The 72,089-nt window shown below is 40.1% G+C and overlaps 1 protein-coding gene across 1 annotated transcript; it reads right to left on the reverse strand.

Annotated features, from left to right (window-relative positions):
* Positions 1-5,347: 5,347 nt before the first annotated feature.
* nxph4 (neurexophilin 4) lies at positions 5,348-50,045 on the reverse strand. Its single transcript, XM_083938401.1, has 2 exons — positions 49,748-50,045; positions 5,348-6,370 (listed from the first exon to the last, which is right to left on the reverse strand). The coding sequence occupies exons 1-2, from the start codon at positions 49,799-49,801 to the stop codon at positions 5,555-5,557; spliced, it is 870 nt and encodes a 289-aa protein (XP_083794527.1). The 5' UTR covers positions 49,802-50,045; the 3' UTR covers positions 5,348-5,554.
* Positions 50,046-72,089: the final 22,044 nt, after the last annotated feature.

Consider the following 72,089-nt stretch of genomic DNA (forward strand, 5'->3'; position numbering starts at 1 on the left):
CTCATCAGCTGGGTCACCACCCGTCCTTACTGTAAACAGCTTGGACGCCCCCCCACTCATCACCAGATGGTGATCAGTTGACAGTTCTGCCCCTCTCTTCACTCAAGTGTCCAAAACATACGGCCTCAGATCAGATGATACGATCACAAAATCGATCATCGACCTTTGGCCTAGGGTGCTCTGGTACCACGTTCACTTATGAGCATCCTTATGTCCGAACATGGTGTCAGTTATAGACAATCTGTGACTAGCACAGAAGTCTAATAACTGACGATCACTTGGATTTAGATCAGGGAGGCCGTTCCTCCCAATCACGCCTCTCCAGGTGTCTCCATCATTGCCCACGTGGGCGTTGAAGTGTCCCAGCAGAGTGGAGTCCCCTACCGGAGCCCCATGCAGGACTCCATTCAGGGTCTTCAAGAAGGCCGAATATTCTGAACCACTGTTCGGTACATATGAACGAACAACAGTCAGAGTTTTCCCCCCTACCACCCGCAGGCATAAGGCGACCCACTCATCCACCGGGGTGAGATCCAACACTTCAGCTCTCAGCCGGGGGTTTGTGAGTATCCCCACACCCACCCGGTGCCTCACACCCGGGGCAACTCCAGAGAAGAATAGGGTCCAACCCCTATCCAGGAGTACGGTTCCAGAACCGAGACTGTGTACCGCACAAGCTCCGGCTCCTTCCCCCAAAGAGAGGTGACATTCCACATCCCAAGAGCCAGCCTCTGCCGTGTCTGGTCCGTCGAGGCCCCTCACCTTCACTGCCCCCGTGCAGCAACGCACCCGACCCCAGCGGTTCCTCCTGTGAGTGGTGGGCCCATCAATATCTTTTGTAATATTATAATTCTGTTCATAGTTTATTACTAAAATACTTCTTTTCGATTCTTAATCCTGTATTAAGAAATGGATTAAAATACTAAATCATATGCTTTATCCAATGTATGAATATAAATATTTATCTATTGTTTACATTTTCAATAGTTCACAAAAAAAAGTTATGACTGTAACTGTTATTCATTTTCTACATGAGCGGTAAATGTAAAAATACTACAGTGTAAATTCTAAAAATCCTGCATTCAAAATGTTACTTGAGTAAACAAACAAAAATATTATCATGCAAAAAACAGACCAGTTTACAGATTTAAATGTAAACTTTTTAAATGTGTAATTTTATTCAGCTGACAACAAGTTAACAAGGACCCAGGCTGTTGCCTAGCAATGGAATTTCAGTCAATGGCTCTGCAACTTCACCTTCTCCTTGGTCAGTTTGTTGTGGATACATTGTTTTATATGTAGCCTTCTGTAATCTGGGTACCCTTGCAAAAGAGAGTTTGTTCTCAATGGTCTTTTTCTGTTTAAATAAAGATTTCAATCAATCAATACATCTTCAACCTTTCCTCCTTATCGGGGTCGTGGGGGGTGGAGCCGAACCCAGCTGACATCGGGCGTGAGGCGGGGTCCACCCTGGACAGGACGCCAGTCTATCACAGGGCACATAGAGACAAACAAAGACAGACAACCATTCACACTCACATTCACACCTACGGGCAATTTAGAGTCTTCAATTAACCTAACACCTGCATGTCTTGGTCTGTGGGAGGAAACAGAGAACGCAGAGAGAACCCACGCAGACACGGGGAAAACATGCAAACTTCACACAGAAGGGCCCCAGCCGGGCTTCGAATCAGGAACCTTCTTGCTGTGAGGCGACAGTGCTAACCACCACTGTGCTGCCCTAATACTTTTCTTGACTTTTTTTATTTTGATGTGAGTTCCTTGGTTACATCACTGACATGTATACCTTTCTACCTGTCTAGTTAGTACTATAATACGTCATAATTTATTTGTTGATTTTATTTTGCATTAGGTCTCAATATGTCACTTAGTTCTGTAGGACATGCTGCTACATTTTTAACATTTTTAACACTTATAACTTATCGCTCCTTCTCACTTATCTAGTTTGTACTTATTTTATTTCAATCTGCTGCTAAACTGCACGCTGCGTATTGCTGTATATTGTATATACCTATGCTTAACCACGACGTCTGTTGCACTCTGTCACACTTGGTTCATTGCTTGATTTATCTGACGTTAGCTTTATTTTGATTTGATTTATGTTTATGCTTATTGTTACTCTGATCCTTTTCCGCCTTTGTATCGAAACTGTTGCACAATAATTTCCCTCGGGATAAATAAAGCTTCTTGAATCTTGAATCTTGAATCTTGAATATGCAAAGTAACTAGTAACTAAAGTTATATTACGTTTAGATTTGAAATTAATCGTTCATGGTCATATAAATATGCACTTTATCAGCTTTGCAGGTAAAGAGGGAAGCAGGTTACATTGTTAATTAGTCCATTTTAACAGATTTAGATCATTTTTGCTGCTCAGGGAGGAGGTTTACAGCTTGAATCTCAGCTCCTGGTGCTTCCTTTGTCGAGTTTGGATGCTTAAGGTGTCCCTCTGATGCTAAGACAAGTCAGGTCAAGTGTGGTACTAAAGTTTCAATAAATATGAATATCAGTGTGACTTTGCTCATCTGACTTGGTTTGTCTGGCCTCTGTTGAGACTGGATTCTAGTGCATGATGGTTTTTGCACCTGCCCAATGAATGCTAAGGAAAGACATCACATCCTCTTCCCCACAATATAAATACGTAGAGTACTGTACCTTGGCAGCTGAGGGATTAAGCTGCAGACCATGAATTACACTGTCCCAGGTTTGAGTCGAACTGGGGACCTTTGGTGCATGTTGTTGTGAAAAGATGGAATGTTTGGTGGAAGACTATTGATAAGTGGGATTATTCATGTGAACTAAACATTTCAAAGTTTTACTTTATTTTAACACTTTATCTTGTCCAAAGTATGTTCATATACTTTAGACCTATCAAAACAAATGTTTTATCTTTCCCTATCATCATACCAAATATAATCTTTAGGCACAAAAAATGCTGTGCATAGGTTTTTGTAAGATATCATATGAACCTGATGATGACAATACAGTTTACAGTCTGTATATACAGTGAATTTACATGTCAGAGTTTAAAGAAGCATTATGGCCAACAGCATTGTCAGCATGCTTATATTAATTTAGGTTTTCAGGCCCAGTATCTCTCTTAAAGTGCTGCTGTCATTACATTCCACTCTCAAGGTCCGTTTAGTCAACAAAATGTTGCACATAATATGTCAAGTAAAACCGTGTTGTTGTGAAGTATCACAGTCTTTAATACAATTATTCTCTTGTGTTACGGCTTAGAGGGTTGTGTGTGTTTTTTCTGTTTTCTGTTTTTTTGTCTCTGTGCTCACCAGCTGTAGGTCCCGCCTGGTCGCCGAGGCTGACACCTATTCCAGTCGATCAGCTGTGCCTAAAAAAAGGAAGAGGGGATCTGCAGTGGCTCTCTCTCTCTCTCTCTCTCTCTCTGACTCTCACTCTCGCTCCCATTCGGCGTCTGATGATAGCTGCATGAAGCTGTGGTTTGCCAGCCGTATGTTCGTGTGTTCTGCCAGCTGGTGAAGCCATTTATTCTTACAGCCTGTGTAGCTGTGTGTGTTTTCTACAGCTGTGTGATGCTGTGTTTTTTTGTGTTATTTAAGCTGAGGGTTAATATAAAACCTAATTTTCCTTTTAAAAACAACTGGTCCTCGACTCCTTCACCTTTTGTGTTTGTTTGTGAACTTTTGTGAACTTTTTGTGAACTTTCTTCTATTGTTTATTAGATATTTTTGTTAGGATTCTGGGAAATATATCTGAAAAAACACACACAGGCATAAATAAATTTAATCAGGACCACACATACACACACACACACACACACACACACACACACACACACACACACACACACACACACACACATACACATACACATACACACACACACACACGAACGTAAGGCTACACAAAGGAGTACATAAAGATCTCTCCACAACAACTCGTCCGGTGATTCTCCACCAACCCACTGTAGAGAATCTGGGTTGACTCCATCAATCTCTGTGTCCTGACTATCCACAGCAACTTCTGTAAGATACATGGACCTCCCTGGACCTCCACCTCAATGTCATTGATCAAAAGCATAATACGGTTTCGAGCCACAGTGAGATGAAGATTCAATTAGCATTGTCTGTGTGTTTTCTAATGAAATTCGGAACACCATTATCGTCAGATCAAAAGCGTGGAGAGCAAAGAGCCAACGACTCTGCGCTCAGAGTGAAAAAACAAAAAATAAGAGAAACAGTCTGAGATAGTCGCAAGGTTGAGGAGTTCCAGGTGTGTAAACAAGGAAGATGTGGGCGCTGTGATTTATGCTTTCAGTTTGAACCTCTAATCTAGATGCAGGAATATATATATTTTGAGCAATGGTCACGCTATCATGCTTAATTTTTTCCATAAGCACATTTTTTCTAGCATAATAGGAAAATTTGAAAGAGAAATTATTAGGTAGCTAAAACAGTGGCACCAGTAATACAGCAGTCAATAAATTGTGAGGAAGCCACCTGGAGGTTTAACTGAATAATGTTTGCTCAGATGTGTAATATTTCCTTTGCTTGCAAGATCAAACAAACATAAATCTGTCAGTCATGTTACTTAGAATACAATAGTTATTTTTCTTTTCAGTTTTAGGGTAAAAGTAATTAAAAATTATATCAGATACCTCCCTCGGATTCCATTACTGTACATACCAACTCCCTCAAAAAGAGTCAAACGTTATCATCATCTTACGAATGTTTCACGGTTGGTTTTCATGTTAAAATGAAATCCTTTACTTCAATATGTTTCCGAAAAAAATTAAATTACATATCTTCACAGAAAGCTTGGGCACCAATTCCCAATCAGAGTAAAATGTAACTCAACTCATAATAGTGTCCTTGCTGAGTTAGATAAAATGAATACTCTGCACAGCTTGTGCCCTGAATTGTTCTTGTAGCTCTGAACAAAAACATTCACGCAGTAAGAGACAGACAGTTTAAGAGATTTTAATGTGCTTTTTCATACAGTATATTGTATGCATATCCAGCATAGCATTTCTCATACATATAACTCTCTTATATCCAGGGAAACGTAGAGCTGAGAGGATGATTAACAGTCAGTCTACCATAACATTATGTCTGCCATTCAGGGATGGCACAGCACAGCCGCCTCAGAGGCACTCTTTATACTCGGAGGGCATAATACTAATTCCAGCTGTTTTCAACCGAATTCTCCAACCGCAAGAAGTAATAACACTTAGAAACAAATATCTAAAAACAATAAGTGTACTGAGGTTGATTACATTATTTACAGAAAAAAAAGCAACAAATAAAAACAGAAGTTAACAAATACAAAGTTGGATAAGTCAGAGAAATCAGCCGTATCTTAACCATCAATAACTCTGATTATACTTGATTTAAATCCACAATTCACAGCAGTTTGGAGGCAAAAAACAACAAACGTCCCCTGCCTCTTCATCGTAATCAATATGACTATAATTTCTATCATTATCATTATAATCATCATCGTCGTCATTAACATTGTCTCTTTTTGTTTCTCTTTCTAGTTCAGTCTCACTTACTTATCCCAAGTAAGGGTGCTCACTTTGGAAGTTGTAGTCCGGACACACTTTTTGAACCAGCTTGTAATCGATGCTGAAGAAAGAGATGAAGATGCAGATCACCTTGAAGGGTTTGGCACAGAGCCAGGCAGCGTGGGACTGGGTGTGCTCTGTGAAGCAGGTCTGAGAGGGATCGTACAGGCAGGGTTTGGGCTTCTTGGATCTGTTGGTGTTCTCGTACTCCACCCGACAGTTAAAGGCTTTTGTCTCTTTGGAGTCGATGGTGGACTGCTGAGTCTCCTGGATCTGGACGTCCTGCTGAGTGTGGGGGTGCAGCTGCTGATGGAGGACCTCAAACTCCACCACTTTGGTTGGCGGCACGATACTGACGGACACGTTCCCCAGGCTGGACGAGTTATGGCGGAAGTAAACGGTGAAAGTCCCATTGATGTGATCTACAATCTTCCCTGTCACCAGCAAGCTGAACTTCATGGTCTTGACATTAAAGTAGAAGTCTCCCCACCCAAAGATCTTCTTGGTCTTCATGGCTGTCTTTAGTGATGGCTTGCGCTTAGAGCGGTATCCTGTCTGGTCCAGGAGCAGAGACTGGTTGCGGGCTGAGTCGTATGGGTTAAAGAAACTGTAGGTGGGTGGCTTGGATTTCATGGGTGTCTGGTCGATTGAAGTGGAGAAGATACGTGTTTGGTACGGAGGCTTAACCACTCCCCCTGTCATTCCTCCCACGTTGCCTCCACCCATGCCATATGGAAGAGTCTTCATCACAGTCCCCACTGGGCCCATGTCTGGGAACTTCACCTGCTTCTCCAACCCTTGGACCTGGAGAAAAAGACAGAAACAAAGAGAAGAAGGCTTTATTTACAACGGGACAAAGGCTATTAAAGTTGCTTTTTCATATATTCTCCAGGAGAAATGTATTTGTTTTAGTTTAATCATCACAAACAAAACATATTAGTTCAATGTTTTGTCAAACTATAGTTAACTACAACTTGTAAAATACAATTCTAATAATATTAAAACACGCTCTATACTTTAAAAATGGATATTTTGACAGCAGTCATATGGAATATACAAATTGCAGAAATGCTCAAACTGAAAGACAGCTGACAAAAACTTCTGACTTGCCAGAAATCCATCTGAGTGTTCAAAAACTAAATCACTGATTATTTGGGGAATTGATCAGCTGTCGGGACACAAAAAAAGATGTAATGACAACCTCTCCAGCGGGAATTCGGCCCAGTCTAAGTCTAAGTCTAAGGTTACCAATTAAGGATTAAAATCTGGCTAAATCCTCACCATGTTTGCACAGCATTAGCTCCAGCATTTATGGAGCAGTTAAAAGGTTCTGCACCTTGCTCAAGGTCAAAATCGTGTGCACCATACAGTAAATGTAATACCAACCCTGTCTGTTGCAGATGAAAAGCCAGAATACACTGCTCTCAGTACTGGGAGTTGAACCAGTAACCTGCGACCTCAATGCCACTCTGAAGAGATCAGACAGGCTGAATTATTATTTAATTACATTTAATTAAATCTTGAAATAGTCTGGACAACATCTAAGATACACGAGAAAAAAAAAAAAATATTATGTCCCATTTTATTTTACGCACATTATTATAATCTGAAGAGTTGTACAGGTCACTCCTCTGCTGAGATCCTTTTTACCTCACATGATTGTTATTTCGGCATGTATCCAAGTTGTTAGAAGTTGCTATGTTTCATCTCTCGAATTCAAGAAAACAAAACCATCTATTTTTGTTAACACACTTTAATTTTGTTGTCAGTGTTGCTCCAGAGAGAAAAACAACTCTGCATGTAAGGTAATGGATGTGAGCCTTTGTTAATTCAGACAGCTTTCTGCCTTTAATCCACAGCCTAGGTGGTTATTCACTGTGCTGATTGACTGGAAACATTCCCCTGCTCTCTTTCATGTCTCATCAATCACATCACTGCCATGCTCCCATCCATATGCATATATGTGCACACTTAAAAACACACGCACTTGAGCACACAGACACATTTGCACCCATGCAAACTTCAAGCTTGAAGCTGTCATAAAGTGACAGCGAGAAGTATTACAGCTGTTCAGAGGGGTTACATGTGCTTCCCCTGAGGATGCATTTGGATAGAGTTTTAAACTGTTGTCTTGGATAAACAAACCAAAAAAACATCATCCAAAACAAGGACAGGATCAGATCTTTGTGTCTTCTAATGCAGGGATACTTTTTTGTCTCCCTTCATTCCTATCCAGGTTTGTGCCTCATCTTTCATCAATCACTGTACCTAATAATAACAACTCCATATTACTATTCGAGCCAGCAGTGCAGCGCTCAATACAGCTCCTAATGTATTCAATCATTCAATTAATGTATCTATGTCTGTTGGACATTCATTAACATGCCTGCAGAGCTGATTTTAGTAGATTGATTAAGGAGAAAATAACTGAAAGTATATTGACCACTGGAGGAATTAATTATGAAAAAAGACAGGTGTTGATTAATGACCAATGACTGGCATAATGACCCACTGAAGATTTTTAACAGTCCTCTACTCCTTTTTCTGCCATGACAGAAGGCTGTGCAGTGGTTTTGCAATTTTAAGATGGTGAATGATTGGTGATGTGAGCCGACTTTGGCGTTGACAGGAAGGAATAAGCTTCGGTTTATGGCAGAAACACCAGAATACGTACAGCAACAAACAGTGTGTACAGTGCATGCAAGATGGGGACTTCCTGTGAATGCGCTGTCAGCAGTGCTGTCAGCTAGCTCCATGTGTTGCCATCTGTCAAGCTAACACTCTGCTGGTGCAGTTCTAATCATTTCTCTTGCTGATGGGACCGAGCTCGAACTAGCAACATCATCATAATCCTTAACCACCGTCAGCGGCAACATCACGCTAGGAACCTCAACCTAACCTTCAGGGTCAACTGTATGAGGCTCAAAAATTATTTCATGAGGGGGGTCTGAGGTCGGCACGGGTCCTTCTGAGGGGGAAAAGCAACTGTACACAGTCAGCAACTTTAACAAACATCGATTGAGTGGAAAAAGATGAGTATGGATAGAGGGCTTCTCCTTCTGTGTCACAAAAGTAATAAAATGCCAACAAAAACCAATGAACAGATGGACTTTCTATTAGCATAAATATGAAATATTTTTTTGTGCTAGACAGTTAATCCATTTAAAGGGTGAGGATTTGTTAGAAGAAATATCAGATATTTTCTCATGACATGAAATCTATAAGCTATAGACTTTTTGCAAAAGAGCGGATGTTTGCTATAAGGTCACATCAGGCTGCCGCAACCAGTGAGAGATTGACGGTTGGAAAAATACAGATTCACGCTTTTCTTCCTCCACAGCCTATATTCTGTGAGGTTACATTGAGTGAGAAGTAACTTTTAGAGCAATTGCCAGAGAGAAGTTGCTGGGGTAATGAAGAGATGCTGAATCTTACACACAGGTGCACGCACATACACAGTAGATATATTTATTATCAGCTAGAGAGGCTCTTAGGTTGCAGCTAAAAGGAGTTTGAGAGACCAATTGTAATTCATCTGTCACAACAAAAGTAAATCAAATCTACCATCATAAGATAAGGAACAACAATATAAAAATTTCCCCACTTGCCCCATACTGGGCGGTCTGATTCCCAGGCTAGAAATATAAATAGTCCTAGTTATGTTTATGTTTAATAGTCTACATTTAATAATACAGAAATCAAGAGGATGATAATCACTCTGTCTGTTTGACAATAATGTTACATCTGATTTTGGTGCAACTTTTATGTTAAAATCAAAAATATAAAGAGTAAGTAAAGTATAAAGTACATGTTCATGATGGCTCTTTATTTAAAAAAAGTTAGTACATAGTGAGAGAGGCATAGATGTGTGTACCAAATGTCACTGCAATCCATCCATTAGAGACATTTCACTCAAAACTACAAATGTAAACCTCATGGTAGTGCCAGAGGAAAAGTCAGGAGATCATGAAAGCCTGAATGTCAATCCATCCAATAGTCCTTCAGATATTGCAGAAATGCAGAAATTGCCATCCCTAGAGCCACATTGCTAGCATGGCTGATGAATATAATAAGGTAAAATGATCAGCGTGTATATAAAAATGCTGGTTAAAATTAGCTTTACACTGTCATTTACAGAAAGCATAAACGTAACTGGTCATGCTCCCCCAAAGAAGCTACACAAAGCCGATGCTTTACCTTCCCACTTTGGAAAGTGTGTGCAATGCAACTTTCAAATTATTCAGCCCAGTAGAAATTACTTAAAAGTCAAACCCGATTTGGGGGTCATGCTTTTGGTTCCCTCTTGTGGGTATTTGGGACTCTGAAGCTCAAAAGTTCCCCACATCATGAAGCTTTACACGCATCAACACATTCATTAGTGTTTAGGAATTCGATTCCTGTTTGGTGGGATGCTGGGGGAAGTCATAGCAGAAAATGGAATAAGTATTGTGGTGGACTTATACATATGTATGATACAGGCAACTCAATAACAGCACAATCATAGAAAGAACAATCAGATTACAGAGCTTGGGAGATAGAGGGAGATAGTGAAGAAAATGTTATTAGCAGAGAACTGAGATGAGGAGAGGAGAGAGTAAGGAGATCTTGTACATTTTCTAGGAATGGGTAACATTAATCATCTATAACTTCATTTGGAGGTTCATATGATCAAAAAAGCCTCTTTAGTTGCTGCTTAGATGGGAGGCCTACACCTCGAAGTACACGCAAGAATGAAATGTGTGGATTGTTCAATGAGTTTAGCTCAGACTGACAGAGTGACAGAAAAAGAAGACACACATACTAGCAGATAGAGAAGGGTTTAGAGAGAGAAAGTGAAGGATGGCGTGCTCGGTGAAAGGCTTCACACTAACTTATTAAATAAGAGAAGGTCAAGTGAGCTCTAGAATTGACTGCTGAAACCCGATATATCACATGCTGCCACAATTAAGATCTCTTTTCATCATTAAGGAAGGATCAATGGTAGCACCTCTTCTCTCCATTTCTTCCACACTGTCTCAGTCAATCTGATATCTGATCTTCCGTCTGCCTTCATCCATAACTTCCACATCTCTTCGATAGCGAGAGTATTCAGGGGAAATGGACTTTGCTCATTGGGTCCCGTAGCACCCATCCGACTCCCTCTCCTGCCTCCCACCTCCCACCCCCCTATCCTCCCACCCGAAGGACTGATGAGAAAACGAGAGCTGCTTGTCTCGGAGCACTTTCCCAGGCTTGTTCCTTTGTTTAATTGGAGTTTTATTGGTGACAATCAATTCATTTCTATCTGTGCTCCAGGCTGCATTGATCTGCTGTCACAGAGAAGAGTCAAATGTACAGTTCCACTCCCAACGCACTACAAACCACAAGCTCTGATGCCAGTTGTTTTTTTTTAAAACTTTCTGTTTCTACTACTTTACTAGTTGCTGTGATTAAAGCAGAAATTACTTGTTTTTTCACATTTTCAGGTTTATCTCATGAGGCAGCAAACTATTTATGAGCAGTGAGGACACATATTCTGGCGGAGATGTTGACTGCACATCGTTTTTACTTTGAAGTCACAGTTTACCTTAAATGCTCCCAAATGCCATAAATCTGTTCAAGCTGCTGGTGGAAAGCTGAACATCTTAAAGTGGAAAAAAAGTTGCATTACTGAACTGAACTTCAAAGATGACATTTTTTTGAACTACACTCATCGATAATGAGGTATGAGTTGTGTTCTAAAACCCTGAAATTTCAATGACTTTCATTCCAGCTATCCCATTTCCATTTCAGGTATTTAGATAATCAGTCGGGGAAGTAACTACATTTACTCAACAACTGTCCTTAAGTATAATTTTGAGATACTTGTACTTTACTCTACTATTTCAATGTTATGCTACTCTATACTTCTACTCCACTACATTTATTTTAACATTTATTAGTTTACACATTCAAATTATTAATGCAAAATATAATCAAATAATAACTAATGACTTATTATCATATATCAAACTATTCAGCAGTATAAAAAGTAATCAGCTCCACTTTTAGTAGATAATCCTAACATCTTAAGGCCTCTGAATAGGTGAAAATGTTATTATTTAGGGAAATCTTCACAGAACTCCATGATGTAGTTCTGTTGGCTTCACTGGGCTGTGACGTCTGGTGCACGCTGGGGCAGCTTTTTGCAGCAGTGTGAAGCAGATGAGATGAGGGTCAGTACCTTCAAGTAAAGGTACAGCTGCCCCAAGTGAAGGAGTTCAAGTATCTTGTAGTCTTGGTGACTAGTGAAGGTAACACCGAGTTTAAGGTCAACAGGGAGATTGATGCAAAATCTACAGGAAGCGGTGTGAATGAAAGCCTGTGAAGATGATAAAACTTTAGTCTCATAGTCCATAAATGTGATTCACCTGTGTTTGTTGATGGATAGTTGTTGCGTTAGCTAACTAATTATTGTAGATAGTGGATATGTGCAGCTGACATCCCAATGTCTGGTAGACAAAGATGCCTAAATAACAGACTTGGAGATCTGAAAGCCTTCAGTTGGTGACAGACATCCCTGTATACAACAGGTGAATAAACAGAATCAAGCAGCTGGAAATCTACTAAAGTTAAGTAAAATCAAGAAAACACATTTCAATGTCAGAGTCACCAGGACATCGCAGGTCTGCTCTCACTTTTGGAGGACCTAAGACCTCCGCTGTTACTTGAAAATAAGAATTGAGCTGAAAAAGGATGTCTCTGGATGGAGCAGGAAAAGAAACATTTGATATGGGAGTTGAACCAACCAGTTCCCATACAGCTCATTACATAAGGCTGTTTTGTCAGAACCCTTTCTGTGTCACATAACCCTGCATGTAAAACACTGCACTACTGTCACTTTTCTCAACATTGGGAACACACTGTCAATTTTGTGAATTCACACAAAACTCTGTGGTTAGCTTCAGGCAACACAATGATCTGGTTAGGGGTAGGGAAAGATCATGAGTGGGATTAAGATAAGCGTATTTATAAGGTAACTACAGTAATGCATGGAACATCAGCGGGACAAGAATCACAGAAATGTCTGGTGTTTGTTTGACCCTTTCACCATCCAAACCTGCCTCCTTATGCGACACATGGTGCTTTAAGTCCTGGGGCACTTGCTCTGAGAGTCTAATATCACTGCATTTGACCCTGACGCACAAACCTGACGCCCTGACAGTGAGAATCATCTTCTTAAGCATATGTCTCTGTGATGAAAAGGACATTCAATCATTTTACAAAGCATTCATTGCTAATAATACCTGTAATAATTTTAGTAATATTGGTTATTGGGACTAATTGGTGAGGCAAAAAAGACAGAGAAAGCTGGCTTGAACATATTCAGGTTCTGTTACTGTGACTTCGACATGTTCAATACCAGCAGTGGCCCTGTTTTTATGATCATATAATAAAAAATAAACTTTTCTTCCTTCTTCCAAAAAAAATGGGAGAACTGAAAATGACATTTAATTACAAAAATAAAAAAAAAAGCCAGGAGGAAAAAAGATAAACCAGTCGGGGGAAAATAAAGAGAGACAGAGAGAGAGAGGGAGGGAGAAAGGAAGAGAGGGAGAGAGAGAGAGGGGAAAGAACAAAAAGAAAAGGCAGTAAAAGCGATTTCGCAGTCCAGTGGTGTCGCTGGATTATCATGAAAATGAAAGCTACTGAGTCAGGGAGTATCAGGGAGCAAGGAAATGGAGCCGAGACAGATAACAAAGTAAGGGAGAAGAAGAAACGAATAGGAGAATGAGTGTAGAGAAAGCAGAGAGGTCTGTAAGACGATGTGAGGGGAAAGTGCAAAGAAAGAGAGAAAAGGTAAAAAGACAATATATATACGACACACAGTGAGATTATGAGTGCAATAAGACAAAAATGAGAATCACTTCACCCCATAGAGAATAATCAGAGGTTTCTTGAGGAGTAATATCTGTAATATTGTTTCAAGAAGACCAGCTCAGCTCTGAAATATTTTTCAACTAAAGAAGGGGTAGTACCCCCCCCCCCCCCCCCCCACACACACACACACACACACACATATCAAAAGCAAAAATGTAAAAAGTACTGGTGCATCATGACCAAAAGTTTCATATAGGAGAGGCTGTACTCTGTGTATAGGCATCCACTGAGGAGAGAAAAGACAGAAAGAAGTGAGACAGTACACTGCAATCTGGCATCCTGACATCTACATAAGAAGATTTAGGGAGGTATTGTGTGCTAGTGTTTTATGCTGACAATATTGCAAAATATTACAGATGCCACTAAAATCGAACTGAGAAGGAAATGTGGAAATCCCCGGTTGCGATGTGAGAGGAAACATATGTGCAGTAAAAAAATGTTTTGAAAAAAAAAATCAACAAACCCTCAAATTAACCTTGGGCATTAAGAAGATTTTTTTTTTTTTTTTTTGCGGAGGGGGGGTATTTCAATTTTTGTACAAGACAATTGAGGTGAAAGAGCTAGAAGAAAGTCTGAGATCCAGTGAAGGCAGGGAGGTCAGTGGAAGTTGGACAAGTTGGGAGACAATATACTGTATACAGGGTTTATCCATTTACATTTAATACTTAAAAGTATGGAAATAATTTAATTTAACTAATACAAAGAAAAGCTATCACCCCGCTAAAAGTCTCCCTCAAACTGACTTATTCACACATTACAACATGTCTGTTTAATCCATACAAAAACTGTGAATAAAGAGTATTTTTTACTCATTTTTACTCATTTATGTGCTTGGCCAGGAGCAGACATTTATTGAAGTCTATGCTCATGGTGACAACAACAACTTGGCTAGTCTTTATGCTTGGCTAACACCATGTCCTTACTGCAAGTGAGTGTCTGACTATTGTGTAATATAGTTAAAAATGCACTGAATGTGTGAAATAAGCTGTAAAATATGCTCCTGAAACACAGCTACATTCCCGTTCAGCAGCTGAATCCCAATGTGTTCAAACAACACTGAGCTTCAACAACACATTTATTTAGGTTTTTGTAGTGAGATGAGGAGGTGTCATAGAGAACTCCATCTTTCAACTCCACTAATGAACTGTTCCTCGTTCATTACAGTGCTCTCAATGCAAGTGTAATTAATTAATTTGTCAGTGAGTCTGACAAAATTTTACTGTAGCTCAAAACTGCATGCTGCATTGCCCTTTGCAGCCAATTAGGACATCCCAATAGAAGACGATGCAATCAAGCTTATTTTGTCTAATTTTGTCACAGATGCTTAACACAATGCTTGCTGTTGCGCTGTATTCACACTACATGTGAAAAAAGATCAAATTGTAGCATGTCATGTCAAGTGTCTGTGACTAGCTTCCATTGAAAATGGCTTGTAGCCTGTTTCTCTGTCACTGTGAGCACACATGAGGATACGGTGTTCGACTGTGAAATGTAGCCACATTCTTACGGATATAATAGTATTTGTAGGAACCTTTTAATTAGTTTGTTTATATCTTTATTATTGTTTATTTTGTCTTACTCTTTGTTACCAGAGCAAGACAGAGGCAGTTGTTTGTTTGCTTTTGAACTGGAAATAAAATCAACCAAAAACGTGAATCCTGCATGGACAATTGACTTATTTGCCTGAGTACAACCCAACCAAACTGGTGCATTAGCGGCCCTTTGTGCAAGTTTTAATTTAGAAATCTTCTCATCTAACGCTCAAGACAAAAGCAAATAAATTTAGCTCCCAAACTATTCCTTAAAACACTCGCCTTATTTCTTGGTAATTAGTCAGGTCACATAGTGCGGCCCGACAGCTATAGTTTGTTGCAACCACAGTCTGAATTTAGAAACACACTGCCACAATCTAGCAATCCATTTTACCATTACTTATTAAAATCAAAACAGCTACATTTTACACTCACTTTGCATCACAATTGAAACCTGTCCAAACTGTCATACTCAGCTGTAAAATAGCTCACTGCACATTAGGATCACGGGGCGATGAATCGCTAATGAATTCTGCCTCTAAAGCACAAGGGAATGAAGTGGGGTTATATACTCACATAGATTTACTGCCCTAAACAGACCGTACTACTCTTGTTAACACCACCTTTTGTAAGACAAGGTGGGATTATGGAGCTATGTAAGATATTAACCCAGGAGACTGCACAGTCACAGAGTGAGTATAAATCACTGCCAAATAAGCATACACTACTTACAACACATTGGGCATCGCTGCCAGCATTGTGAGTGGGTGTTTTCATTCATGTTTAAGCAATGCTACTGCGAGCCAAATCGGTGAAAACATGAATCCCAAATATAACAGCCTAACAAACAGCTATGGATTGATACAGTTCTCAAAAAAACTAAGAGATTGAAATGTAGCAACAACCATTTAAGAAGGTCAGTCGGCCTAAGGTCTATGTATATACACCTTACTGCTGTCCTCGGGACATACAGTGGTGCCTGTGGCAAGGCTGTGCTAATCTCCCCAAAACATAAATTCTCAGTAGTGTTTGGCCATGTTGCCCTCATTGAAGGTATTGCACAAAGGATAAAACTAGGTACAATGATGCAATGAGATCTGCAGTGAAGACACCTAATCATCAGCAAAAATCTACAGCCAACAGCATACATGCAGCGCAAAATGCATAAAACAATTAGTGTTATTTCACAAACCTAGCAAAAGTCCAAAGGGGAAATGTATGTGAAGACTGAGGATCTGCTATAATAGGAATTCTTTATTTTTCCATTTTTCAATACAAGTAATGTGTCTTCTGTTTTTGATCCATTCAATTAGAGCAGTGGACAGTCAGTCCGGCACACAGGGACCAACTCCAGTTGTAATGCCAGAACATTCATTAAGGGCAATCAGGGGCGTCACACTTGGTGGGGAAAATGGGGACCAAGTATACAGGGTCCTCATGTGAGGAGGGCCCACAAAGTTGCTAGAATGAATAGCCATATATGCTGGGAGGGGCCCACAGAGGATGCAGATGTACAGGGTCTAGCATTTTGTGCTACGCCCCTGAGGGCGAGAGGGCATGTATGTCTTTTATGCTGTGGGGTAAACCGGAGCACCTGGAGGATCATGCAAACAAGGAGAAAACAGGCAAACTCCACACAGAAAGGCCACTGATGCTTTATCTATAATAAAGTCATTAGAAGATTTTGCTCTCAGGAGCCTGATTTCAGTGGCCATAGATCAACTGTGTGCAGGAGTCCTCCCTTGTTCCTCCTATCTTACTGATCACATCAGATCAGCATGCCGGAGAGTTTTTGCCTGGCTGGCTGGGTGGGCAGACTTCCCACTTGTCTCTAGTGATGGCCCGGCACCTGATCAATCACCCCAGGCAACTCTTTGGGGACTCGCCGGTGAGGAAGGGGGGAGGAAAGTGCGGAGGCATTGGTGGATTGAGGGTGTCTCGTTTGCATGCGGGATGGCGGGCAATGCATCAAAAGATGACAGCTATCCCATTCTTCCTTAAATAAGAGTGGTGAGTTTCTCGCTGCCTGTGCCTTAACTTTAATCATTCATCTAAATAACTGTTGCAGAAGTCTGCTACCAGAGGGGGCCACTGCCAGGCAGGCTGCCATGGGTGTGTGGAATATGAAAACTGACGTGGCACTACTGGATTTCTCATTTGTAAACGTGTAAACATATATTTGACTCAGATTGCAAAAGCACAAAAGCGCTTGTCCACCCCCCCCCCCCACCCCCCACCCCCTTTTCTCTCTCATAGATTTATGTATTGAATGAGTTTGAAATTCATCAAGGTTAGACGGAGCAGGTTCAGAGGAGGTGCAGGGTACTCGGGCTCATGCAGCATGTGCGACGTCTTGAGCAGCTAAGTGACAGTGATTGATGCCCTCTGTGTTTCGCGACTTATCAAGCGCATATACACACACACACACACTCACAAAACGATAAACAGCTAAAGATACATAAAGAATCAAATAAACACAGGGGATTGGCAAAGAAGAAGAAGAAGAAAAAAATGCTATCTGCATAATGAATAGAAGAGAAGAGAGGCACAGTTTCCCAGCGGGTGAAACTGAGCCTGGGAGACGTCAGTTGGGAGGGGGGTACAGAGACACACGGGCATGTGACAACTCCGACAAGTCACCCAGGCGGCAAAATAAAGCCCGGCTTCCTCAGATTTGTTTCCAGTGCTCATCAGTAGGAGAGCTGGATGACGGATGGACTGGTGCTGGGCACAACGTGAGCGTGTCAAAGTTACACACCATAATAAAGACTTGCTCTTTTTCCTTCCATTCACTTTACTTTTTTTCCCCAGCCACCTGCCGTCCCACTGCCTACAACTCATCTAATTTAATTCTAATCTGCCTTTGTTTGTGTCTTCCTCCTGCCCTGCATTCATTTATACTTCCTTTATTCCATCTCTGATCCATCTTCCATTCCTTCATTTTTCCCATAATTACCTTTGTTGCTTCATTTCATATTTTTTGCATCCTTCCATGTCTTCATTCATGACTGATTATGACTGGTTCTAGATTTTTCTTTCCTTAATTCTTCACTCTTTCTTTGTCCATCTCTCTCCCTGCCTTTTATTTCCTCCATCTTTCCTCATATCTCCATCCTTCTATCTTTTCAACAAATCATTCAGGGCGACTCTCCTTCCCAAATGTTCTATCTCTCATCTGTCCAACACCCCTTATTCCTGCTTCATCCCTTCCTTCTTCCTGACTTGTGTCCCTTCCTGTCTCCATCCTTCCATCCAGCCATGACTAAAATCACGACTACTTCCTTTATTCATTTGTTAATTTCCTTCTCCATCCTTCCATCTATGAATAGTATTAAAACTCATCCTTCCTTCTACCTTCCATCCCTCCATCCTTCCTTTCTTTATCTCATGTCCCCATCCTTCTGTCCATGACTAAAATTGTGACAACCTCCATTAACCTCCTTCCCAAATTCATTCATCATTCCTTCACCATCTCTCCATTCTTTCTTCTTTTATTTCCTCCTAAATACTTTAATCCCTCCATCCGCAGTTTTGTCCTTAAATTTCTCCATCATCCATATTTGCTTTATTTCCTCCCTTCTTGTTTCCTCCCACGTCTCATCCTTCCATCTGCCCACCCACATATGATTACGAGAATTGTGACTTTCTCAGTCTGCCCACCCTTTCTTTCTTTATTGCCTTCGTCTGTTCAGTTCCCTATCATTTCATTTCATTCATCTATAACTAGAATTAAAATTTCTGATTGTTCCTTATTCATTTCATCTTCCATCCTTCTGTGCTTTATTTCCTGGTGTTCTTTTATTTCTTCATCACAAGAAATCATCATCATCATTACAACAACCTCCTAATTCCTCTCTCATCCCTCTCACATCGCTTCCTTCCCTCGCCTTCCCATTTCCTGCATCCATCCATCCACCCAATCGGTCCACCCACCCATCCTTGACTAGCTCCTGGTAATTCCTTCCTTCCTTAATTTCTTTGCTGATCTTAATTCAATTCCTCCATTCATTCTTCCTTGCCACTTTCCTTTCATCCTGCTGCCAGAGCCCAGATCTCCCAGTAGATTTCCCTGATTTGGGAGTCAGCCGACTTTTGGGATGTAATAGGATAATTAGACAAAGATGAAAAGACTAAGCGTTTCCATGTCTGCTCCTTCCCTGCTGTGAAGGATGCTCTTCTTGCGCTTGGGGCCTAAGTCGAGTGGGGGCAAAGCTCAAACCTGTGAGGGGATACTTGGCTCTTTGGTTTGGGGCACACCATCTTCACCGGGGCTGATGACTCAGTTAATTGGAGAGAAAACAGTAGGAGGTGCCAATGAATAAAAACCCTCAGAGATGCTGGCAGCAGGGCACGGCAGCATTCCCCTTTCACTTCAAGGTTATGCACACACACAAAAACACACACACCTGCTACCGAAGCTGAAGCGACAAGGTTCCTGTTGTATCATTTGCATAGAAGGCACAAGATTACCTCCACTTTATTCTGTGAGAGTAATTCGATTAAAAGGAGCCAAAAAATAACATGATAGATAAGATAGATAACAATAAGACAACACAAACACATTGTAGCGCACAATGTATAGCACGTTTCCCCCCTCCTGCCTTTTGGATGCCTTTGCCTGTGTATAAATCACCTGGCTTCAAGGACGGAGCATTGGGACCCCTAACTGGGCTCCTTCACATCCACCATCTGGACACAGAAACCAGAGTGCTGACCAGCGGCCCTGCTCTCATTCTGAAGATGGGGGTTGGGTGTATGCTGTAGATAGAAACATAATCAATCCAACGACTGCTTAGTGTGTACTGGACTTCAGCGCTTTATAGCAGTAATGATATTTTGAGAGAGAGATAGAGGCCAGAACAGACAAAATGACAGAGAGAAGCTGTCAGCGTCTCTGCTCATCCAGAACTGTCCCAAGTATTCATTCACACACTCCCTGCCTCCCTCTTTCCTCTTCACTCTACCTCCTTCAAAGGCGGTGTCATTCCATCATTCGACTTGGTTTCACACTCCGAGACCCAATATAGGAGGAGATATGAACAGAAATGAGAAACACAGGATTGTCTTTCCACAGACCATTGTGTCCACTATGGTTATTGTGCCATGCCATCCACTGGCATAAGTAGGCCTTTATCTCTCTGGCCGCACGTCTGCCTGCCTGCTGTCTTTCCATTAGGCTGTAAACATCACATAAGGACAGCAGCGTTCCTCTTTCTTTCCCTCTCGACCTGATGGGACAGTCGCTTTGTTTTAGCTCACGTCATCTCACCTGCAGGGTGCTGCCCAGTAGCTAATCACTTGGTCACTGCCAACACCCAGATGTGCGTGCGGACATACACAGGCACACAGGCACCCACTTGGACATGCACGCACACACAAACACACACACACACACACACACACACACACACACACACACACACACACACACACACACACACACACACACACACACACACACACACACACACACACACACACACACACACACACACACACAAACACACACCCCATTGTTGAAGCTGAAGTCCATTCTTGTAATGGTGAAATCAGTGAACTAAAGGTGCAAATAGGGCTGCAACCAATGTTTGTTATTATTATTAATATGTTGATATTACTGATTAATCAGCAGATTATTTTCTTGATTTATCGTTTGGTCTACAAAATATGTAATAACAAGGAAATCATTAAAATTATTGTATTAATGTTAGTATCATTGCAACAACACATTGTAGTATCATTGCAACAACACATTGCCAGTTATTTATCAATCAGCTAATTGTTTCAGTTTGAGTTGCAAATATTCCAATAATCAAACAATACTGTAAACAGCAGTCCCGCTAACTGATTTGCAACAATGCCTGCAATGGCCAAACACAACAATATATGTATATATATATATATATATATATATATATATATATATATATATATATATATATATATATATATATATATATATATATATATATATATATGCAGGCCATTGTTATACCTTCTATTCTTCACCTTTGGCATGTCCAAACAGCAATTTCTTTATTACCTATCAGCTGATGTGACACTGATATGTCTATAAAAAACAAATATTGGCTGTTAAACTGAGTTAGGAAGGTTTGATTTTTGTTACTGTGCCCCACATACTTGGAATATGCTTCAACAAAACTTTAATTTACCACTAAGACAATCCCCAGGTTTGATTACTAATCTTATTGATCATAACTGTCTTTTGCTTTTATTTGTTTTGTTTTTGTTTTAAGTGACATAGCAATGCATTTTTCTTTTATTTCTATTTGAATTTAGATGTGACTGCATTGATTGAATGTACCCCAGCACCATTGTAAATGAGGATTCTCCCTCACTGTGTCTTCCAGCCTGGTTATTGGTCCTAACCTGACTTGTGAGATGGTTTGTTGCACAGCACCATCTAAGAAACTGTCATTTGAAACTGATTCGAAAAGGGCAGGCTCTTTCAAAACATACCTGGCAGGTGACCGATGACTTATCTGTCTATGAAAATCAGGAGAAGAGAGAAAACTTCCACTGTTCTGAGAAAATCATTCAGTGCAATGTGGAAAAACTCTCCAGTTTGGATAAAACTGATCCTACTGCAGCATCTAAGTTAACCTTTTTAGGAGCGGCCATTGTTATTTTGAGCAAATGGTCACCACTCGTGTCATCGTCATCCCCCACTCCCTCAACTGCCAGTATCTCTTCACAGGAAGCTGATTGGCTGGCTCACTTCTGCTCTGAACGAAAAACACACTGCTTGGAGCAAGACGAGACAACAGCAACAGCAATACAGATTTTGAGTGACATGTGGACCTCGGATTCTCGCATGATTTCATGTTATCGCACAAGCTTATTGCACATGAAAACTGTGTATATGCACAGCTACAACAAGCAAGGCAGGTCAAAATTGGTAAAAGTACAGGTTTAAAACCTGTTCGGCTCATTTCTGGCCCAGTCTGACTTCTTTTTCGCAAAGTATGTGTATCCAAATCTTAGCATTGAACTAGGTTACTACAACTGTAAATATCCTTGGTATGAACAATCACATCTCAGTCAATCCTTTCTTTGTGTGACTTCTACAAAAATAAAACCTCTCACAGTTTTGTATAGAAAGTAAAATTGTGGCACTGCTATGATAGCTACATTTGTAATACTGACCTGCTCTTGTTCACGCTGCTTGTGTTGATTCAACAGCAATAAAAGGCTCTGGACAGACCAAGACTTGTGACTAATAGTCCAGCAGGATCTGTGGTTCAATTACTGTGCGGGGCAGCTCTCCTCTGTCCCTGGGCTAGATGCTTTACTGGAATAGCTTCAGTAAACACACACACACAAACTGAAGCACACGCCAGAGCCTGCGCACACACACAGCCTTTATAAATGTGATGTCACTGACCAAAGGATATCAACAACTGATACATTTCTCTTCCTCGTTTTTTTACTTAAAGATATGTCCAGAAGAAACGTATTGGAAGATTGGATATTGGCACTATCTAAATGAATGTTTTCAAGCCCTGGGGAGGCAAAGGCTCACTGCACCGTCTGGGTCTTTAAAAATCAGGGGACAGCTGATGAAAAGCTTGGCTGATGCAGCTTTTCCACAATGAGTGAGAAAACTCAGGAAATTAATAGTGACCTATGAAATCTTTTGAAAGTTAGCGGGTGCCGAATTCATAGTTTAGCTCGACAGACAACTGGTCTTTTGTAAGTTTTAATCCAAGGACTCATAATGTGCATCTAAAGCAAACAAACTTGATTTACTGAAAGACGTCAATGACATTATGTTTCCTGTGGAACAGCCTCCGTTTGGACAATATGAACTTAAAAGGCAGAACAGCTAATATCAACAAAACCAGCTCGGTCTTGGCATTCACACAAGCAAAACATGATGGATGCAAAAGCATGAGTAGAATATTCTTGAGCTCCCCGACTGGTCCAACCAGGCGCACAGTGACAAAACTGAACTGAGTGACACATGCACACACCAACGCCCACACGCCGTAAACACAAGACGGGTCTAAGGAGCTGCCGTGCTTCCAGAGCAGATGGGTGGGTTGGGTATGGGAGTGGGGTGGCCCTGGTGGGTGGGGGGTGCAGAAGAGTGCCAATCTGTCATTTCTAACAAGCCAGCCAGGAGACTTGCAGCCAGGGCAGGTCACAGACACAGGACAGACAGACAGACAGACAGACAGACAGACAGACAGACACACACACACACACACACACACACACACACACACACACACACACACACAAAAGCATGCATGCCGAGTGTTCGTCCTCACGCAGGCATGACATTCCAACTGTGGCATTCCTGCTAATTAGAGTACAAATGAATGATCCAAGCAAGTGAGACAGGCTGATTCTCCCTCCCTTTAGTCAGCATTTAGCCTTCCTCCCATTTACATCTTCCTCTGCACTGGCTTCTTCAGTCTTGTTCCTCTTCTCCTGTTTTGCTTTTTTAAATTTCTCTACAGGCATTTTCTCCTCCTCCAAGAGAGGTGAGAGAAACACTCCGATGTGCAAAGACAACCTGTTACTTTTTGTTACTGCTACGACGGTAGCACCTCCCTACAATATGTGTGAGACACTGTCATAAATGTAAATGATTACACTTTTTAAGCGCATCTGTCCAATGGATTGTGTAGAACCTTTTGCATGTTGAAAATATAGTCATCAAATTTCATTAAAATAAAGGTAAAAAAGGGCAAAGGTTTATTTTCTGGCTCAATGTCTTTTCTGTTCTATGCTGCTTTCAGCTGCTCCAATAACTGAGACTTAAAGTTATAGAAATTAAAAGCCTAACGCATCTCCTCCATTTTATAAAATCTTATAACTTAAGATTAAGAACAAATCTTATAACTTATAACTAATTATTTAACTAACTGAACATTCTACCAACATGGAGTCGGGGCGAGCAGCCACTCCAAATGTTTTTTTATCTCTATCTCTTACTCCACAGCACTTTGACATCAACACTGGGTTGGTCCAACAGAAGACGTAACGTCATGTTAATGTTGCATTTCATGTTTTCCACGAACAACCCAAACATATCTTCTTTCAAAAGAAAAACCTAAATCAGCTGCTAGATTTGTCAAACATTTGGAGGAAATTTTCATAATGGTGCCATGTGAAAGAAACTTAAAGTAAAGCTAGGCACATACTTAAATCCTAACTAGCTCTCTTTGGAAATCCTTCATCCTTTGTTTCTCTTACATTATTTTCCTATTAGCATGAATTATCATCAGAGCCTAACTTGGAGAAACAAAAAAATTGTGTGTTACTCGCAGAACAAGTGCAGCTAGTTCCCCCTCAGAGCTGCACTGCTGAATGAATTGTTTGTTCTGTGATTGTATCTGTTATTCTTTCAGGAAGTGATAAATTCTGGGGCAAAGTCACAGAAAACAACAACAATAACAAACTCAATCTGGTAGTGCTCCTCAGCAGTCCAGGACACCTTGCCCACGATGCATCGTTGGAGGGCTGACCTTGAGTGCTAGGCATTAAGGTTGGGAAGCATCATTAGTACTGCTGCCCCGCTGCTATAGGCTAAGAATAGGGACACAATCACTCATTCATCATCTTCATATATATTTTCTTTCCTGCTTGGTTTTTCTGCAATTCATTATTCAGTCAGGGAAACAATTAAATATTCTACTGTAAGTACCTGGTGTTTATTTATATATTCTATATTGCAAAACCCAGATTTCCATGTCTTTTTAAAAAAATTATAAGCAGGTTGAGATGCTTTATAAATATCAAAAAGTATCAAACCAGTCAATCCAAAGAGAAATGCACACAGACCGTATTCAGAAACTGTGCCTTTAAACGAGCCGTCACTTTTGTACGGTTGTGATGTCACAACTATACTATACCGTATATAGATAGAAACTGACTCTTCAGTGCCGTAACAGTCATTTCCAGACTACAATGATGGCCCAGAGACTCGTAGTAGACCTGGAAACACTGACCAATCAGAGCAGACTGGGATTTTTTTCAGGAAGGGGGCTTAAAGAGACTAAAATGGAGTGTTTAGGACAGAGGGTAAATACAGGTATATTTAAACAGACAGTATGAGAAAAGAATGTGTTTTTTGAACAGTAAAGCAGGTGTACGTGTTCTAGTAGAAACCCAAAATACAATTGTGAACCTGAAAATGAGCATAACATGGGGCATTTAATGCTCAAATCAACTAAAACGAAACTCTTCTAGATGATATTAGTGTATTTTTCAAGCATACACTGGTTCATGTTGCGCCCTACGCCTATTGTTACGGTTAGATTGTCTTTACATGCCTTGTTGCAAAAAATGTCCCTTAGGTAGTTTGTCAGGGACTGAAGTACAACTGCTTTGATTTATTAAAATTAATAAATGTATCCTGCCCATTTGAGTAGTGCACTGAGAAATAACACCTTAACTGACGGGGATATAACATGTATTTTTAAAACTCAAACCAATCACCTGCTTGTAACAACCCAGATCCTCCATTTCTGTTTCCTTCTATTCAGTCCTGGTTGGGGCTTTGGCTCACAATCAATACCTTTCACCGCTAAGCTAATCTGCAATAATAAAGGCATTACAGACGGGGAAAAATAACACCAAATCTTATTAAATATGGGAGATGGTCTCTTCTCTTCTATGTCTTCCTGTCTCTTGTTGCCTAGGTGAGCAGGAAACCACTCCATTGAACAAATCTTAACGGTTGCCTTGATCCCTGAATGTCCTGGGATGATCAACGGACTACGGATCAGAACCCGTGTTGTGGGTAACAGGTAGAGTTTTGAGCTTAGCATTCTGCTCAGCTCTCCTACCAGCCATGTATATTTCACAGGATTGTCTTTTATATTCAGTCTGTGGCTCAGCGGCGCACTCATCTTTATTTCATTTTGTGGCATTTTTTAATTTTAGCTGAGATGTTTTTTTGCACCCTCCTCCTCTTCTTCCTCAACCCCTTCCTGACAACCCCCTCTGCTGACTGAATCAGTAATGACATTATGCATCCTGCACTCTGAAGCTTTCAGCAAAGCAAACACTAACTTCTAGCAATCTGATTTCTGCCCTTACTGCACCAAGCCTGTAAAGAAAACATCTATGTGTGCTTTTCTTACACAATTAGCACATATCTACCAACCAGCCACTCAGCAACTCAACCTCTTATTATTTAGAAATTACACTTAAAATTCACCTACATCACAAAAAAACATACTTCCCTACTTGTTCCTGATGGGATGTACCCATGCAAATAGTTTTGATTTTACTTGCCCAGGTAATGAAATGAGACGATTGGCCTGATGCAAGAACATTTTCGTATTCTTATCTAAAATTTCTCATACTTTTTTTCGTAAGATGGGTTCATGAGTACGCCACGTCAGATTCAGCAAATGCTTCTGACTCTTGAAAACTGTAAATGACCCGTGTCAACATAATGAACGCAACCTGTGAGCAAATGAGCGCAGGTTCATGAGAACTGTAAGTTAGCATAAGTAAGCCTCAATAATACGTGAGTAGGGCTACTGTCCGGAAATCCTCATTAAAATGGCCCCAAATATTACAAAAATAGAACTTTACGCGCTTGGGGATTGAAGTCCTGCTTTCAGAGATCCACAAAGGGAAGTTTATACTTTTCAACAGCGTCAGCTGCAGAATTAAAGGGCCTGCTAAAGTTAAGGAATGGGAGAAAATACGGAGTGTCGATAATGCTGTGTCACCAGGGAGTCGTACTCTCACTTACAGTAAATAAAAAGAAATGGTTCGACATGAAAATCACGTCTTACAACAGCAAGGCGATCGATGACTGCACCATGGGGGGGTCAAGGGGAAAAGTCTCTGTCCCGGAGATGGACGAGAGAATACGTGATCAAGCATTGCAACAGAAGATGTTCCCCTTGACAGCGAGTCGGAAAAAATTAAATCCGATTCATCTCCCTCTAGGCTATCAGTAGAAATATATCCTAAACATTTGACTCAAACATAAATATGACGAGTGAGTAATATACGATTTCTTAAACTCGAAATTGCTTCAGAGTAATAAAATATACAATACATTACTGAGGTTTGGAGAACAGCAGATTAACTGCACGTAACTCCTACGACAGGTCAATTGTGTTCGTACATCAGAGAAAATTCAAACTATGAGAAAAATGGTGAATGCAGCAAGTTCTCATAAATCACACGTACAGGACACTTAAAAACAAATCTGTTTTTACGTGTGGTTATAGCACAGTTCTAGTTACTATTTCTTTGGTAAACATAAAAATAACAAAAACTCTTTGCATGGCTTGACAGAGTAACTGTGCAAATATTTCTTTTGGGGGGGATATGTTTTTGTGAGGGTGAACTGATCCTTTAAAGGTGAAAATCTGGGGTGTTAAGAACATGGTGGAAAAAGTATTCCGATCCTTTACTTTAGTAAAAGCAGCAATACAACACTGTAAAATACTCCAATACAAATACAAATCCTTCAGTTGAAACTGTGGTAACTGTAAATAAGTTAAAAAAAATCAAAAAAATAAATTGATAGCATACCACTGCCGTAACAAGTTCCAAATGCAGGCAGAATGCCCTTGTTCACAGTGATACCATTGTTTATTTTTTATAGTAGATTAGTGTTTTTGATGCATTAGTTGCACAGTATTTAAATGTACCTAGCAGAAGTGAAGCTTATTCTGCATCATATTTTAAATGTTGAATATAGATTTTTGTGAATTTGGAAACGAGTAAGAAAGCAGATGTATTCAATATGTATTTATACACCTAACTTAAATGTGGGCCTAAAAGTATAAAGAAGCATAAAATCAAATACTCAAGTAAAGTACAAGTACCTCAGAATTGTACAATCGTGTTATGTTATACCACGGCTTAAGACAGAGTTACAGGAGTGTGATAAGAAAAGAACACCATATCTTTCTCTCTCAACTTTACCCCTAACACATGGATTTAAATGAGTCCAAAAAGTAATCACGTCTTGTCCAAATTGTCATCAGTGACTTTCTTTTCACACTTCTAAACTATCACCAAGGACAACTGAGCTTTTCAGATCGTCTCATTACGGTTGGCTCGGTCTCTAGGGGCAAATTAACCCACAAACACACTAAACAATCAAAACACACTCTGTTAGCTTTGCCTATACAACCTCAAGTAAATACAGCCGGCAGCCCAATCTTTATTTACACATTTGTTTGTGATCTTGCTAAAGCTTTTCACAGCCTCTCTGGACCTTCCCAATTAGTTGGTGATTGAAAACTCAACTAAAACTGAGCTAGTGCCAGAATTCTAACAAATCCACACAATTTACTTTAAGAGAGTAACCAGGACTAAATTCACGCTACTGTGTGCACAAGCTTCTGCACTGATCATCCCAAAATAGTGTTTCTGCAAAATAAAATGCAGCATGGATGTTTTTTCTACAGTGACCTCTATTGCTGCTGTTGCACCACCTCAACATTTTCCTTTGACATTAGGAAGAAATGTATACATGTAGGAGTCATCCAAATGTTATCTCACTCAATTTTTAAAATGCAGAGTTTTAGACAAGCCTCCTTCTAAGCTTATAAAGAAATAAGACTGCGACAAGTAACCCTAAATCAGTAATATAGCTGTACAGCTGAGCGAGGCAAAACTGTTATCTTTATTGGTTTCGTGTTCCTCCTTTGTATAGCAACACTTATGTTGTAAAAGTAAGTTACAGCCTCTTGTGCTAAACTACTACTATTTAGCATTATAGGTCATAACAACATACAAAGACAAGTAGAGTTTTTCTCCCAATTAAGGTTTTCTTTTAATATACAACGGACTGAATATGTACTGATTTTTTTTTTGATTTATCCTACAAACACCAAAAACTGAGAACTTTAAGCAGATGAATATAAATGAATGAAACACTTCCACTCATAAAACTGTCAGCTGAGCCAGACGCTGCATAATTTTAGTGAAACCACTCTTGAGGACAAGCAAGTTTAAATCCATGTCTGTCCAGTCTCATATCATATATATTAAGTGTATTCAGTCATTATTGTTTCGGTTCGTTTATGTGATTTTTGGAGCGTATCAGAATCACAGGGCAGATACACAATTTAATTGTTTACTTTATTTATCACTGCAAGATAGGGCATGGCTTTGGCCTCAGTGTCTCTGAGCTCTAACCACCAAAATCTGAACAGTTCATTCTTGTCTAAGTGGACGTTTTTGCCACATTTGATGAAATTTACAAGAATGGGTCAGACGAATAGTGCGGAGGCATAAAAACTTTTTTAAAATGTGTCAATAATTCAGTTAAAAAGTTTCACAGAAACTTTACAGAAAACAGCGATGGATTTTAACCGAACTATATTGCATATTTAAAAAGCCTAAATATAATGGGTAATTGCCCATATTCATAAAAATCAATAGTTAATCATTAGCATTGCTTTAAAAGTACGTTTAATAATCCCACATGAACAAGTTGATTAAATCGTCAACATCTTTAAATACTTAATAATAATTTTTGTAATTTGTTGTTGATAGAACATTTGTGTTTATGATGCCAATGATTCCACATGACACTGTCTCGTGCATGCTCATCTCAAACATCCACTTCACTGACTTAATGAGGGGCTTGAATTGCATATTTTGCCTCCTGCATTGTAAAGGCAATTATGTGCCTGCCAAATCATTTCCCAGATTTTTCTAATGCCTAAAAAAGAAGAAGGAAGAAAACATTCATTTCCAGCAATAATGTCCCACAAATCCACTGCTGAATGTACATGAAAAGCTCTGCGACTTAAAGGATTGACACTTCTTTATCTAACACAACATTCGGTCTGATCCACAAAACAAGTCTGAAATTATTTGGTGACAGATTGAAATCTCCTTTTCCACAATAAAAAGGAGACACAGGGTTTGATATCTCAATAAAGAACAAGAATGAAATCATTAACTAAACCATTTGGCAACGGAATATAATCTCTGCTACATCAGAGGTGGAAAATGAAAATGGGAGGGTGGGTTGATACCTTAACAAAGAACATTTGTTATCACAGATGAAAATCAATTTCTCCAAAATAGATATCACCAGAGGTGTTTGGTGCAGCTGGTAGGAGGGGTGCAAAAAAAACCATGGTTTAAGACCTTCAGAAACACACTATTTAAGAGCACACATTCATTCCCAAAGCCTTTTGTAATCTATGTCCTGTAAAAGATAATAACTGCAGCAGGTAGTGTATCTGATCTAAATTTAAAAAAATGGTTGGGGTGGAATGTAAATTACAGAATTGATATAGGTGACACGGGAAGCACTGACCTCGTGGATTAAACATCTGAGAAAATTACAAAAAACATTTTTCAGCAACATTCATTTGTACATCTCATTTTAATCATCATCATTTTTAGTGGTTGTGGCAATCTCCAAATAATGCACACCCAGTTAAATACAAATTGCTTTGCTTGATGAGATTTTGTACGATGTGATAAACCTTGAGGCACTCAATAATGTAAGAGCAAAATCTGTGAACACATCAATTTTGATATTGCTCTAAGGTTAAGTCCTCAAGTCCATCTCAAGAATGATGTTCAGATTGTAAACTACGCCATAAATTCTGGTTGTGTGTCGCTCTTGAAGCGAGTGTTTACTTATTCAAGGTCTAGTCAGGGATTTCTGATACCAGAATACTGCACAGGTACATATATACTCTAGTATGTTTTTTTAAAAAACAACCTTTTGGGTTCTCTTTTACAAGGCAACAGGGTAGTCAATCTCTCACAAATATCTTTTAAATCTCTTTCTGTCCTTGTGTGTGCATGTGTTTGATTTATGTGGCTCAGCAGGTCATCAAGACACGATGCTGGCCCTTCAATACTCTGCTGTCTGATGTAGCAAAACATGAGATCACGCTGGCCTCCTTATCTGAACCACAAGAAAACATCCAACCACATAGAGTGACAGAGAAAAAATATAAAGGAAATGAATACCTGGGAAACAAAAGGAGTTGGGATAACACTGAAGAGTAGAGGAGGAGGTAGTAGAAGTGGCGAGGGACAGAGCTGTACTCTGGCAACGCTATGATCTAAATGCTAACACTAACATTCTCACAATGACAATTCTAACTTGCTGTTATTTATCAGGAATTATGTTTACCATTGTTACCATCTTAGTTCATAATTTGCTAATAAAAAGAGATAAAAAGTTAAGGGAATAATAATGAAATTATTACAATTGAGGGGAACATAACAATACATAAAAAAGCCCATTAAGGATGAATCATCTGGATGTCATGGAAATCGGCACAAAATGTAACAGTTATCCTTCAAGTTATTGCTGAGATATTCAGTCTAAACTAGGGGTCAGCTACCTTTTTATATGAAGTGCCATTTGCTGCCCTTGGTAATCAGTGTGTTGTATCAACATTAAGCTTTCTATTGTCTACAAAGTTATTCTCTGACCTGCGCCACATTCTGTGAAAAAGAAGCCAATCAGAGGCGGAACAGCACGGGTCTTCACAGAATGCGGATGGGGACAAAGTCAATCAAACTACCACCACTTGCCTTATGTTGTTGTAAATGTTCTACCTGTTGAATCTTCCAATGGCTGAGAAAGAGGTCAAGAGCCTCATTACAGAGACGTTTGGCTGGTGGAACAGCGGTTAGAGCAGTCGCCTTTGTCTTTGAGACATAAGTTATATTATCTGATGAGCAGTAAGGATATATTTCTGTATTGATGCTCCAGGTCTTTAAGTGGGCGGAGCCAGTGTTATTGTTCGATTGACAGCTGAGCCAGCAGGGGAATGGAGAGACAATATTAGCAAATAAATCAAAATCATGCCTGTCTACACAGATAAAGTAGTTAGAACAGGAGTGGGCACAACCTGATGAAACCCAAAATATGAAATATAAATTGTTCCCTTTCGGGTATTTTTTTCTCAAAATAGCACACAGGACGTAATTTACAGAGCGGATCTGTATCCTGTAGCAGAAAAAAAAACCAGGAGAATTTCATTTCAGACTTTAAATTCAGTAAACAGACAAAATAGGACATCTTTTTTATAACTGAAAAGTTTGTTTAAAAAAAAAAACAGAATGAAAAACGAAGACTTATAAAGTCCTGTAGCGTGTACAGGATGAGTCGAATGCATCAGAGAGCTCACAAATTAACTAGATTCATCCAAGCGACCACTGTCTTTTCATCCTTAAACTGTAGTTAGTTGAACTTCATGCAGTCACTCATGCAACATATGTCGCTACAGTGGACATGCACTGTGAGTTTAAAGTTATAATGTTGCCAACTTCTCTGCCCAAAGTCATCATGAGAGGAAGAAGAGTTTGATCAGCGTTCCCCTCCTGGTCCTTCAGGGTGTTAAACTGATTCTGCTGATGCCCTCCTTGTTTGTATTGGATTACATTGTTCACACTCTCCCCAGCTGAATTTACAGAAGCACAGCCGTCTGCACAGAGACGTCCAGCCTGCAGAGAAACACACATATCCAGAGAAACACACATATGCTGCAGCAGCAAGAGGCTGCTGCAGCATATGTGTGTTTCTCCGCCTTTCTGTCACTTCTCAGCCCTCATTCTCCATCTGACTGTTTCTCTAGGTGCCACATTATGTCACTGTCACTGACTGGTCATGTCGCTACATGCAAGTTGGGGTCTGGTCCAAGTGTCTGCTGAGAGGAGGGTGACATCTGGTGAGCAAAGTAAACTGGGGCTTCAGGAAACTGATTCCATCTGCAGTTTTCTGACCAGGACACTCAGAGAGAAAGCAATTTTTGGGGGGGATATGAGTGTTTGTGATCCAGCTGTGACTGTGAATGAGTGACAAGGACTGAAGTTCCAGCACTCTTTATTAAAGCTATGGTCTACCATTTGGAATATTGGTAATTATTATTAACATTGTTTATACAGTGATTATGGTTCCGTAGTCCGATCTACACAATATGAACAGCAAGAAGAACCAAAAATATCCATTCACTCTATCAGCCGTAGGCCTAAGTAGAAATTGACCAATCCATCCCGGAAGACTGCAATTGGCTTGTTTCCTCCATCCAATCGTCTCGTCTCCCCTGCTCCTCGTCTTTCCGCCTTGTCCTGCCTCATCCCGCCTCGTCCCGCCTCGTTCCGCCTCGTTCCGCCTCGTTCTGCCTCATCCCGCCTCGTCCAGTCTCGCCCCGCCTCGTCCCACCTCGTCTCCTCCCACTCTCTCTCTCTCTGTAAACTCTGAGCGGCTAGTGATTAGTTTAGCAGCTCAGCTACTATAATAATAATACTTGATAAACGGCTCAACACATGTTAGCATACGTTAGCCATGTATTTTTTCAGCTGGTCGGCTTCTTGCTTTGCCAGAGGGGATTGTTGTTCGGAGGCGAGCGGGGGGTATCTCACAAGATCCATTTTTGTCATGATGTAACAATCTTTCAAAATTCACTGTGTTTGGAGTAATCAGTGATGTTAGAGAACAAGTTTATTTTACGATGAGAACTGTATTTTGAATCTGAACTGAGCACCACTCCCCCCTTCTGAATTTAACACTACAGTAGGCAATGCAGATCTGAAATCGAACATGATCCAGTGACTGCATTGCCTGTATTGTAATCACCACAGATTTATACACAAGAAAGTTTGAGTGAATAGCTGGGGTCAAAATCTGCAACAGCGCTGAAATGAAGGAACGCGGACTTCTGTGTTGTTCTGTCTTGCTGGCTTTCCCATTCACACAATGGCACAACAGGTCTGTCCCCCCATCTTGTCACTGTGCCTTTCACACAGATGGTGGGGCATGATAAAGAAAAAGGCAATGTGAACAGGGCTCCTCTTTCTCTTTCTCTCTCTCACCCAACCGGTCAAAACAGATGGTCACCCTCCATAGAGTCTAGGGTCTGTCCAAAGTTCATGCATGTTAAAAGATTTTCCGCGCCACTCAGTGCGTTTACATGCACATCAGTAACCCGAATACGATATTTCCTCGGTTAAAGGAATAATCAGATTATTGAAGTTCACCCCATTTTGATGAGTGGGGGAGAATGAGAAAATGACGGGAGTAACCCAACCCCTCCGGTACAGTAGGTGGTGCTCCGCCAACAGCGGCTGGTCGGAATACAGCTTTTTTTTCAGACCGAAATGGGTCTTCTTGATAGTGATGGTACTTACCATGGCGAAGTCCTCCCTTTGTTTAAAGGTAAAGCTCATGTTGGTGTGTTTTTTTACGTTGTTTCAACACTGTTGCTTCCTTAATTATTCTATTTCTGGTTCAGAAGCCACTGCGGCGGAGTGGGAAGGGGGAGTTATAACACACAGAGCATGCACAGATGCGTAACCTGATGTTTCTCTTAGTACGCTGTTCACATGCAAGAATACTCTTATTACTGAAGGAGTTATCTATGTCTTTTAACCGGGGTATGAAAACTTATGGTATTGCCTTAATCCTGGAACGGGCAGAGTTTTTGTGGCTTGTGAGTGGAGGAAGCTCAGTGAACTCCACTTTACGTCAGGCCAAACAATGCCCCTTAGCTGGGATATAATCACAACATACCACTGCCTGTCGTGAGCTATTGGTTAAGTGTATCTGTCTTGTGATTCAGATCCACTTCAAAATTTAATAGGCTCTTCCGTGGCCCATGCTACACCTTTCCACCAAGTTACATGAAAATTGGGCCATAGTTTTGCGTAAAAACAAACAAAGAAACAAACAGACAAACTGAGCCGAAAACATAACCTCCTGGTGGGGAACAAGTGGCTCAATGAACCGTTTAAACATTTTAAAGATCAACAGATTTAGGTTAAAAGAAAGAAATATCTATAATTCCATTTTTAACTAGACACAATTCAAATTTGAGATAACACTAATAACATTCTGACTAGTAGTAAGACTGAACCATTGAGTTGTATGGGTAATCTAATTATAGTCTATGTATCTACAATTTTTTTAAATGTGAATTCATACATCTCCACTTAATTCATGACTCGTCTGGGTGGCTGAGTGGTTGGGTTCGGCTCCGGCCCGTAGCCCTTTGCCCCCTCTCTTTCTCTCACCCCATTTCCTGTCTGTCCTATATAATGAAGGCTTGAAAAACTGCCAAAAAAATCTTTAAAAATAATGACTAGCCGAAACAAAAATTAAAGGTATTCTGACTGGTCAAACACCAAGAACAGGACCAGCAAAGGGATTTTGATCTACACCAGCTGATGTTGCCTCTAATCAAACAATCACATGGCGAGTCATAATGGACTGCAGTGAGTGAACAAAATGTGTGGGTTGTTTCTACAAGTCTACTCATATATTAGTGACTTCCTCACTGACTGAAAGTATGATTCCCTTGTTCAGAATCTGTAATAACATCACAAACATAGCAAGGTAAAATGCATGTCAAGGTCCTCTAACACATGCTGACAGTTAAGCTCTGCATGAGGAGTAATGTAATGAAATCTGCCAATGTGAGGGCAGTTAAGATGTGAAATGATTTCCTGATTTTCCCCTTTTACCCACACAGTCTCTAGTTCATTTTTCTCGGCTCTCCTCATTTCTCAGCCCTGACCTAGACTCCCTCCCTAGCAACCTCCTTTGGGCCAACTTGGACCAAGTTAAAGGAGGGAAAGTCTACCATCGTGGGCTCCGCACACACCACACCTTGCCTCTTGCCATCAATCTCCCCATTCCCCCTGCTTCTTCATTGCTCAGGCTAATTAACTAAAAAACAAGCAGAGATTTTATATAATTCAGCAATGAGAACTGCAATGTCTTGATCCAGAAACACCCAGAAGGAGACATGGTGACTGGAGCCAGAAACCACCAGGAGAAAAAAAAAAAGGAAAAATAAAAAAAAAACGCAAATCTCTACTCCAACAGCACAAGCTTTCAAGGAGCTGGAAGCTGAAACTATGAAATTCTCCTCACATATTTTTTTTTTTTTTTTTACAGGGCTACATTTTAATCAGACACAAAAATAGTTGCGGTTTGGGCATGACCAGTATCAAGGTGGGAGGGAGGGAGCAGGAGAGATGAGGAAGTGGAAAGAAAAATGGGGCGATGGAGTGAAGGATAGAGGCTCGATTGTGAAGGTTTTGACAGGCAGGTGGCAGGTGAGAGAGGTGTAAGATGAAAGACAGCGAGAGAGATAGACAGAGAAATAGTCTGAGAGAAGCATGAGGGATCTTAGACCGAATGGTTCTTCCAGGTGCATCTCCCCTGAAATCTCCTGACCACTCTCCATTAAGCTTGAGTCCAGGAAATAATGTATATAATAAAAGTTTTGACATTGGAAAAAGCAATCCACAGGAAAACAAATTTAAAAGAGAATCACTGCTTGTACAAGCATATGGTCTTGCTTCATCTCAATAATGCATTTCGTGTCGTTTTTGAAATCCTGAAAGGACAAACAAGAATGCAAACAACTCTCCATTATTACATGTGTTCTTTAAAAAAAAAAAAAAAGTCAAATCCCCGAGATTCTTGTACGTGCAGCAGATTTCCACAGGATCTTTTATTTATTAAGGTGCTGAGGTTCAGTGCATACCGAGGCTTACCAGAGGGGTCACCATTCTATCTGAGATACCAATGTCTGCAGATTTTTTTTAACTCTCACCCTGTCTCAGTTCTCCAATAAATTCAATGCATGTCTGAATTAATGCATTACAAGCCACACTGGAGATATTAAAAAATGATAAAAACTAATCCCTCCTCCACACTCCCATCTGTGTCGGGTCCTCACACCGAGCTGACCCTGAGCATTCTCTGCCATCTGCACCATGAGTTATGATATTTGGTGTCATTCGGATTACACTTTAATATTTCATTACATGCACAAAATCCTATTCTATATATCTCCCCCAGGTATGTCACTATTAATCATAGGACGTTGTGAAAACCCAAGGCTGTCTAATACCTTTTAACTATGTGCACGACATTCATATACCAACATTGTGTGCATGTGTGGGGGAAAAAGGAAAATAAATCAAACATCTACAGAAGTAATTACAAAATTGTGCAGGTAAACAGCCACACACCAACACACATACACAACCAGTCGTTTTCTTCTTTTCCACAACTACACAGCACTGTGTGAGCCCATGTTCAGTTCTCTTGCACCAGTAAACACACATGAACGCATCAGAATACACACTGCTATATCAAGCAAAAGTATGAAGCACAGCGTGTTTTCTCCCAGGGGGAGCTGAGACTAGGAAACACATTGACCACAGGCAGCGGCGTGATGCCATAACTGGCGGCCCCCGCCGGGAGCCGAGCTACTCATCATGCATGTATGAAACAAACACAGTGCCCATCATCAGGAGCCAACCGTCCATTCTGATGTGATTTATTTCCAAAGCTCAACTCTGCTCCTAGCAGCCAGGAAAGAGAGAGACAGAGAGGTGGAAGGGGGGGTAGAGCGAGAGATTAACACACTGCTCACATCATGAAGATGACTGGGGACCTCTCAAAGTGGAGCAACACCAGTAGAGCAATCCAAAGTAGGGCTGACCACTTTACACACAGAATCTTCCCCTACTGCTTTACTTATTAAGTCATGTGAAAGAGGACAGCAACAACAGAACCCCAGTGGAGGTTCAGGCAAACTAATAGTTGAATACATTAGTACATACTAAAAACAAAAAAATACACGGATTTTAATAAAAGCAACAATGTTTGCATGACAGTAACTTGCAACTTTTAGCGCCAATATGATTTTCAGTACAATACCAAAACAATACTTATTTTCACATGCCATACTTTACATACTTTCAATTTTCTTAAAGGTCTCATATTATGGATATTTTCACTTCCATACTTTTGGGTTCCTACTAGAACATGTTTGCAAGCTTTATTGTTCAACAAACACATTATTTTTCTCATACAGTATGTCTGGATAAACCTGTATTCACCCTCTATCTGAAATACTTCATTTCTGTCTGGACGGCTCGTTTAAAGTTTCTGAATACACGTTGAGTGCATTTTTCTGTGGATTAAGCCTTTTGATACTCTCAGTTTTTATATAGCGCCTCAAACTAACAACCTAACATGACTGCAAGCAGTCCTACAAGAACTTTGTCAAAATAAAATACGGTGTGAAATCGAAAAAAAACCCCATCTAAATCTGGAACAATCTAATAAAACACGTCAGTACATTTGAGTTTGCTCTAAAAAGGCACAGATACTCAGCCCGACTGCCTACAGTAAGTAAATCCTGCACAAAACATTGCAAAGCTCAAATATTTAAAACATTGTACTAAACTTAAAGTAACTATTTAAAAACAGAGATGATGGAGGAAGTTGTTGTGGCGCTCCCCCTACCCTTCTCCTCTGTTCAGGAGGACACAGTGCACTGACAGATGTGTGCCCTCAGAGACAGACAGCGTAACAGGGCCATGACACACCCAGCTGTAATGTCCTTTATCGGATGCAGCTAAGTGCTCATTTTCTCCCCTCTGCCATCATGGCCATACTACAGAACCTCCATGGTAATTGCTGTGTAATAGATAAGCTCTTCGTCTACCACACCTTGGTCATGACAACATGAACAATCAAGTACTCGTATACCCTGCATTCCTGAATTTTAGCTCGTGGATGTATATGTGTATTTGTGCCTGTGCATGGGGATAATTCATTTTTATCACAGCTCCATTCTATGCATGGCCCGTCTGTGCCACATATCTTATCGGCAAACAGAATACGAGTAATATTTTCGAATTGATTTGTTTTCAGGCATTATCGTGTCCTCATGTATTTCCTTTATTTGTCCCCCACAACTCCTCTCAGGGAGCAATTTTACAGCCGCTCCATAAGGCTTGGTGAGTCATACTTAGTACTATTGTAATAATGGTAGCCCATCCATTGAGGCAGGCGAGGATGCATTAAAATGCTATGTGAGTGTGTTTACTGCAGTGTGGGTAGAGCTCAGTGCAAGACAGATCAGGTGTGGTTATCTTGACCTGGACCTGGACCTGTGTGCTGTGCCTGCTCTGCCCTCTTCCCTTCACTCGGGGAGAGAGGAGACAAGAAGAGGGAGAGAGCAAACAGAGGATACAAGGGAAACACAACAGTTGAGTTAGTATGAAGGCCAACGAGGAAAAAGTATAGAAAGACATAATGATACAAAAGCTACAACAATGAGAAACATGGAGTTTCACTTCCTGTTTGCTCCCGATCATCCCAGCACACCAAATCTCCATCATCACCAGTTCCTCCTCCACCGCCCAAGCTGGCAGTTACATAGAGAGCCATGTTGGTGGCTCAGGCCATGAGTTGTGAGACCCTCTTGGGGTTCAGGCAGCAGCTGTCCACAGGCCCTCTTCTCCAGATTATTCTGGCAGTGAAGCTACCTGGCATGGTCTGATGTGGAGCCCGGTGTTCTGTTTCTTTCTGTGCATGTCTGGCCGTGTTTACCCTGAAGCGCAAGAGCTAATTTTTGAGTTCAGGGATATTTTATGTTACTATGTTCAAGCTTGCGCTGTGCAGTGACTATTGAAACACTGCTTTGCTGTTTGTTTCCATTGGGCTCGAATGAATTACAAAACAACAAAACTTTGTTTCTCACCTCAAATTCACATTTTATTTCAGGCTTCTCCTTTAAAATGAGCTGCACCTTTAATAAAGTTAGTAGTTTCATAGGTATTGAAGTTTCACACTTTTTAAAATAATTTAGAATTAATTTTATCAGGATAGCCCCTTGAGATGAATCATCTTGTTTTTGAGGGGGTCCTTCTATATAATGGTATACATAATACAAAGTCAAAAAAGAAATACAGTGAAACACAATACAAGACTTATACATGCATGCACACAACCACACAGACACACACACACACACACACACAACACACACACACACACACACACACACACACACACACACACACACACACACACACACACACACACACACACACACACACACACACACACACACACACACACACACACACACACACACACACACACACACACACACACAAAGACTCTCCTTACCCCAGCTAATCCCCGGACAACCAAATCTCAGCTTCATTATCAATGCAGTGATATCCATGCTTACAAAAAAAGACAAAAAGTTACAGAAATACAGGTTTATGCGATAAATATATCAAATACAGCAATGATGTAAATGAGAAAATGAATGAGAAATTTGAATAAAAATAAATAGATAGTTTTTAATTCTGATGGACAATCAGTTAGACCAACCTTATACAAAGCTACTGTATATGTGAGCCCAGTTTTTTCATTCAGTGGCAGCAATACTTGCTTTATATTTGTAGCACTTTATTAAAAAATTAATTGAATTATTTTTATTGAGATTATTTTTAGGGATTTTTTTGTCTTTAATTGACAGGACAGATGTAGATAAGTGAGAAAGAGGGGAAATAGAGGGTGTGACATGCAGCGAAGGGCTGCAGGTCAGATTTGAGCCCAGGGTGCTGACAGGGACTGATGCATGGTATACCCGGTAAGCTGGAAGTCGCACTTTATATTTCTAGACATTACGGTCAAATATTGTACTTTTTACTGCACTACGTTTATTTGACTTTTTTTCTCAGTATAACATGTTACACACATAAAATATGATGCATTGCTTACAATTTAACTACCCAATAGTATATAAAGTTGTAAAAATGAGCTTCTCCATGACTCTTAAACATTGAAATGCTGTGCACCTATAACAATAATCCGGTAATGTACTACAATATATACCTGTATAAAACCCTGTTATCCAAAACAGTTGGCATGCTGTGTAAAATCAGAATAGAAACAAAATGTGATGGTGTGCAAAATTATTTTTTTTTTAAATAAAAAAAAAAAAAACAAGACAAAATCAAGTGTTGAAAATTTAATTTGTTTTGCAAATGATATGCCCATTTGGAATTTGATGCCAACAACACGTTTCAAAAAAAGTTGGGAAACCGGGTCGTAGCAATGCAACCCTCTCAAACTGATCATTCTGCAAAATTAATAATTTAGATACTTGAAGAAAAGTTATCTGATAATGCTTCTATACATTTACCTTGTCTTGTCATTTTTAAGAAAACTTAACTAACCCCACATATTGTTTTTAGAAGCGAAACAAGCTTCAGCCTCCCTCCTCAACCGATTAAACCAGAGCTACATATCATATTTAAATTCATCAGCTGAAGTGTGACTTGTGCGTGATAACATTGACATTGCAATATTTTGATTACGCTTCATACAATGGGAATTCAATTTAGAGTTAACAACACAACTCTCGCAAACACAATCTGCGCAGTCATGTAAATGTTCCAGTTTTCAGTATGACTTCAGTTCATTGTCAAGCCATCAGAGCTGCGTGTGACAAGCTTCATATGCAGACACTACGATTAAAACAACGATAGAAAACAAATTCAGAGACTTTAAATTTAGCCACTAAAGACAACAAATCACTGAACAAGAAACAATTGGAAACAGGTTTTGTTATAACTGCCATCATGCCAAAAACTGTGACTAGGCTATATGAAAGACATTTTGTTTAGCATTTTATATTAACTTAACAACGAGAGCCCAGGAGGAGATGTTTTATTCAAATGGTTTGCTTCTGCTTCTCTGATTTTCATGTTTTTCTTTCCAACATAAAAGCTTCAACCAATTGCCAATGTTATTTGCAGTTTTGTGAAAGCCCACCATCTGGTACTCACAACCAAGTCAATCCAAACCAAACCAAGACTCACTTCTGACAGCTGGAGGCTAGTTTGTAAAATTCAACTTTTTTGAATTTTATTTTATTTTTCATACACAGTGAGTGCCTTGTCCTATTTAAAAAAGCATTCAAGGAGAAATAAGTGTGAAAAACAGCTAAGACCTGCAAAAAAAAGCAGCGTGAATACCGCACAACAATAACTGAAGCACTGTTAAAATGTCAGGTGATGTGAAAATAAAGTAGTCAATAATTCCACTGAACAACTGTGCATAACAGGAGATGGCACAATAGGGTGAATGGAGGGAGCCAATAGATCATTTAACTATGGTGAGTACAACACAGAGCCTCAATTAAAGACCTTTTACCACCTTCTGTTCAATGACTTGCAGCACAGCTAACATCACTGCATCAACATTAATTGGTTTCATGATAAATATATTAATTAGGTGACTAATGCTGCTGGTACTGTATACACACACACACACACACACATTTATATATATGTATATATAAATATATGAAAATAATATTCATATTCATGTCACCCTGAGGTTGAATCATCATCATGACTTTGGTGATCCCCTGACATTCCCTGTAGTACTGTAACCCTGAAATTTATCTGATATTTATGGTCCCATATTGTGAAATGTGAGATTTTTTTTTTATTATGCAGCGGGCCAAAGTGCTGAATTATAGGGCTGCATAAGAAATATTTTTGTGCAATAAACACATTGTGAAAGTCTGCGACATATCGCAAAAAGACACTCCGGGATTTACTGAGTTTGTTGAAAGAGAGTATCAGTAGAAAACTGCACTTTAAAATGTAACTCGTAGTAACTTTGTTCAATAAAATAATGTTGAAAATCACCAAATGAACTGTAAGTACACGTTAATATCTTGTCATTAATCACAAGTTATATCGTTATAACAGTATTTAACAATGTTAATGCATTTTTACACTCATATAGTGCAACCCTATTGTTGTGATGTCACAACTATACTATATATTGTTAGAAAATGCTGCTAGTGTTGTTACAGTTAAATGAGCATAATATGGGACCTTTAACTACTGTAAAAGTTCTTGTGTAGTTTGCTCAAATTCCACCACAATTACTCAACCATGCAGACCTCTATGTATACTGTATAGTTTGTCAACAGATCAAACCTTGAGCCTGTGACAAACAAAGGTGGCAAAAAAAGTCAACATTATTGTCACATTTTCCTTTGTATAGATACAAAGTATATATACTAACCTATTGCAAAATTAATTAAAGTGACATAAGGTAGATGACTTTTCACCAACACGTTAAATTTGATCCCACCCCTTTATTTAAGATGAATGAACAATTCAAGTGTGCTTTGTCAATATCTGTTTATCTATACCATCATCTTTTTATTATTTAATTTCTTTATGCAAAAAAAATAGATTGTGGGGATATTTTTCTTGATGGTGGCGCTACATAAAAAACTCTATGGAGGTGTGAATTGTCACATTTAATGCAAAATATACCAAAAAATAATAATTAATCACAACTGTTTTGCCTGATGACTAAATTGTGATACAGAAACTTAGTCGCTTTACTGCTGCTTGCAGTTAAGACTGATTCGGTCATTTCTAAAAACTAAATTATCTCTAATGAACAAGACATGCTCTTAAGTGCATATCACAATTTATTACAACTGGTGTAACTTCATAATCTAAGGTGATCTCATCTGCACTGATTTAATGTGTCATGTGCCAAAAACGAGATAAAAATATGTTTAGCTACATCTGTAATGTTATGACAATAATGATCGAAGTGAAAACCATTAAATCCGGTAGATTAAAATGGGGTGTAAATCACAAATGAAAATGACCATATTGCTTCAATAAAACACATTGTGGAAATATGTCCCATTTCATCAGCATGGATCTAAAAATGTATTACAATGAAAACTGCTTTGGTGTAAAACAGGAATGCCTGGAATATGAGAAAAAACATCTAAAATGTAACACAGATTAATTGACCAGATAAAATTATTTCCAAATGCATTTGCATGTGTTACAGTGAAAACACCATAGTTCCTCGTTCCAGCTGTTTCCTTTCTGTCTGAAAACGTGGCTCTGCCTCTGCATTCAGACCGGAGACACATCTGTTCTGCTCCAGACCGGCGAGAAAGGAGCTGTTTGGGGACGCTGAAATGTGAAGCAGCTCTAGACTTTAATAAACAAGGTTAAAGTGCCTGACACATTTATTTTCAAGTATTCATTTATAAAGCCCTACTATTGAGGCTTCCAGACTACTTCACGTCTCTTTTGTCATTTAGATCTAGCAACCACAACATAACCTTAAATATCCCTCACTTACACACTAATGTTGGCAGAACTGGCTTCAAATGCTGTGCACCATTCAAACTGAGTGAACTATAAACTTCCCTTAAGCTTTTACATTTCCCTTGGAAATTTTAAAGCTTTATTATCAGAGTTGTTTGTAATTCTTGGTTGTTGTTTGAATGTGTTGTTTCTGTTCTGTTGATTGTTTTCTTGTGGATGTTTCTTGTTTTCAGTTCTTTCTTGAAAAAGAGATCCTAATCTCAATGAGACTGCCTGATTAAATCAAGATTAAATCAAATAAATCAAATAAAAGTGGCTGGACATGAAGGCTCCACTCCTTCATATCCTGTTATTACTGCCATCTAACATTTTTGTGCAACCTTCAAACATTTCTGATTGCACTTTCAGATATAAAGTGCCATACTCCTCTTTCTCTTTTCACAACACAAATAACCAAAATTGGACGTGCAGTAAAATGTAGAAGTAATAAGTACTGTATAAGCCTATAACAACCTGTAGTTCATTTTCTGTGGCAGCAGCCTCAGAGTGAGCATCAGTGGTGGAATATAACATTTACTTTAGTACTGTGCAAATTTGAGGTACTTTGGTATTTCCATTTCATGCTGCTTTATATTTCTATGTTGTGATTTTAGTCCACAACATTACATTTTCAGATTTTACATACAAAATTATAATTTTATAAAATATGATGCATTGTTATAGACTTACATATTGATTACACAAATGCATCAGTAGTAATACCTTTTGCTTTTGATGCTTTATGTATGTTTTGCTTATAATACTTTTATTGAAGTCATAGTTGTAATGCAGGAGTTGAATTAAGTAATCACCTCAAATATCTTCATTCGACCCGACCTCGGATAAGCGGTTGAAGATGAGATGACATGAGATGAGATAAATAAATGTCTGTTAAGTCATTAATACAGTGGTGATCGACCCTTTGGCCCACTGATAAAAGCCCTTGCATCTACAGTATTCCGGACTGGGTGTCTGTGGCGGGAAAAATCCCAAGCTGCATGCAAAAACATGGCACACAGTATCCAAGCAGATACTGTGTTCCTACAATAGAGGCCTAGTTACCAAAACAAACTGGCATACTGTGAAAGTGTCAACCCTTAATTTAACAGCTATGAAGGGTTAGGGTTAGGTTAGAACTACAATCTAGCATCTACCCAAAAAACTAGGGAAACTGCTGCTTCCTCTACTGCAGGAACATGCTACCTGTTCCAAAAACACTCTTGCACCTACTGCGTATCGCAACAGGTGCTCCCTCAGAGAGCGAAAAAGAGATCTTTGAGATTGTCACTTTCAGTAAAGAATCTGAATACTCACTGCCGGGAATTCATTCTGAAATCACAACTAAGTTTATTAACGAAATAATAATTAAAATGCATTCACTATGCATGCATAGTAGCCAAATCTTTGACCCAGGAACATATTTAACATCCGCGTTTTAAACATAAACAACTCCAACAGTGCTGTTCACTAAAGCTAAGTCAAAGCCCTCTGACCTCCCTCTTATCACCACTTTGCAGGGCTCAGTGATGGAATCTGTGTCTCAATATAAATATCTGGGAATTATAAATGATGTTTCTCTTTCTTTTAAGCCTCATAACCAGCAAATTGTGAAAAAACGAAAGCTAAAATTAGGTTTTTACTTTAGAAACAAATCTTGTTTTTATTTTGAAGCCAAAAAAAGACTTGTTGCTGCAACATTTATGTCTGTGTTGGACTACGGTTATGTTTTATATATGATATGCATCTTCAAAATGCCCACACGGTCGACCACGGAGCACTGAGATTCATCACTAATTTTAAAACCCTCATGCACCATTGCTCCTTGTATACATCCTTATCCTTGATGATTTTCCTTCATACCTGCAGAAGTATGTCATTCGGAAAAACACAAGAACCCGTCAGCTCCGCTCTGAGGATTTGATGCTACTAACTGTACCTAGAGTCTGTACTGAACAGGGGAAAAGTGCATTTAGTTATGCTGCACCCTCCGCATTGAACCAGCTGCAGAATGAACTGAAACTGAAGGAGCTGGTTTCTCTTAACACATTTAAATCCCTTCTTACAAAGTTGAAAGACTCTTTTGTCTGTACATTCTTTGTTTGTTGATGTTCTGATGTTTGTTACTATATTTATATGTTCTCTGTTGTTTTTAACCTTTGTCTGTAATTGTAGAACTGTGCTGCTGCCTGTCTCGGCCAGGACTCTCTTGTTAAAGAGATTTTTAATCTCAATGAGACATTTTCCAGTTTAAATAAAAGTTAAATGAATAAATAAGACAACCAAACACCTGCAACAGGCCTGTTCAACAAAGAGAGCAGCAGCCACAGCTAACAAGGCTTTTATTCCTTTGTGCCTTTAAAGTAATACCATTCCCTTATCAATAATTTCAGATATAATACTTCCTTTCTTGGAACCTCAGGTATCGGAGCCCGTCATTCAGAGGGTGTATGTGTTGGTAATTGAATTTTGACACCATAGTTTTTATTCTGGTGCCTGCTTTTTGCCTCCATTATTATAACCAGATCATCCAGAAATTGCAGAATAGAAGTGGGATTATGATGCTGTTATTATACATATTCAATTTGTCTATATTTTTAAAACAACATTTTAATTAAATCACCACAATTGCAATTATGTTTAGGTTACAGTCCTATGTAAGCTCTACAGCCTGGAAACTGATGACAGATGCAGAATCTACACGTCCATAACAATGTTTTATTTTACATTGGTCTAAAATATATGATATTTTCACACATTTAAATTCAATTCCCCCTCTCCTTACGGCTAATACGAAGCCTGAGGTGGAACTGTTCACTGCACCAAGCAAGTGATAACTCATTTTTAAAAGTAATGGGTTGTCAAAAATGGGGCACAGGGCTGTTGAAAGGGGAGAAAACAAATTAAATAAAAATGGATCATCGCTTAACCTTAAGCAAACCATGTTAGAATCCATTAAAACACTGGATGAATCTGTGCCATTTTTAAGGTTTAAAGAATGCTTTGATCTCTGGGAACAATTTCAGAGGCAATAGATATAGCAGTAATGTGATTGCTTTTGTCATCATGTTTCAACAGATTACATATCTAATCGGTTTGTGAATAGAGAATATAATTTGTACAGATTACAGACCAGTGGGGCCTCCTGCTTGTTGAAACTGGGCCGTTTAACAGTGTAGATCATCCGCAGACAGATGGATGGACAAAAAGACATCAAGTGGGAGGGAAAACCACCAACTACCTGGTTTAATCCACGGTGGAAAAACATCTGATCCTGCTGTTGTGATGGTTCTGTTCTTTTTTTCTCCCCACAATGGCGTGACAATAAGTGCATAACGTTGGCATGAACATGAGGCATGGAAATACACTCATACTCTCATTTTACCGGACTAGAGACTGAAATGCAAAGCTGTACAGAATATATAAGACATAAATGCAAAGAAAGTAGGATATACAGTATAATGAAATTAAAGTGACTCACTTGTTGTAATGTCCCTGGGGTATAGCTAGCTAGTTGTTTTATGGGGGGAGATAAGAGGATTTTGTCAGGTTGAGATGCCAACTAATGCTATTGTTCCTACTGGGAGAATAAAATAGCAAAGAAGCTTTTTCACACATCTTTCCTTCTTTTGTAGTGCCGTTAGTGCTGATACCGTTTCAAAGCATGAGGTGGAAAAAATTAGAATATTGCAGCGTTGAACATCATATGCCAGGATTTTTTTTTGTCTCTTCTTTTCAAGTATGTTGGAACAAAATATTTAAAAAACAATTGTTCAGAATAATGTATAAGATACGTTAAATATGAATGATAGGGAAGCTACGAGGAGAGGTTTCTCATCCTTTCTTACTTTGTGACCTCTTGCAAACACTCACTTATGCACTTAAACATGTACTTAAACAGGCCTCTAAGTTTCTGTAAATGGCCACTTTGGGTGGGTTTGTTCAAACAGACCATGAAATTAAGTTAGGGTGATGGTTAATATTACCTTTTCTTTCTCCCCCCTCCACTGATTTCTGTTCAGCTGATTCCTCTCTTCCTTCCTCTCTGTTTAAAATGTTTCACCTGCCCTCACTTCTTCACTGCCTCCTCCTCACTTATTAATCCCTCAAGCTAATAGTGCTCCCAAGGATGCAACTTGTCATATCATGTCAGTCGAATCACTGTGTCATCTACTCCGCATACAAAACAAACAAGACTCTCATCCCTCCTGACACACACACACACACACACGCACGCACGCACGCACACACACACACACACACACACACACACACACACACACACACACACACACACACACACACACACACACACACACACACACACACACACACACACACACACACACAAACACACACACAAAAGAAAAAACAACTCAACACAATTTCAAATGGCACATTACTGAAAAGCATGACTGATATAATCTAATGCCAAGTCGATCCTATAATACTTGAGCCAGAGTTGCACTCTCATGCGGAAGAGGCACAGCAGTTCCACTTTGCAGAAGAAATGATTTGCATTCAATCTTCAAAAGCGTAGGTGTTATTACCTATAGCCCCAATCTGCTAGCAGCCAACATTGTGTGTTTGTTTTTTTTTTAAATGGCAAACTAAACAAGCCATCTTTGAAGAGAATACCGGCTACTGTGGGCCACCGAGGAAATCTGTTGGCAGTAAAGGTTCCAGTAATGTTCCTCTGCTATTCAGATTTGCTTTACACTTTCAGGGTTGCTGTTTAAACCTTGTAACAAAACAAAAAACACATTAAAAAGTCTTGTTAAGCTACAATAAGATTTAACAGTGTCATGCATATTTAAACAACTGTAATTGAAGATACATCAATTGGTTTTTAATGAAAATCAGTGGGGTGGAGGGTGGGGATTGTCCATAATTAAAGAGGAGGATAAGTCAGAGGAACAGGAAAAAGGAAGGAGTCAGAGGTGAGGGTGAGGAAGGAGAGCAGGATCATGGTGAAAGGTTATGTCTTTATTCTCTTTAATTTCTTGCTGAGGCCAAAGACATCCTGAGTACTGAATCTGCTGGGACATACTGCCTTCTATTGTATTCTGTTGCATTGTGTTCTGTTATGTGTGGATTTCTGTATATAATAACTACATTATTGCTGTCAGTGTAAATCAATCAGGAAAACACTCTAATATATTGCGCAAAAAAACAGCCAAAGTTGAGTGTGCGCGCACATGCACGGCACGCACGCACGCACGCCTTTAACACGTAATCAGCAGCTGCAGAAGCATCAGAGCAAAACTAGGCGTACAAAGTCTTTGCCATATCGATGACGAGATAATAAAAAAGCCACGGGCGTGTTTTAACTTCTGAAGAAAAAAGAAATGAGAGGAAGTTGCTGGGAGCGCAAATAGATAAATAGATAAGTGAAGCTGTTTAACCGACAGTAAACGCTCAGACAGCAGAAATCTGCGCGTTTGGAGCTCGGGCTAAAGTACCATACCCGTTTATTTAAACTAACAAAACAAAATTAAGCCAATGAAATACGCTTTTTTGCAGGGTGTTGGTGGTCTACGCCGCTGCCGAGAATATATAACAACTTTAAACAAGTTAAAGTGAACAAGGATTTCATGGAGACACAGACATCACTGCTGCGTCTGATTCCGATAAAAATCTTTATGAGACCCGGGAGGGGAGTGATTTCTAAGAAACTGACCCTTTGAAGGAGAAGGCAGGTGTTTCTCCCCATACGCAGCACTCCACGTCTCTTTGTTGGATGTATTAAAGAGTTTTTTTTTTCTTCTCAGTATAATAATAAACTCACCTTCCGTAGGATCCACTGGCAAAGGAGAACCACGGTCCACCGGAGAACCTGCATGTCACCTTCCTTATAGCGGACCACTCTGATAAACTACACGTCTCTCCTGCAGAACATATACAAGAAACACCGCGCAATCCAAGGAATCCCAAACAGGCAGGCGATACGTGAAAAGTATCAGGAAAGCAGAAAAAAACACGCGTAAAGTTGGATGTTTGTTCAGTCAGTGTCACGGTGGTCTCTACAGGCAAACTTTAAGCTGTGGCTTCAGTTTGTCTGGTCCGCCTCATGTGGCACATCCATGGTGTTTGTCTCCGCTCATGCTGGACGTTAGTTGGAAGTTTGCGCTGAGACGAAGTCAGATTGGAGGGCGCGAGCACAGAGGGGATTTCATTGAAGATCGCCAGCGATTCTTGTGTTTTTGGGACTCTCTCTCCCTCTCTCTCTCTCTCTCTCTCTCTCTCTCTCTCTCTCTCTCTCTCTCTCTCTCTCTCTCTCTCTCTCTCTCTCTCTCCCCCCCCCTCTCTCTTCTCTCTCGCTCTTCCTTCCTTTCTCCCTCGTTCTCGGTCCGCGTCACGGCGCACAGCAGCTCCGAACCACACTGACCACAACTGCATGTATAATATTTTGTCCTGTCAATGTTTGGATAATGAGGTGGTCGGCTACTCCTTAATCACATGAGTGGAGATGATGTTGTGTTTTAGCCTCCTTAAAGCTAGTGTAGTGTAGCCAAAGAAAGTAAGAGGTTGCCTTAAAATGTGGCTTTTAGATGCAACATTGTGTTTTAATGTATTGTTTCATGCTAAAGCTCAAATGATTCGCCAAAATTAGAGGATCGATCATCAGCTTAATAACTGATCATTTTAACGTAATTTTTTTCAGCTTGACCAATGTGGGGATTCACTGCTTTTCTTTGTCATAATTTATAGTAAATTTAACATCTTTGGTTTTTCACTGATGGTTGAACAAAACAAGCGATATTAAGGGTGTCTCCGTCTACTTGGGCTCTGGGGAAACAAAAGTAGATTTATTAATAAGGAAAATAGTATGTTGCCTGTATTTTATATAATATTGTCTTTATTATTAATGCAAAGTGTTAATGGAAAATACAGTAGATCGATAGAGGGATACATAGATAGATAGATAGATAGATACATACATACATACATAGATGATAGACAGATAGATAGATAGATAGATAGATAGATAGATAGATAGATAGATAGATAGATAGATAGATAGATAGATAGATAGATAGATAGATAGACAGATAGATATATTTTTCTCATTCACCTGACTGTCTGTGAAGGAGACCAACAGCACAAGCTAGCCAGACTATAAATTCACAGAAAAACAATTTTGAAATATTAATGTTGCATGGATATATTGGAGCAGAATGGCCCCACATGTCTCCCTGATGGCCAGTCCCAGCTGCTGCCTGCCTGATTGTGGACCTTTAAAATGAACTGATCTGGGATGCACAGTGTTTGCTCGCCTGTCTTGCAAGTTTATCTGTGTGGAAATCAGTGTGTCTGTCTGCTGGATTGTTAAGAGTGTCTGTCTATGAGGCGTTATATAATGCTGTCAATCCAAGGTATCTGACTGAGTGACTGACAGACGTCTCTTCTGTATGAGCATAATGTGTGTCTTGGCTTTCTGTCTGTGTATGATAAAGTGTGTCCCTTCTGGATTACCGTCTGTCTGAATGACTGACTGACCAGCTAACGGTTTGTTTTTTTCCCAATGCCCCTGTATCTAACTGTCTGTCTTATTGTTTTTTCATTCATCTCTCATCTCTGTCTGTCTTTTCCAAATATTTCAGCATGAATACAGTGTGTATTCAGTACAAAGTGAAAAGAAGTTTATGTTTCACAATAATACTGTCTCTTTCCCAAGAGTACAACAGACACAAGTCTGCAGATCAAACACAGAGATTGCAACGCCTACTCCCTCAAATACCAGACATTCAAGCTCACCTGTGGCATGTCTTGTGCTTCTATAGTCTCACATTGACAAGGCCAGTTTATGAGACTGCCCACCAAAGTGCACATCATGTTGATGGGCCTGTAATGTGACACCCTGTCACAGATGGAGAGGAGTGTCTGTGTAAAATGAGCTGCTTTGTGGATATGTATGACTCTGTATATTGTATATTAGCAATCTGTTACCACTCTTTGAAATGCAGGGTATTTACAGTCTCTCTTTTACAGCTCTCATCAGTGGGAGAATGACACAGCACTGCCTCCCTGCGAGGCAAAGAGTCATTGCATGAAGAGGCAAACTTCAGTGCTGAGGAGACATGAACACAGGAGACTGCGTTTTCACAAGTGAGGGAACTGAGTGGCAGGAAGAGTAAACATAGTTCAGGAATGGATTCTGATAATTACAGCATGATGTACAGTAAATCTACTCTTAACTGGATGACCAAGTGCTGTAGCAAAAAGAGCAGGTAATAACATCCCTGTCCAAGCAAGATTTAAAGTATGCGACCATCTTGCTGAAAGTATTATTTTGCAAAAGTAATACATTTAACCATGAAAGACTAAACTACCACCGTCAGCTAATGTCAGAAATTAAATCTGCAGAAAGTGAAATGTCTGTGCTACACTGAAATATCACATCTATTCTTAAAGTAGGAAAGTATTTAGAGTAGTGTGTTAGGGTTGGGCAATTGGACTAATATATCAGCTCTCAGCGATGGCTGAGTACATTATTAGGAATTTTTTTGGACCATTGTTATCATTTTTATATACCAGAGAGGCACTTTCAATATTTTGCCAGGTGTTTATATTTCTGTCTTGTTGTGGGCAGATTTTGTCACCACGATAGCGTCACAACCGTGAAGATGCTATCACGAAACTAGAAGTGTGTAGTTGAGTTCAAAATAAAGGCTTAAGGAATTTACTGGCAACATATTTTAACAGTTTTCCCTACATCCCATACTGTAGCAACTAAAGCACAGTAAAAACTTTTTTCATTGCATTTAGGCAACTCAGCACTTCCTTCAGGTTAGTGAAAGATAATGTTCTTGGTTACGCTGTGTATTGTCATTAGACTGTACATGTAAAGCCCAACTAAGGTCAAGAGTTGAAAATTTGCAATAGCTTTAAAGTCTGTACAGCACATCAGTTTCATGCTCTTTATTGGAACTATGCTAAGTGGCATCATCCTTGTCAAATCAAATCAAATTCAGTTCAGATATAAAAACAAACAAACATTAGTATCAATCAAAACCACAACCTCAACCTTAACCAAAGAGATTTAAAGCCCCTGAACATCCACACAGGTGATTTCAGTTATTCTGGCTGATTAGACCTCTGCTTAGGTTGAAGGTGGGCGGGGCTTTGATGAGAATTTGATGGTAATTTATGAGGTCATAAATGTCCACCATTAATAAGAATGATACAGGTGTACTTTGTCCCGCCTTAACAGGTGAAACAAAGCTGACAGGAGACTCAGAAAGATGTCAGTCATTCACAGTAGACACACCCACACGGTCCTGAGAAAAGGTCTAATTAACTAGTTAACTTAAAACACCTGTGTGGGTGTTCAAGGGTTTTAAAACCTAACTACAAATGGGACACAGGACTCCAGATCCTGATCTGGTGTCCAAGTCGTTCTCTTTAATGCCCAACATTAAACTTTGGGTGTGTTACAAAACCCTCTGAAACCTAACTTAATGTTTCCTCAATTATATACAATTTATATACAATTATCAAAAGCTGAGTAAGTTACTCTTTTGGTTCCTGCCAATCTTACAGCTGCTGTAAATCAGCGTGTTAGACCCATTGCTTCATCTTCAGTCAACCATGAAACCTTGTCTATCAAACACAGCAGGTCTCAAAGAATGTGACCATTTCCCATCTCCATCACTGCGCTCCATTCAATCTACTGTCTGCGATTTGTATGGCCACAGCACACTCCGTCCTCCTGTTTCCCCATTTTTTTTCAAGCCACTGTCAGAGAGGGGTTGCTGGTGTGAGTGCAATTTCTGATCCACACTGGAAGTGGCAGGTGAATTTCGCCCAGCTGCTCCCCTCCTCTGTTCCACTTAGCAGCGACGCTCCTGAACCGAGTCATTCGGTCACCGCATGGTTATAGTAAATTAAGGAACATGGTCTGAGTGAGAGCCGAGTGCCTCTACTTTCACAAATACCATCCTCACATCATTATTTCTCTTCTTCCTCCCCAAACGTCAGGAGAACGTTTTTACCACGCATATCTTCGTGTTTGCAAACAAATGAGAAGTAGTATGTATCAATGACGACAATAAATTACAGTCAAGACTAAGTGCATAGCAGTCTACACATGCTTAAGAATTAACCCGCCTTAAAGCACCTAATGCATTAATGCCCTTTGATGGATTAAGAAAAAATCAGATGGGGGTGGATGTGCAGGTGGTATAGAAGGATAAGTGAGGAGGACAAACAGTGAGTATGATGGAGGAGGTTGAAGCAGCAAGTGGAAACAGAAGAGTCAGCAAATGAGGAGAAGAAGAAAATGGATGGACAAATGGGTAAGAAGATGGCAAAGCCATGGGAGCAGAAGGAGGGAGGATGTGGTTCTTGGCATTCAAAGTAAAGCTGGGTTTGAAAATTTGTATATATGTAATAATGGCCTTATTTTCAAAGTACCCTATTCCTGTGGCAGACTTGTCTGACCGTCAAAACGCACCCTCCCTCTTTCATTCATTCAACCACCTTCTTTAAAAGGTTGGCGTTACGATATTTATAACTAACATAACTAAAAACCTGCTGATACCCATGTCTTGCATAAATTTAGGTGTGTGTCTCCTCTCCAGAAATGTGGGCTTTTCTTTTGGGCATGTATCTCTACAACAGCCTGCAAACTAATGATTAGGTGGTTTGTTTACAACACACAAAGCTGACTGTAAACAAGTAAGAGGCCATGTGTCGTAAACAAGCCCCCAACCAAAGCAATTTCCTGGTTGCTCGAATACAGAAGTGCCAAAAATTGCAGTTCATCCAGTGGCAACTGGAGGCAGGTTTCATAAGAGAGCAGTTTCTTATAGACCCCCATGTCAAATAGGCTGTTTTTCACAGCATAATTAAACCTGTTTAAGGGCTGGTACAGAAAAAAAAATTCTAGTCCGTATGTTTAGGTCATATCCTCATGACAACACTGAGGAGGGTTAATTTTTTGTACCAGGCTAGTTTTTATTTTAATGGAGGTTAAAGTTTATGAATAATTAGGGGTGCGGCCCCTTGAGTGACAGCTAGCCTCTGGCCCTCCCTTCTCCCCGGAGGTAAACGTCAGCCAGATGGACGTATGTCCCTCCCCCTAATGTCACATCATGGTCCTTTTTTTGGTTAGAGGAAATGATATGGAGTCAAAATCTGAGAAGATGGCAGCCCCCATAGGCAAGTACAACTGCATCAAGTTGAGAGAATGGACCTGGACGGGTATGCTACATCCATTTTATATAAAGTCTATGGTCGTAAACTGTAGCAGAAAACCCCAACTGAGACGTATATTCCAAATGTGCTGTATACATGTCCAAAGAATGCTCCTATAACCCAAATATCAGCATAGGACATTTTTCCTTAAATCAGAAAATGCTAAATTGGAGGCCTTATTCCGAATATATATACTAATTATATATTACATCACCCGTATCAAATTTAGAATACTGTCATTCAGAATTATGGTGAAATATTAGTGTGCATGCAAACAATAACCATTAAGCTCGCCTGCTAATAACTATCTATACACTAAGACGGATGGATGGATCACATTTACAGACTGCAAGCAAGACAAATCTCACTCACCCTTTTCTCAGCCATCCAGATCAATGTCTTGTGTGACTGAACAGATGAGATGAGAAGAACAACGGCTAACATCAGTGTCGTTTAATTGTCTTATAGAGCATGAAGTGAAAACTGTGTTTTTGTGATATACAGTGATGGTGGGCACTGTGATAGAAAGTGACCATCATGGCGAGGAAAAGGTTTAGAGTTGAAAGAGTTTAGCTAGATGTGTGTTACTGTAACACTTGCTTCATGCTATCTAATCATCAACACACTCCATCATAAACTTGTGGGTGAAAACACAAGCAGCCCAAGCTGACTATTCATAGTTGTTATGGTCTCCACGTGGTAACTATGTAGCCCTGATGTGTAGCTATATTTTTGGAAGAAGCTCACGTGAGCTATCCCTCTCAATGCACAGTAAAAAATCCACTTAAACACGGTGAAATAGTAGGATGGCGGAGTTAAAGCAGAGGAAGTGGAGGAGTAATAGTGTAGGGGGACAAGAGATCACAGCAGATAGATTTGGGGGAAGATATATGACACACAATCAGACACAGAAGTACACACACAAAAATGACATGCTGCTGCATGACAGCTGTAAAACACTCAAATCTGCCATTCAGAGTCTATTGAATACAGTCTCCTATCTCCTCAATAAGGTAGAATATTTATGAAGGATAATTATGAGCAATGGTAAGCATGCCTAGTAGGGCTGGGTAAAGGTTTCATTAATTTAAGGTATTGACTGAAATAAACCAGTACCAAGTAATAACTAGTGAAAACATCTCCAGTGAAATGAGACATGCATTGGATCCTTTTTGTACCCAGATCTAGAAAAAAAACACAAAAACACCTTATTTGGTTTTGCTCACAGCACTGCAAGCGTCCTGCGACGTGTACCGCAGCAGCTACAACCCATACAGTCTGTGGTGTGGTGAAGATGAGCTGACGGTGTAGCTTACCAAGATGCTGCTATTCACATGATGGGTAAAAATGAAGCAGAAAAGAAAATGTATCTAATGAAGTACTTCATTGGTATCAGTATTGGTATTCATTGGTATGAGTACTTTTTAAAACGATACCCAACCCTAATGCCTAGATGGACAAAGGAAATAATACGATAATCCACAATGCCTCTGACATTTTTGAAAACTGAACTGAATTTTTTTAATGCTAAAAATAGAATACTGTGCAGTCATTGCAAACGTGACAGCAAAACAAGTGTGAGATGAAAATGTTGTTATGAATGACAGATTCCCTGGCATTGCATGAAAAACTTTGGTAAATACACAATCACACTGCTGCACACACACACACACACACACACACACACACCTGCTAACACACATTGAAGCGCAGATCCTGGGGTGTCTAACTCGGGGGTTAAGGAACAGAATGACAAGAGGTCACCTGGCAGTAATGGAGCCTTTTGTGTGTGGAAATAGTCATTTCCCTGTGTAGTCCCCGGGTATCACAGCAGTGATATGAAACCCTGTCATTTTGTTTTCCTTTCTATTGATTTCAGAAAGGAGAATGTGTGGAAAGGAGAGAGGGCAAGAACGCCACAGGAGAAGAGCATGAGCAGTGTGCCTGTTGCGGGTGTTAGGACTATGCCATTGTCATTCAGATGTTTTGTTGCAGGAAAGGAATTTGAGAGGAGAATGGGAGATGAGCGCTAATGGGGAGCAAAGGGAGAAGTGGTATAATTGGATTTGATTATGTCTGTCTGTCAGAACAGGAAGGGGCATAATATGCAGCTGGAATTATTTTTGACAATGTCACAATGTGGAGTTGGTCCGATGTGAAGAATGAGAATTGTCTCGAGTGAGAATTGTAGCCCGGCTATATGCGTGGATCTAGTGATGGTAATGTTTGTTTGACAGTCTGTCAGTCCACGACTTTGGTCCAGACAGCACTACATCAACAACTATTGCCATGGGACTTTGATATTCATGGTGATCAGAGGATGAATCCTCATAACTGTGATGTCCCCCTGACCTTTAATCTTGTTAAATTTCAGTTAGTGAGACATATCTGTGTACTAGATCTAGCTGTGACTACATCTTTTAGTGAATGCTGCATTAATAGAGAAAGGTTTGTAGCAGAATTTGTTTTTTTGAATCTACCTTATTTACCACTGATACCCTCAAAAGTTAGATAAAAGGACTACAAGCTGGGAACTGATTGATTCTAGCCTGGAGGCTTGACTGAGTGTGTATAATGTTGAAAGACCCTAAACACTTTATGACCTCATCGAAAAACAATCAAACGTAATTAGACTCACTTGTGTCACTCTAGCATACAGTCCACTTTGTACAGATCAATTTGATTACCAGCCGTGACAGCGACACTGGTATTGTTTTCACCTTGTGATTCTGTGTGTGTGTGTGTATGTGTGTGTGTGTGTGTGTGTGCAATTTCTGTAGCAGTTACTACCACAGAGAGTTTTGAGTCATTTGCCAGGTGTCTATGTCTGTAGTTCTGTCGTTGGCCAGATTTTGTCATCACATTAGCAACGAAAACTGCGGTCTGATCCATTTGCAAGATCGTCTCTAGTTTGTATTGATTTAGGTGCATGTTGTACTTTTGCCAAATATAAAACATTGACTCAATGAATCTAGGAGTCTCTGGTGCCACATGATCTATTTCCTTCCAACACATTTTACACAAAAATAGACAAAGGCAAAGTATAATTAACACTGGGGTCCAGTTGACCAATTTTATAACATGCTCTCAACAGCACTGCAACTTCAGAATGAATAAGAAACACTGACAGGAATGTAGTGAAGCGTTTTAGAAAAAGTTTTAAAAAAAAGATGCGATGATTCAAATTATATTGATGTTGATGCATTTTCATTGATTATGACGACTGATCATGGCAGCCACTCACTCGCCGTGCATTCTCCTGATAGTGACCTGCTCTACTCAGACATGGGCTCAAACGGACGTGAGATGGATCTTGCACTACGGCATTTGTACTCTGACATACAGCTCCTCTGGGTAATGGCTGGATAAGTTCAGGGTTGGCATAGGTAAAAGGGGCTTGAGATCACAAACAAAGTAATTTTTTATAAACGTAAGCAGTTTTGTTATTTGGCCTCTAAGTTCTATGTTCCCATAAAGAGCAGTATATTTTCAGCACCTTTGTTTATCTGTGCACCTTCTCAGAAATACTAATGTCTCTGAGTGAGAGCACCCATGCCCTCAGTGCTCTACCACATACAAATCCAAACACACCACCACACGAATGCAGAGAAAGCTTAAACACACACACAACCAGAGAGTTTATACTGGAGGCAGTTGCAATGCTGTTGGAGTGTTGTTATATCAGAAAACATTGAAGATAAAAGCCCCTTTAAGCAGCAAGGGTTATAAATTACCAAAAATAATCTGGCACCCAGGAAGCATAGAGGGCCTGTCAGCACTCTGCAACTCCCCATCTGTCACACACACACACACACACACACACACACACACACACACACACACACACACGCGCTCGCACACACACACACACACACACACACACACACACACACACACACACACACACACACACACACACACACACACACACACACACACACACACATACAGACATGCTGCAACAGCAGCAGAATGCATCTGCTCCCACCTCTTCTAGCGCCCCCCTCATCCCCACCTTATTAAGATTCATATCCCTGAAAGGTGACTTCTTAGTCGGGCACAGTGACAACCCCCCAGCTCTCACCACCCTGCCCCACAAGCTGCCTGGAGGTATAGGCACAGTGACAGGTAGCTCTTCACTCCCCTGGGCCCTGGGCAGGGGTGCAGAGGTGGAGGTGTGTGTGTGTATGTGTGTGTGGGGAGTTCAGGGTGGTAAAAGTGACGAGGAGCAGGATTATCAAGTCAAAGATGCCCCCTGTAGATAAGAAGTCTCTGGGGAAGAGTGCCTGTCTGAGAGAGCTGGGAAATTGAAGCCTCTTTTTCCCTCTCTCTCGTCCTCTCACTACCTGTGTGGCTCCTGCTCTCTTTCTGCCTGTCTCTTTTTTCACCAGGCATATCTACCTCTCACCTCCTACAGCTTGCTATTCTCTTTATCTTATAACACTCATTCACCCTTCTCCTCTCTCTGTGGCCCTCTTAACTCTGAGCACTCCCTCTGCACTCCAACAAATGAATCTGGCCACTTGACTCCTGATCCATCGCGCTGTTAAAGGCAACACTCAGATCCCCACAGTTGCCATATGAAGGGGGGCAAGGACTGCACTTCTTCTTGTCCCCTTAGATTGTACCATTTTGTAAAAGGTTGAAAGTTCCTCCTTTGATGTCTTGCACAAGAAAATGGCTGCCATTGTATTTGCTTTATTCTGTCCCACCATATTTACTGCAAAGCCTTTAATCATACAAAGTTATGCACTTTTCAATGACTGAAAGATTGTGCTTCCCATGGACAGTAGCTTTCTATAACTACCAAGGGTATGTATTGGTTATGATAACATTGTACTTCTGTCAGTTTCTAATCAAAACCACCAAGCCCCCACCACAGCGACTTCCTGGTTGATCCAATAAGGAAGTGCCAAAAACTGCAGCTCTCTGAGTGTCCAGTAGGAGTAGTTTGCACAGAGCAATAGAGCAATTTCTCATTGACCCCAATGTTAAACAGGCCGTTTTTCACAGCATTATTAAAACTACTTAGGACTTGTTAACAAAATACATTCTAGTCTGTATGTTTAGGTCATATCTCCATGACAACACTTAGGAGGGTGAATATTTTTTTAATAGGCCAGTTTTTATTTTATTGGAGGTTAAAGTTTATGAATAATTAGGGGTTTGGCCTCTCAAGTGACAGCTAGCCCCTGGCCATCACTTCGCCCCGGAGGCTAGTTGTCAGGATTAGCATGCTAACGCTGTCATCTCAACCTGGACTGTGGTCATTAGTGTGGTGGTGTTACTTTAAGTGACAAAATGGTTTGCTCTTTGATCAACTGTACAAACCGATGGTTAAGGAACACACCGTGTTAACGTTAGCTTTGTTATGCTAATTCAATAGCCGCACTTGCACCATGACTTGCAATACAGCCTGCTATCTATGACACATACACTAGATGCTAACCTGGAGCACTAGGAAAATTTGAGCTGTGAGGGTCTGTGTTTTACAGTCTATGAGCATGGTACTGTGTCGAATATCAGTTTAAATCATAGATCATAAATGCTGCCTGCACTTTACTCCCGGAGTCGGTGTAATCTCCTCTAGAGACAGTGGAGTGCCTGCACTCGACTCGCCGGTGTTTTTTTTTGTGTTTTTTACCCAAAACTTTATTTTATATTATAGCCGGTGTAATCTCCGCTAGACACACGGGACTCCCATTCCAATTTATCTAGAAACGTGTTCTGTTAGCCTTTCACCTGGGTGGTGGAGCTAATGTGAGCTAATGTGGCTAATTCTGTAAACGTCACCCAGACAGACGTATCTCCCTCCCCCCAAAGTCACATCAATTCCCTTTTTTGGTAAGAGTAAATGAGGAGGAGTCAAATTCTGATAAGATGTTGGCTCCCAGAGGGAAATTTGATTGGATCAAGTTGATAGAATAGCCAGATTCTCTAAAACACAAAGTGACACACCGGAACTGTCTATCATAATCCCTCATTCCACAGGATTTTTCTCTTTTCTTCTTATTTTGCTGTTCAAAAAGATCTTCTGAGCCCCACATGCAAACCAATAACGCGTTATTCCAATTCCTAACTGCCACTTTGTCACGCCCCTCAGTCATGCCCCGACACACAAGGCACCCTGTACTGTGTGTATGATAAAAAGTGGTGGTATTTGACGTTGAATGGGTTGGAATCATATCGCTGTGTGTTTTTATGTGCTTCAGTGCTGCTGCTCTCCCTCATCTCTGCTCCAAGAGCCGTGTCTGTGTGCGCCAGAGTGCCTCTGTGAGCTGTCCGTCGCCGGTGTGTCTGTTTTGCCAACACACACACACACACACACAGAATGAATCTCTGCATTCACTCATAATTTGACAATTCGCCACCTTCCAGCAGGGCTATGTGGACTGGACGTGTGTTAATTTATGCTTTAGAAAGTAACTGCCGTGAAACAATCAGAAAATGTGTTATTCCTCTGATTCACTGCTTTGTCTTGTGCCGTTCACTCTCTTCATTAATTCTCTAGTTCGCTTGATCACCGGTGCTCTCTCTATCTCTGATTCGTTCAGCCAGAGAGTAGAGGAGGCTTTTAGGCCTTTATACTGTAGAGTCTTAAATTCTTGCTGCGTGTCAGCCGAGAGACATGACAGACTACACGGCTTTCGTGGCATGTGTGATGTCATCAGAAAGAAGAAGAAGAAGAAGAAGAAGAAGAAGAAGAAGAAGAAGAAGAAGAAGAAGAAGAAGAGGAAGAACAAGAACAAGAACAAGAACAAGAACAAGAACAAGAACAAGAACAAGAACAAGAAAAATTACTTTTTATTTATCCGCAAGGGAAATTCAATTTTTTCACTGTTATTATCATACAGGTTACATACACACAGGCCCGAAATACACATGATGCTAGGGACTGACTTCTGGGGTAGTGTCTATCCAGTAAGCCAGGAAGTCTCGCAAGATGTTTCAGGTTAGCCATTTACCTAAAATGGTTAAGGTTAGATGGTTAAGGCTATGCCTCAAAATCAAATGGATATAGGTGAAATGAGTGTTATAGTCAATAGTTTTTGCAAATGTAGGGATACCATCTAGACACAACAAACTTCTGAGGACAAGAATGAAAACAATTACAGTGTGAAAGATGCTGGCTATTCGGACCTTTCCTATGTTTCAGAGTTCCACCTAGTGGCACCAACAACATAATTCCACAGTTCTGTGCAGAACAGCGCTCTTTACTCCTATTGGTCAACAACACAGAAGACACGTTGTGGAATTTGTCATAAATCGGCGAGAGAACATTTCTGACATATACATTTTTCAGAACGTCTTAAGTCCCTATGCCTGTTAGGTCTGACTGATATTGTGTAGCCTGAAAAGGGCATTAGAGGCATTAGAACTGAGCAGCATTTGAACTTACAGAGATGTGGTATCTGAAAACAGGCCTCTATAAATCCAAGAGACAACAGTGCAGAAATGAGCTATATACAGTAGCACTGCACAAGGGTACTTTGGAAGAATTTATCTTTCCATCTCAAGCAACGCTTCCTTAGGACTAGAGAGTTTGTGAAAGGCTCCCAGGGACCCGATGTCATCAGGGACCATCAGAAAAGGACCGACAGCCAAGTTGAGGGGACTTCAGGTAAGGTTCTGGTTGGCGAAATCCATCAGGTGAGGTGTTTAATGAGGCAGACCAAACAGACAGGCAAGGCTTATACCTTCACACCAGGCTGATTAGTGTGAATCTCCCCTAGGCTGCCAGCTAGAAGCAGGTCTAGGTGCCAACCTGGAACTAATTATTACTCTTTAACCAGGGAGGAAAGAGAGGGAGTATTTTTAACACCCACAATCTAAATGTACTGTTTATATACTGCAGGGCTTAGGTCATTTCATCTCACTTTAGTGGGGTTGAACCATACATTTTTGCCACGTTTAAAAAGTACATTTATTACTTTAGAATGGAGAGTCGCTCAAAACCAACCAATACATTTTCATCTTCAACCGCTTATCCCGGGGTCGGGGTCGCGGGGGTGCTGGAGCCGATCCCAGCTGACATCGGGCGTAAGGCGGGGTACACCCTGGACAGGACGCCAGTCTATCACAGGGCACATAGAGACGTACAGAGACAGACAACCATTCACACCTACGGGCAATTTTAGAGTCATCAATTAACCTAACACATGCATGTCTTTGGACTGTGGGAGGAAACCGGAGTACCCGGAGAAAACCCACGCAGACACGGGGAGAACATGCAAACTCCGCACAGAAAGGCTGAGGTCGGGATGCGAACCTGTGGCCTTCTTGCTGTGAGGCGACAGTGCTAACCACTACACCACCGTGTAGCCCAACCCATACATGTCAACAGAAATATTTTCTCTACTGTGCCATAGAGCTAGCTGAAACTACTGTATATTTAAGCAGGAGCAGGATTTTCTGAAAGAAAATAACCTGTAAAGTATGATACTGTTATCATTATTTAACACACTCTTGTGACCAAGACACAAATTGGCGGGACATTTCGCAAGTTTGTAAAAATTAACTTGTCAGTTCTCTATTATAGACAAACAATGTATTGAGGTCCCGGTTTCTAATTTACAGAAACTCAGTTTGATATTTCTTTATTGAGATTTCTTTTATTGAGAAGTCAGCCTAGCTCTACTGTAAACTAGCGTCACCATTTTTTATAATTTCTCTCATCAATAAACGGCATGGAGTACATTCTACATGGAGGTAGGCTGACTAACCTATTCATAGATAGCAACTGCTAACGTCATTTAGCATATGCCTATCTTGAGGAGTGTGCCTGTGATATTGTAACATGTGCAAGGGGGGAGGAGGGATCTGTGGCGTGTGCAAAAACTGTGCCTGAGAGTCAGCTCTGTGCTGAGTGGACAGGATGACTCGGGCGCTGTGGAGGTTTGCAAAACAAACAACAGGCTCTACGTGCATGTAGAGGTGCGTTTTTTTTTTGTTTTTTTTAAACCAGATGATTTATGCTTTTCTATCAGAGCATAGTGTTGGCTTCAGTGAATATGATCAAACAAATATTACTGCATGTTAAAGAAGTGGTCATGGTGAATGGTTGGGTCAAAGACTTTCACCCGGGGGAGCGGTTCGTGTCTCTCATTTACTATGTTTAATTGAAACTATATTACATAACTGATGTACTTATTTTAAACCAGAATTTACAATGTTACACATACATTTGAAACTGCGACCGTGAAGCATCAAAAAGTGTCTTTATGTGATGAGTAGGGAATGAGAATGAGTTGCAGCAGCTCAGAAACTCTGACATTCATCATGGTTTGCAGGAACATACAATGGCAACATTTTGACACGTAGAATGCCAATATTTTATTTTGGCAACTGGGTTGTCAGGTGAATATGTAATGCTTTTTAAAATATTTATCCCAGAGAAAAGAAATTCCCCTTAAAATGTTGAATGTATATTGTTGCAGACTTGGAAGATTATGAATAATTCAATTTAATTCAATTTTATTTGCAGTGTTAAATCATAACAAAAGTTCTTTCAGGACACTTTAAATAAGGAGAGGTAACTGACTTACATATGATTTACATTGACCCAACAATTCCTCCATTGAGTACATGGTGGCAACAAAAACCTTCCCTTTAACAGGCAGGAACGTCTGACAGACCCAGCTCTATGGAGGATGGCCATCTGTGTTGACTGGTTGGGGAGTAAGAAAAGAAGACACAAAAGACGGACAGATGGACAGAGAGAGACAAAGACAGACACAAAGACAGTCCCAGAGATGCAAGCAACCACAAAAGTAACAGTAACTATAGTAATAGTTAAAGTAATGTAAATATGACTAACATGTTATGGCAGTTAATATAGCAGCACAGCAAGAAACAGGCACAGCCATGGTGACAGAACATGACAATGACAATAAAAATTATGGTGGCAAACAAGAAGTTGAATAAGTTACATGCATTGATGAGACATGAATGATACAGACAGACAGGATAAAAGTTCAGAGTATCATGAACAGGATTATCCCCCGGAAGACTAGGCCTATAGTAGCATAATTAAGCATAAACAAATCATCTTGGGCCCCGTACATGCAGGCTCTAAGAGAAATTGAATGCCAATAACAACAAATCTAAAGGCTCTTTAGCCCCAGCTGTAAGGTTTATCAAAGAGGGCAGTTTTAAGTTCACTTTTAAATATGGGGATGGTGTCTGCCTCCTGAACAGTACTTGGGAGTTGTTTCCACAGGAGAGGAGCAGTTCGCAATATTACGCAGGTGAAAATATGCAGTCCTTGTTGTTAGTTTTATGTGAGAATCGAAGGATATATCCTGATCAAAAATAACACCCAGATTCCTTACTGTGGAGCTGGAGGACAACACAACATCATCCAGAGTAACAATATCTTTGTTGTGATTGGTCCTGGACAGTCTCTCCCTCTCCTTTTTAATCGTTGTTTTTGTCTCCCTCTGTCTGTGTTTTTCTGTTTGTGCTTTCTTTCTGTTTTTCTGGTTTGAGTTTGTTTTCCTGGCAGGTGATCCTTGTTAGCATTGATCACCTGCCAAAGTCCACATTTTATTTTCTTATATTGTTGCATAGTCGCAGATTTTGCGTTGATTTGTATCAAGTTTTTCTTTATAGCTCCTCTTCTGTTCATTTTTGATCTGTTTAATTTAAATGATCGTGGGGCAGACAGTGTTTGTATACTAAACTGAGCTGGAAAATGCTCCACAGGGAGCACAGAGAGGTGTGTAAGACTGCCACTCTGCTTCCTGGGCACCTGCGATAAGGGCAGCGCAGAGAGGTGTATTAAACTGCGACTCTGCTTCCTGATCCCAACACTGGGTTGTCATGGTTTTAGACCGCTAACAACTGCGTCCAGGTTCTTAGATATGAGAGCGGCACCCTCCAAAGTAGGATGAATACCATCTCTCCTAATAAGACCAGGTTTTCCCCAGAAAGACTGCCAATTATCTACGAAGCCCACATTATTTACCGGGCACCATCCAGACAGCCAGCGACGGAATGATGACATGCTGCTATACATGTCATCGCAAGTCAAGTTGGGCAGGGGACCAGAGAAAATTACGGAGTCCGACATAGTTTTTGCATAAGCACACACCGACTCCACATTCATTTTAGTGACCTCCGATTGACGTAATCGGGTGTCATTACCGCCGACGTGAATAACAATCCTACCATATTTACGTTTATACTTAGCCAGAAGTTTCAAATGGGATTCAATGTCGCCCGCTCTGGCCCCTGGGATGCATTTTACTATGGTCCCTCGTGTCACTAAGTTCACGTTTCTCAAAATGGAGCTGCCAATAACTAGTGTTGTTTCCTCAGCAGGCGTGTCACTGAGTGGAGAAAACTTGTTTGAAACGTGAACGGGCGGATGGTTAACCATGGGCTTCGATTTAGAACTATGCTTTCCTCTCACAGTCAACCAGGGGCCTGTTTCACAAAGCAGGTTTAGTGAAAACTCTGAGTCTGTTAACCCTAAAATGAGAGAAACTCTGAGTTTTCCGTTTCACAAAGGGAGGTAACTCAAACCAGAGAGAGAGGGGTAACTCTAGCCTGTTTCACAAAGAGAGGTAACTTAACCTCTCGGTCAGTTACCATGGTAACATGCTCTCTGAAACTAACCTGGTCGGGACCAGGTTTTTCTCAGAAAACCTTGAGTTTCTCTCTGTCGCCGCCCTCTTTCAGCCACACACGGTGTTTGATTTCCTCATTCATTCAGTCAGCACGCGAGTTTTTGCGCAGTATAGTTCCGTCTGTTTTTTCAGAAAATCATTGCAAAAATCAGACATTAGAAGTTATATTAGGTGGTGACTATTTACACTACCATGGCATGTCCTTTTGATAATGATCCCGTGGATGAAGCTGCAGCATTACTGCGCAGAGAATTAAATATTCGTCAGGAGATGATTATCATACTATTGATTATAGATGTTCTTGCATTTCCAGGCAATTCTCTGTTTGAGCGGTACCGTTTCATATCACAGCAGATATTCTGTGTTGCGCTGCGTTTTTTTTGCAAACGGGAGTTTTTTTATACAACGTATAAAAATCATTCAGTGGGCCTACATTAGAAGTTATATTAGGTGGTGAATATTTACACTACCATGGCATGTCCTTTTGATAACGACCCCGTGGATGAAGGTGACGCATTACCGCAAAGAGAATTAAATATTCGTCGGGAGATGATTATCAGACCGCGCATAGACGTCCTTAATATACTGCAGCCATAATTACAAAATGAATGAAATGGATCTTTTGAGCAAGTTGAATGTATTTGACTTAGCGTTTCCTAAATGTAATCCCAGCTTTTCTTGCAATTCATAGGTTCAAAAGTGTGTGCTTTTAGTTGGGTTACCGGTATATAAACTACTCCTATAGGTGGAAACAACAGCCTTCTGATCCAGAATATCACCTATAATGCGAGGGGGTGCATTTCACGGCAGGGAAACACCGTTTCATGTCACAGTCCATCTCATCCATCCTTACATTTCCAACATTAACAACCAGTAATGCTCTCGTATCACAGCAGATATTGTGTGTTGCACTGCGTTTTTTTGCAAATGGGAGTTTTTTATACAACATTTATATGTTGTATAAAAAACAGCCACTTACGGTAACATTTACTTTACCATGTAAAACCTGCTCAAAATGAGGCGTCACCATGAGACAGTGCCGATGTTTTACCTGTTTGAACAATGTTTTTATGTTTCATCTTAAGCTACTGCCTAGTGCGCTTCTCCCCTGTGGGAATGCACCTAAATGAAATAAATTAATAGACTACCACTCAAGCAGTCCCCCCTGTGATATTACTGTGATTGCAACAGGACTACATTTAAAATTATGCACTGACCCGAGCCGCAATGTTCTCCTGCACCGTCTCCCTCTCTTTTGCCGCAGCAGCGGTGTAAACCTGCTCAAACTCACCGTATAAGCGCATTAATATTTCCAATTCCAGTTGTAGCGTTGCCCTTCGCTTCCCCGTTGCCATGGTGACTCGTCGAATCAGGGCTCCATTGATGCTGTCTTTTTTTACTTGTGTTGCACGCGCTTAACTCCAGGTCAAACTACTCTGAGTTGATCAACCTAACGCAAATCTTCTGTTCTGGAACCGAAAACTCAGAGTTTCCTATCTCAGAGTAGATCAACTCAGAGTTCAGGGTTAGACTCAGAGTTTTTTGAACCTGCTTTGTGAAACAGGCCCCAGGAGGACCCTGGCTGGTTAAATGCTTCGGTCCATATTTTGAAAAAATAAATACAATAAAAGCTGGGCACAAGTGATTCCAAATATAAAAACCAGAAGCTGTGTTAGAACCAATATTTTCCGGGGCAGATGTGGCGGGAAATCGCCAGTAGAATAGTACGGTGGCCCTGAGGGGCAAATCACTACAGCAAATAGAAAACCACAACAACAAACCTGAAACCACAACGACAAATTGGAAATCACAACAACATTAACTTAAACCGGAAAGGGTAGGTCTCCCTGATCAGAGGATGGACCCTCCTGATTGGACAGACGGACTGTCTGTTGTATAACAGGAAGAGAGAGGTGGAAAACCCGCTGCAGCTCTACATGGCCGTGTAACGTTAGGGCGCTCTCTGATTTTCCCGGTGATATGACGGGTTTAAAAGTGAGATATTGAAGCCGAAGCTGACACGACACACATGTGAGGCAGACAGCTGCTGCACCTCCTTCAGTGCAACAGCTCCTCCGATGCTGTCGACGCCCCGGTGGGAGGGATGGCAATGGCCGTGAAGATTCAGCTGGACGAAAACATGAACTGTGCATCGTAAGCTTAATTTCTTTGTGTTTGTCAGCGTCCACATAAACCTGCATAAGTGTTTCAGTCATAAGAACCGAAGTGTGGTTAGTACTCTTGCTGTAAAGCAGCCAAAACACACCAGCTAACAAGATAACGTTATTGTTAGCCCGCATTAGTGTGCATCGGATTTTATCAAACCTAACGTTACAGGTTAACCCGGCGACATCTGTAACATCAGTTCGCTAATGTTAAAACCCCGAAGTGTAGTTAAAGAGTGTTAGTTTGAGATTATGTTTGCACAGCTAATGTATTTATAATTTACGGTTGTAAGGACTGTTATTGCCTGGGCCCAGACAGCCCACCGACAGTTAAACGGAGCTATCCGGCCCGTAACGTTAACAACGATGTTGGTGTGTTAGCGTCAGTTTCTAATTTTAATGGAGAGACGGTCGGTAACGTTAATGTAGAGACAGATGCACCTACAGTTACAGCGCTGTTAGTGTTGTAGATTCAGAGCAAAAACATGTGCATTTACTCTGCTATCTAGCATGAACTGTTGACTGTATATGTTCTATAGTAAACAGATATAGCCACTCCACTGACATGATGCTGTGTAAAATAACACAGCTGAGTATAATGCAGTCCCGACACAACTCTACTAGTCCCTCTGACCTCAATGATAATATTATATGATAATCTTAATGACATAATGTGATGACCTCATCTCAGTAAAGCTGGACTTATAAACTACTCAAATACGATTCAAATACGATTCAACTGCAGACTCATAAAAAACAATAAAGTTAAAGCATCTCTATAACAGTTTGAACAAACACATTATAAACGTCATGCATATTGAATTCATTGCAGGGCCCTTGTGTTTGACTACATTATTTATTTATTGTCAGTGTTTAATACAACAGTTTTATCAGAGTGGTAGTGATCCCCTAATCAGAATCAGAATCAGAATCATAAAACCTTTAATGTCCCGCAGACGGGGAAATTCGTTTGTCACAGCAGCAACAGAATACTACAAGCAGAAACATAATACAAAATAAGATAAAAGATTAAAAAAATACCAAAAATAAGCAATAAAGTTAAATTTAAAAAGGGAAGAAATAGAAATAGACATATATACATATTCACATGATATAGTGCAGTTGTTCTTGTTTTGTTTGTTTTGTAATAATATAGTATTGAATAAATAAATATGAGTAAATATGACCAAATAGTGCAAAAACAGAAGTGACCTTAAAAAAATGTGTTTTGTTCTACATACTAGATTTTATTTGTATACTATATTTTCTTTACTTCTGTATTTCTTCACAAAGATCACATTGTGAACTGCATTATGTGCTTTTTCTCCATGGAGAAAATGGAGGACTGCCAAGAGTAGCCTGCAGGCTTTACTAAAACATTGCAAGATGTTTGTTTTTACCTTTGTCACTATTCACGTTTGCATATTTTACTACGTTGAGAATTTTTTTTCCATATAACTCATGATTGTCTATGTATTTTGATCAATTAAAACATTTTTCTAATAATAAAATAGTTAATTTAGGATCGTACAAATCTAATGAGTGCTTTCTAGCTTTAAATGGATACATTTCTTTTAACTTTTGACCATTTACTTTTGACCATTTGTGTTTTAAGTTTTGCTGGTGCAGTTATACTTATTTTACATTTGTATTGCAGAATGTTTCTTATTGTTTTAACTGTAGTTCATGAATATAAAAGTACATAAATAGTTATATTTAATTGTATATTTTGGGATGTTGGTTAATAGTTTCACTTCTGTATGCAGGTCTAACGTTAATGCAGTAACTGATCTTAACTGCATGAAATGTTTTTATACAGTATGACACTGAGTATTTTTGTAGATTGTCACCTAAACGGGACATTTCATAATCTAAAGTCCTTCCCCTTCTGGAAACTGTCTCCTGATGATGGACCTAGTGAAGGTAAGGGCTTTCTGTGCCAGCCACAGGCCGAGCATACGACCTGCATCCTAGCTGTGTAATAATAGCGCGTGGTTATATGGACACAATATCTACAGTTAATGAGAGAGACATTTCAAAGGTAGATATAGGTAATGATGATCTCATGCTTAAAAAATACTACAGAAAATAACCCAGATTGTTTTAAAATGGTCTTAAATTTACTGTTTTATTTATAGGATACCCTTTTTTAATATTACTATTCATCTATTTAGTCGTATTTGCAAGTTCAGAGATAAGTCAACATTTCATATAAAACATAAAATAATAAATGAGTTCTCTCTCTGTCCTCACTCTCCTGCTGTTCGTTACAGCCCCATACACGTAGTGTAGCGGTACATAATGAAAGTCACGTTTGAGAGAAGCAGGGTTGTACAGAAGAAAACTGTTCACATCCAGATGAGGTGAGACGTGCCGTCCTCACGGAGCTGCGTGGACCAGGGCAGCTACTCGGCTATCTGCCGTTAGCAAAGGTTGCGTTTAACGCGCAGCTGGTGTTTTTGCTGAAGTACTTCTCACATACTCATCCTGATGTTTAGGTTGGTTGACAACATATCATCGGTCACGGCGTACGGATGCCCTGCATCAAAAATAATCCTTAATAATAGCGAAAGTATCTTCGGAAATACTCATGCTTTGAAAAAAGGCTCTTTTCCAGGTTTTCCATCTCTCCTTCCTGTTAAAAGACAGACAGTCCGTCTGTCCAATCAGGAGGGTCCATCCTCTGATCACAGAGACCTACCCTTTCCGGTTTAAGTTAATGTTGTTGTGATTTCCAATTTGTCGTTGTGGTTTTGGATTTGTCGTTGTGGTTTTGGATTTGTCGTTATGATTTCCAATTTGTCGTTGTGGTTTTGGATTTGTCGTTGTGGTTTTGGATTTGTCGTTATGATTTCCAATTTTCTCGTTGTGGTTTTGGATTTGTCGTTGTGGTTTTGGATTTGTCGTTGTTGTTTCAGATTTGTCTTTGTGGTTTCAGATTTGTCGTTGTGGTTTCGGATTTGTCGTTGTGGTTTCGGATTTGTCGTTGTGGTTTTCTATTTGCTGTAGTGACTTGCCCCTCAGGGCCACTGTAGAATAGGGCCTACTTACTTCATATACATGATCTCAAAGATCTAGTTTCCCAAAAACAGAGGAAACACAATGTTGCTGAAACGTCAGTTCAAATAAAGTCTAA

The sequence above is a fragment of the Echiichthys vipera genome (genome assembly GCF_963691815.1).
Source record: "Echiichthys vipera genome assembly, chromosome: X".
NCBI classification, from domain to species: domain Eukaryota; kingdom Metazoa; phylum Chordata; class Actinopteri; order Perciformes; family Trachinidae; genus Echiichthys; species Echiichthys vipera.

Coding starts and splice junctions, on each gene's coding strand:
- nxph4 (XM_083938401.1), bottom strand. CDS start 49,801: ATGCAGGTTCTCCGGTGGACCGTGGTTCTCCTTTGCCAGTGGATCCTA. Junction 6,371..49,747: donor GCCAGTGGATCCTACGGAAG/GTGAGTTTATTA, acceptor CTTTTTCTCCAG/GTCCAAGGGTTGGAGAAGCA.